General features: G+C 36.4%; 4 protein-coding genes across 53 annotated transcripts; all 4 read right to left on the bottom strand.

Annotated features, from left to right (window-relative positions):
• Positions 1–1566: 1566 nt before the first annotated feature.
• LOC105421841 (pentatricopeptide repeat-containing protein ELI1, chloroplastic-like) lies at positions 1567–4487 on the bottom strand. Its single transcript, XM_088861927.1, has 2 exons — positions 2037–4487; positions 1567–1919 (listed from the first exon to the last, which is right to left on the bottom strand). The coding sequence occupies exons 1-2, from the start codon at positions 3808–3810 to the stop codon at positions 1657–1659; spliced, it is 2037 nt and encodes a 678-aa protein (XP_088718053.1). The 5' UTR covers positions 3811–4487; the 3' UTR covers positions 1567–1656.
• Positions 4488–5329: 842 nt separating this feature from the next.
• On the bottom strand, positions 5330–26108 carry LOC18421514 (uncharacterized). Of its 30 annotated transcripts, none has more exons than XM_088861914.1 (19): positions 25994–26108; positions 25726–25897; positions 25408–25539; positions 16736–16873; positions 15495–15545; positions 15217–15306; positions 14834–14980; positions 14599–14709; positions 13347–13424; positions 12350–13087; positions 11780–11954; positions 11377–11542; positions 11056–11198; positions 10285–10563; positions 10028–10147; positions 9755–9936; positions 9375–9486; positions 9091–9210; positions 5330–5586 (listed from the first exon to the last, which is right to left on the bottom strand). In XM_088861914.1, exons 2-11 carry the CDS (start codon positions 25816–25818, stop codon positions 11937–11939), a joined length of 1596 nt encoding a protein of 531 aa, XP_088718040.1. In that variant the 5' UTR covers positions 25819–25897; positions 25994–26108; the 3' UTR covers positions 5330–5586; positions 9091–9210; positions 9375–9486; positions 9755–9936; positions 10028–10147; positions 10285–10563; positions 11056–11198; positions 11377–11542; positions 11780–11936. The 30 variants fall into 30 exon arrangements, with proteins under 30 accessions (XP_088718040.1, XP_088718043.1, XP_011623742.1 ...); XM_088861917.1 differs by having other exon boundaries at positions 9091–9148; XM_011625440.3 differs by having other exon boundaries at positions 11780–11947.
• Positions 26109–30511: 4403 nt separating this feature from the next.
• LOC18421513 (Cyclin/Brf1-like TBP-binding protein) lies at positions 30512–49740 on the bottom strand. Of its 18 annotated transcripts, none has more exons than XR_002281917.2 (21): positions 49230–49738; positions 48790–48874; positions 48056–48134; positions 47494–47563; positions 46492–46577; positions 46331–46407; positions 44419–44475; positions 44167–44279; positions 38074–38192; positions 37857–37943; positions 36668–36748; positions 35429–35581; positions 35140–35295; positions 33923–34249; positions 33554–33634; positions 33343–33471; positions 32692–32781; positions 32239–32300; positions 32084–32140; positions 30820–31196; positions 30512–30712 (listed from the first exon to the last, which is right to left on the bottom strand). XR_002281917.2 is itself a non-coding variant. In XM_011625390.3 (20 exons), exons 2-19 carry the CDS (start codon positions 48846–48848, stop codon positions 30867–30869), a joined length of 2151 nt encoding a protein of 716 aa, XP_011623692.1. In that variant the 5' UTR covers positions 48849–48874; positions 49230–49740; the 3' UTR covers positions 30512–30712; positions 30820–30866. The 18 variants fall into 18 exon arrangements, 14 of the variants coding, with proteins under 14 accessions (XP_011623692.1, XP_011623664.1, XP_088718022.1 ...); XR_016052030.1 differs by having other exon boundaries at positions 30910–31196; XR_016052032.1 differs by having other exon boundaries at positions 46331–46403; positions 49230–49692.
• A 4823-nt stretch (positions 49741–54563) lies between these two features.
• On the bottom strand, positions 54564–60712 carry LOC18421512 (C2 calcium/lipid-binding plant phosphoribosyltransferase family protein). 4 transcript variants are annotated; one of them, XM_020661840.2, is made up of 4 exons: positions 60435–60712; positions 58297–59986; positions 57136–57565; positions 54564–55936 (listed from the first exon to the last, which is right to left on the bottom strand). In XM_020661840.2, exons 2-4 carry the CDS (start codon positions 59892–59894, stop codon positions 54980–54982), a joined length of 2985 nt encoding a protein of 994 aa, XP_020517499.1. In that variant the 5' UTR covers positions 59895–59986; positions 60435–60712; the 3' UTR covers positions 54564–54979. The 4 variants fall into 4 exon arrangements, with proteins under 4 accessions (XP_020517499.1, XP_020517504.1, XP_020517492.1 ...); XM_020661845.2 differs by having other exon boundaries at positions 58297–59938; XM_020661833.2 differs by having other exon boundaries at positions 58297–59899.
• Between the last annotated feature and the right edge of the window lie 889 nt (positions 60713–61601).

The raw sequence follows: 61601 nt of genomic DNA, 5'->3' as shown, positions 1-61601 counted from the left end.
AAATCCATAATCCCTATAATGGGCTGCAAATCTATTTCTACACCTTATTCTACTATTTCAATATAAGTACATCTAAGGTGGAATACTCCAACTAATGTATCACAAGATAAATGATTTTTAGATATTGAAATCCTTTATTCTTTCAAATTCATAATTGTCGAAGTCAAAATGATCAATTTGAGAGTTTTATTAGCATCACAACTTCATTTTTCAGTGGGATCCGAGATGTGACATTACGTTTGATCCTAAGCCTTAGGAAAACGTTTTTTTCCTTAATGCATTGAATATACAATTGTATGATTTTAAAAGTCCATAAAAATCCCAATGATAAGACAAACATTTCCTACCATTTACTAATTTTAAATAGCTCTTTAAAGTAATAGAGCCGGGTGCACACACACCTTGAAATTTTGCATCAATCCCATGGACATGTTTGTCGGAGTTTCATAGTTTGGTATCATAGATAATATTTTCCCATTTATATCCTATCTACCTTGTTAAAACCAAGTTTCTGAAACCATTGGCCTAGCCGTGTTGGTAGGGTAAATCTGAATAGACTCGCCCGAGTAATGCATATGGCCCTTAAAAATAGAAAAATAAGTAAGTAAAATAAAAAAAGATGGAGAAAGTAAAATAAAATAAAAAAATAGTTTCAAAAAAATTAAAACAAACTTTAGAAGTTAGAAAAAAAAATGGATTCGAAAAAGCTGATTTACAATTTGGGACACTAAAAAAGATTAAAAAAAAAGAAAAGGGGGATTATGGCACAAACAGTCACCAATCTTTGCCAAAACATCGAAAAGTGAAATTTCTATACAATGTTTCTACATTTTTTAAAATTTTTTATATTTTTAAAATTATTTTATATGCCCCAAGTTGTGCATACAACACAACTCAGGGCTGATAGGACCCGGCCTCTGTGTCCTAGAACACTGGTTAAAACCGCTCACTTGCTCTGATGTAGGGTTACATCTCAAGTACTTGTGATAGTTATTTTTTACCATCTCAATTCACTTGTAAACTAAGACAACAAGGAATAAAAAAAGTCCCATTGAAATTGTTGCACTTCAAAAGATCGAGTTTAATTGAGATATCATATTGATTTCTTTTATTAAGAATTTATCAGATAATTACTGTGACTCAAAAATTAATATATCATTAATTAACGAATACATTTCGATCATGACAAACAAATATAGATCTTAAATTATAATTTTATGTAAATTGAAACACAAATATTTTAATTTTTTTGTGAAATGATAAAACTAACTCTAATTTATATGGTAAAACAAATTCAAAATATAAAAACTCATTGTCCATCTTACAAGCTTTTAACTTACATATTCCTGCTCAAGTACTTGTGAATTGCTCGTATTTGCCCCATTAATATCTTAGAGATGTTTTCAGGTAAGTCACATGTTCCCTTTCAAACACAAATTATTAATTGTCCTTTCAGATTGATACATGGTACTACCAGAAGAGCATTTTGTCACGATAATAATGGGAAGCATTAAAATATCGTGACAAATTGATGTTTTGGGCATAATACTGGAGTTATTATCAGCATTAGAAACAATGGCGATAAAATAAAAATAAATTGAATTTATCTTACATGTTTGTCACCAAGCCAATATGTTGGTTCTCAAAGGCTGAGTTTCACCAATAATCGCTACATGAACAAGTGCCATCCTTACAAAACTGATGGAATCGACTACGATCTCTCACTATGATTTCGCGTCCTTCCAATCTTGCAATCAGCTTGAGTGCACAATGGCAATCCTCACAAATTCGAAGGTTTTTCACGATCCGAATCATGGTGCCAGGATCCGTGCTGATAAGCCCAAAGGCAACAGCGATCTTCTCACTATGATGGTGCAGTGCATTCTCCTCCTCTTCCACCATATCTCTCAACGCTGAGCCTATTTTTGGCACATAACCAGCAGCCTTCAAGTTCCTAACTAAATCATCCAATTTAGTTGAAATATTGCTATATTGGGGATGAGAAACATCCCCTGCTAAAAACTCATGAACCTCACCTGCCAGTTCAATCAAACTACACCCAGGTTCCTTACTCAGGCCCTTTGACTTCATCAACTGTCTCACTTTCACAGCTTCTTCCCATTTGGCCTTTTTAGAGTATATATTCGCTAAAAGAACATAATTGGCCGCATCATCTGAACCTATTTGAACTATGTGCTGTAGTGCACATTCGGCTAATTCGATATCTCCATGAATTCTGCAAGCACTCAGTAATGCACCCCAAATAACACTATCCGGATTCATTGGCATGGTCTCAATAAGTTCCAAAGCATCACGTAAGCGACCAGCTCGACCCAAGAGATCAACCAGACATGTGAAATGCTCAACTTTAGGTAAAATACCAAACTCAGAGCCCATGCTTTCGAAATGTTTGAAGGCTTCATCAACCAACCCAGCATGGCTACAGGCACTCAATACCCCAACAAAGGTAATCTCATCAGGCTCTACCCCTTTCATTTTCATCCTTTCGAAAAGCCTCAATGCCTCTTGCCCCCTCCCATTCATGGCGAACCCCTCAATCATAACATCCCAAGCAACAACATCCCTGTAAGGCATCCTCTCAAAAACATAGAAAGCCTTTCCAATATCTCCACACTTGGCATACATGTCAATCAATGTGGCACTAACATACTCATTTGAACTGAACCCATGTTCATCACTATATGCATGAAGCCACATGCCTAAGCTCAATGCACCCAAAAGTGAACAAGCCGAGAGCACACCCACAATAGTAACTGCATTAGGCCTAATGCCCTCGGCTTGCATTTGTCGAAAAAGTGCCAATGCCTCACTAGCATGCTCGCTGCGTGCATATCCTGTGATCATGGCATTCCAAGTAACGATATCCCTCTCAGCCATGTCCCTGAACAAAGCCTCAGCGGAACCCATATCACCCAACCTTATAAAACCAGCAATTAAAGCATTCCAAGAGACCAAATCCTTGTTAGGGATCTCGTCAAATACCTTTCTAGCATAACCCATATCTCCAAATTTCGAGTACATGTCAACCATGCCATTCTTCACAAACCCATCTGATTCAAGTCCAAATTTGACGACATGAGCATGGACTTGATGCCCCTCCAAAACAGCAGGAACCGAAGCACAAGCTCTAAGAACGACGGTGAATGTGAATTTATCAGGACTGATACATCGATGCCTCATTAGTGCATAAAGCAAAATAGCATCTTGGAGTCCTCTACAATCTGGGACAAATACATGAGCATTGAGCTTTGAGTACCCAGCAATCATTGTGTTCCATGAAACCAAACTTTTTACGGGCATTTCATCAAAAACTTGGCGTGCAAAATGTAGTTTATCACAAGAAGAATACATATGCATGAGACTGTTTTGTACATACACATTACCAATGGAAAATCCTTGCTTAATCAGGTGGCTATGAACCTGTTGGCCTTCTCTTAGCCCCACTATAGAGGAGCAAGCCATGAGCACCAATGGGAAGGTGAAATCATCAGGAAAAACAACATCTTTCACCATTTCAATGTACAGGGAGAGAGCATCATCATATAGGTTCTTGTCAATCAGGTCTCTAATCATGGTGTTGTAGAGATATGAAGAATTTTGATACTCTTTGTTTGAGATAGGTTTTGTAAGAGGGAGTTTCAGTGGAGAATTGGAGAGCAAATTTAAATTAATCTTATTGTTATTTGGGGATTTCATGGGGCAAATTTGAGGTTGAGTCATGGTGCAGGGGACGAAAGATTCATGGGGCAAAATGGATCGGGGTATAGCGTTTGAAACAAGTGCAACCATTTTCTGTTGAATTCTCTTCAATCAAGAAGAATAAAATATCCAGTTCCACATACAAAACTGATCAAATCCTTACAAGAGAGAAAAATCCAATATCTAGTTTCATATGCAACCATTTTCTGTTGATTTCTCTTCAATGACGAAGAAGAAATTATCTAGTTTCATATACAAAACTGATCAAATCCTTGCAAGAGAGAAAAACCCAATAAATTATTGTCCTTGCAAAGGATAAAACACTTGTCTCTTCTCAATTTTGGCCATGGATTCTTCAATGGTCTCCTGTGCAATTCTTCTCTTCTGCAATATGCAGCGTTAAAGCCCCTGCACCAATGCAAAATGGTTCGGTCCTTGTCTCTCCAGCTCTCGGGGCTGTGATTTCTCACCTATGATGTCTCCTTCGTATTTTTCCCGACGGCTGTCACGGAATCTTTCCATAGTTGCCCCATTTCGTTCCTTTCCGGAGGGCTTCATGTGCTTTTTTGGTGAACACTTGCACCTAGCTACACGTGCCTTTGTTTTGATTACTCACTCCGAGCGAGAGCATACTGTCTATCTGCTCCTTCCGTTTGCTAGGATGGAGGAAAATGAAAAGCACGTACTACTCTCGGTAGACGTGCGAAATAATGTAGCAAAGACGGTTTGCTTCTGAGTTGTCAAACAACAAATTGGATCCAAAATCAAATTTGTTATTGAGAGAGCTTATGGCAGCCCTAGAAAGAAGGGAAAGCAATGCATATTGATAGGAAGCTGGATGCCCCTTCCAAGAGCTGAAAATAAAGTGATAACAAAAAAGGGCAAAGAACCTCCCATTTTATTTTCAATAATTCTACAACCAACCACTCCAAAGTTGGTAAGAGAGGAACCATAATAACACAAGAAATTGTTTATAAAAAATTGTTTATAAGAAGACTATCTTTTGTATATGATTACAATCATTCCCACTCATGCCAAATTGGATGTATTGAGGTGGGTCACAAAATCCGAAAAATTTGTTTTTCGAACTTTGTATCTTATTCACTAATACTCTTACAACCACTCATTTTAAATGGTATATTTTTAGACAACCCTATAGAAGAATTAGAGTGCACAATGTGCCATCAAATTTTAATATTATCTATATATGCTACTGTGATAGATGGAAACTCCATCCTGTCGCTTTCGCCAAATCCGCAGCTAAAGAGGCAATAGCAACTGTTCTCTTTTGGATCTCGTTCCTTCAAAGGTGTACAGTAGCCCGACTATCGAGACTGTGGAGAACAAAGAGATCAAGATCCTCTATTCTTAGGACTTAAAATCCTCTATTTTCTTTCTTTTTATACAGCTTGAAGTTGAAATGATCAATTGGAAGCTTTTCAAACTTCAAAACACTCTGCTCCGCTGAATTTTTAAAATGCATATTAAATGTATAATATAGGGTTCCAACCTTATATAAACTCTTTCCTTTTTGAGTTTTGACGCAATCTGTTGTCTTAAGACTCCACCAGTTGGGTTATACCTTGGGGTATGCCCTTTTCGGTCAAAATTTTCACTGAAGTCCGGAGTGTTTAATACTTCAAAAAGATAGGGAAAGACAGAGAGAGTCACTATTCATTAGAGACTAGAAAAAGAATAACATGGGATCAAGAGAAGGTTTCAAACACTTTACACGAAAAAATCCATCCATACAACACCAATTTCTAGGGCTCAATCCAAGATTTTGTCACTTCCATTGTGCTCCCCTTGCACAGATAGAGGACCACGATGCATCGAAACCCTGGGCTCCGATGCCACAGCCGAAACCTGCAGCACAGGGGACAACAAGGGGTTAGGCATAAGGATGCCTCCATGCATTTACTTGATATTATAAACATTAGCATTCGGGGAATGTTTATAAAACTAATATGTAGAAGATAATTAAAAGAATTGAAAGTTAATGGAGCATCTTGGTTAAAATTTTACCCGAATTATTTTTCTTATATTTTGTTTTGAGAAAGGATCCAATAGGACCCTCTCCCACCTAAGTGTGTAGGACTCCAACAGATCACCATTAAATTTGACACGGATATTTAAAAATATCAAGTCCCACATCCATGTGATAACTTTTCTAAAGATCCGTGCCAAATTTAATAGTGATCCTTTGGGCACATGGGTAGGGGAGGGTTCTATAGGATCATTACTCTTTTTTCTTCAAGTACTTGAGAGGCGTGTAATCCCCAAAATTCATATAAAACAAGTTTGTAGAGAAAAGAACTACAATTCAAACTACATGCGGCCATTCATTTTTCCTCTTCTAATTTGAAGGGATGCATAATTCAAACTTTGTGTGTTTTTGCGATGTAGTATTTCACTGGTAGCTCATCACCATTCAAAGTTCGTCATATGGCTATGATGATCCAAAAATTGAATTCGATATTTTTACTACAAATCAAATTTATTTGAAATTTAAGGCATGTATACATCTAACCCCTGAAATATTCCCTGAAATATTCATAGGAGTAATTTTATTTATTTTTAAAGGGTACGGTTTGCGTAGAGCCTAGGCTCTAAACAATCAAATTAGAGCCTACTTTCAAATAGCATCGAGAAATGTGGTTTCAATACTGAAAATCTTTGTGATAGCCTTAAAATATATTTTCATCTTTATTTATAAAGTTTAAAGCTTCAAAAATAGTGTAGCTTGACATATCTATGAAAACTTGAAAATTGATGGTAAAAAAATGTGTTACAGCATACACTACATTCAAAACTTGAAATCCATTTTTTTCTCATGTTCATGTATCTTGATGTCAAGATGATCAATTTGAGAATATTTGGGCATCAAAACAACCTCTTCTAGTGAAATTTTTTAGGTAGGCTCAAATTTGATTGTTTAGAGCCTCGACTCTATATAAACTTTTCCCATGTTTAAATATTCATAGGAGTATATTTTATTTCATCAGTGATCAACATTGAGCCCATACTTTTTGTCTTAGTTATGGATGACTTAACTACCCACCTACAAGATGAGGTAACGTGGTGTATGTTGTTCGCGGACGATATAGTTTTGATCGATGAAACCCAAAACGACGTCAACACAAAGTTTGAACTTTGAAGGGATGTTCTAGAATCTAATTGTTTTAAAATTAGCCAGACCAAGGCAAAATATGGAATATGAGTTTAGTAATAATAGAAATAGAAACGATAGTATATTAAAATTGATAGCCAATAAATACCAAAAAAAGCACACTTCTTATATCTTGGGTCGATAATCCAAAAAAATGGTGAGATTGAAGAAAATGTCGCCCAGAATTAGAGCTGGGTGAGCGAAGTAAAGGTATACAATCAGAGTTTTATATGATCGTCGCATACCCATTAAGCTGAAGTAAAAGTTTTGTCAGACAATTTTGCTTCATGGGACAAAATGCTAGGCAGTCAACAAACATACCTATAGGATAAATGTAGTTGAGATGAAGATATTGAGATGGATGACAAAACAAGAAGGGATAGAATTCGAAATGAATACATTCCGAAAAACTTAGGTGCGACACAAATAGGTAATAAGATGAGAGAAAGTAGACTTAAGTGGACTACCCATGTGTAGGACAGATCCAGTACAACTTCTATTAGGAGGTACGAATTAGTTCAAGTGGAAGGCTAAAATAGGGTAAAAATAGACCCAAAAGGACATGATTAGAAGTAGTGAGAAAAGATCTAAGACTTATGGCCTCACTGAAGGTATGACCCTGAATTAAGTAGAATGGCAGACCAAGATTCGCGTAACAAACCCCAAATAGTTGAAAAAAAGCTATAATGATGATGACGATTTAGATGTACCTCACTGATGTACACACCATCAAAATTTGAGGTTAATCCAATTTATAAAAAACTAATTAAGAGTTAAACACTATTAGATAATCGAGCTACCCAATAGACTCTAGATGGTGATGAGCAATGAATGAAATACTGTAGAAATTAATCGTGAGTGTTTTTAAATGTCTCTCTATCTATCTCTCTTTCTCTTATATATATATATATATATATATATATATATATATATATATAGGGATTTGTCTACAAAGAGACTGTTTATCTTTTGTACATGGATGTCACAATCATTCTTGTCCCTTAAATTTCAAAATGGGTGGTTGTAAGAGTGTTATTGAATAGACAAAGTTCCAAAAAATAAAATTTACGGACTTTGTGACCCCAAGCCATCCAATTTGATATTTAATAAATGGGAATGATTGTAACCTAATGCTCGCTTTGTAGACAATCCCATATAATGACATAATGCAACAGTTGTATCATAGTATAATACAACCACACTTCTAGAAAACCATGTTTGTGGTATTTGTATGACCCAAAATTTTGTACACACTCTCTTCATCTCAATAATCAATCCCAAAAAAAAAAAGTTTGATTTGAACTCTAGATGTGGTCGAAATGAGACCCCTCCAACAACGAATCTAGATCATTCATTTGGTGAATTTCAAAATCTTAGCCTTTACAAACTCAGAATCATTTCTTTCGTTTTTAACATTGTTCATCTAATGATAATAAAGTCATCTAAAAAAATTGGAAACGAAGAAATCTTTCTAAGGCCTCGATCTAAGAATCTTATCAAAATGGACGGCCTATGTTAATTGGGCTAAAAAAATACTTTCAAAGTTGTGTTTTCAATTTTTTTTTTCTTTTGTGATTGTTCATTAGAATGAAAAGAGTGTATATTACTATGTAACCGTTTTATGAAATCACTGCCTATATATGGGTGTGGTTTCTATTAGGTTGCAACCTTAAACAATCCAATTAAGGTGCACCTCCAAATTTTATCATAATAAGTAATGTTGGTGTAAAAAAGAATTAGGATTATCTTAAAATCTATTTTCATATATTTTCACATCTAATTATAAAATTTCAAACTCCAAAATTGGTTAAAATCAAATAAATCTATAAACCTATGAAAATCTTGAAAATGGACGGTTCAGATAATGTGTTGCAAAATGTACTATTTTTGGTACTCAAAATCTTTTTTTTTTTTCATATTCATACATCTTGATATCAAAATGATCAATTAGAGGGTTTTTAACATTAAAACAACATTTTCCAATGGATTTTTCAGGCGCATATGTAATTCTATATTTTAAGGTTGCAACCTTGTATAAACTTTTTCATATATATATATATATATATATATATATATATATATATATATATATATGGTGAGAGAGAGAGATAGAGAGTGAGAGAGGCTCCACTCACATAACCCCTCCTTCCCTGGCATTTGCAGAAAAGAAATAACAGAGGGATTCAGGGATTATAAAGTACCCGAAGGAGAAATGTACATAGAAACCAAAGAACCAGTCGCTCCAAGTGACTTCGCACCCTGTTCAAATCAGCTAAAACCTTTAACTTCTTTCAATGCAGAAAGACTGAGAGCCAGTTTCTCTGAAAGTTGAGAGAGAGAGAGAGAGAGAGAGAGAATTAGTCTCTGTGAGGGAGAGAGTGAATTCGTGTATGCTCATAGGCATATGTGTGTGTGAGAGAGAGAGAGTGAATTCGTGTTCTCTCACATGCATATAAGAGAGTGAGAGAGAGAGCGGAAGTCTCACTTGTTTCTACACGGACACTGGTGATGATGTATGGAGGCTGCATGGCTATGCGACAAGCTCATCTTCAAGGTAGGTGTACTCAAATGTGAACTCAGTTTTGATTCTTTGGCACCTACAATAAAAATGCACAAAAGAATTAAAGGAAACTCTCTAACGAATCTTAATTGCCATTACAGATGCCACAGTGCCACTAAATACAACATTAATGTCAAACAGTTAGAAAGGTGGGAGTCTTAAGGTGTGAGAGCATGTTTAGTTGTTTCTTTGTTCCCCACAACAAGTACGAGGCGAAGCTAATAAGATAAAGTTAGAAATGTGACACTAAACCAGTAAAAACGTAAAGCTTTGCTAATCAAAATTCCAGTGTTATGGCCAATTACCACCCTTGCGGGAACTCATCATTTGTTATGTGGAAATCAAAGTAGACATATGTTCCCTGTTCAAAATCATGTGTTGTTATTTTTGGCTCCTCATGCCGCTGAAACCAAGTATTGTATTTCTTGTGGTATCTCCATGACTGCCTTTTCAACTCTCTTGCAGCCAAGTACTGCTGATAAGTGTTCTGCTTAGAAAGGACATACTCTGCCATCAGTCGCATAGAAAACCAGATATTCCTTGTTTCTAAGAAGCAAAATAAAAGAATAAAAATCAACCTGTTGGTTATAAAATGCAAAGAACAATGTATCAGAGTCCACTCTCCCCCAAAAGGCAGGGTTCTCAATGATGGGAGCCTGAGTTTGAGGGTAGCTTGAAGGGGTTGCAGCAGGATGCTTCTGAAATTAGATCAAACCAAATGCCAAAATCAAGAAATGCTCAACAACATTTCAAGGGAATTACCACTATAAAGAAGGTCATATGTCTCCGACTTCAACATTTCAAAACAATAACTACTAGAAATAAAGTCTCATACAGGGACATATTTGTTTGTGCGCTCTGAGTCACTTGGTTGTGGGAGCTTGTTGTAACAAGCTGCTTCAAGCATTTGTAGATTATATAGATGATCATGCACTGCTCCCAAAGCTGCACTTGATCCACTAAGATTATCACCGATGGCACCAAGATCTGAAATGCTTCTTCGACCAATAACACCAAGGCCAACTGACGATTGGGATGATGGTAAAGGTTGCCCTGGAGATAAATCTGTATCTCTGGGCATTTGACTTTCAGCCAGTGAGCTAGGACCTGAAACCTGTAGAAGAACGAAATTCATTCCAACTAGTTTGGTTTGGTCATTTCCCAAATATAAAATCACCAAACTATCCCTGAAAAATGATGGGGATAATTTGGTCATTTTTAATTTTTTAAAATCTTTTTTTATAATTCTATATGGTGTGTGATGGTGTCAAGTACATACACCTAAAATTTTAGCTTAAACTGATTAGCAGAAAAAAGATTAAAATTCAAGTAGTGGATATGAATTTTTGACCATCAAATCAAGATCTAACGGCTGGGAGCACAACCTATACTACTACTCATTTTAGGTACAACCTATTGGTAGCTTTATCCCATATATATGTATTGACAATCAGGACCATGTGTATTCAGACAGGAACCCCAACAAGCAAGCAAAATGCTTCGCCAAAGGAGGGTTAATAAGTATTTTATTGAACTTTAAATTTAAAAAAAAAAGTACAAAATAAATTTAAAAACAAGTACAAGTATTCCTCAAGTCAAAACTTACAGGGGTATCTAATGTGTATGAACTCTTTAATTCCTCCTCATTGTTCAGGTTCCTGGTGAATGCTAAGCTTGTAGTAGGATCCACATTTGAATCATCTGATGGCTTCTGCTGGGATTGTTGATCTTCTAATTTCCCAGAGACATCTTTTTTTCAATGAAATTAAGTATAAAAAAAATGCTTTTCAAATTAGATGGCTTTTTTTTTTGAAGAACAATTTAAAGAATAAAAAAAATAACTGAAGGACTAAAGCACAAGTAGAAAACCCACAAGTGCAAAAACAGAAGAAATAAATTAATAAATCACAATTTTAAGTTTAAATACCAGAATCTTTCAATATTCCACTTGAAACCATGGCATTTTGAGCAGATCCCTGTTGCACAGTACTCAGCTGCAGTTGTAAACCAGAAGTCACAGTAGAGAAGCCCTGGGATTGAACACCAATACCTAGTCCGGCTTGTCCTGATACAGATGAGCTTTGAGAATTCAACTGCAGCAAATCAAATATTGCACAGTTATGAGCGAAGTAAGGGATAAGATTAAGTTCTGAATGACATTGCAAGTGCTGTGTATTTATAAACGGTGGCAATGTTGTTGTCAAGAAAAAACACCAAAGTTGTAGTAAAAAAACATAGCCCTATTAGGAAAGAAATGGTATTGAACTTTGTCCAGCTGACAGCATGGCAGTAAATAATCAAAATCTTGATATTAGATCATGGGAAATGACCTGCTGCAAAAGGGGGCTTTGTTGTTGGGTAATGAACTGTTTATGATTTCCACCAGGAAGATGAGGTCCTCCAAGAAGGGTACCGTGACCTTGCTGTTGTACTTGCTGGAGGCGGTAAAGATATTTCTCCCTCTGATCAGGTGCGAATTCAGGTCTTCTAACCTGTCCCTGACACCTCCACAAACAAACTTTCCTCTCAGATCAAAAGCAGAGTAAGATATTCGGATGTGATTTGTTCATAAACGTATTTTAATCTGAAGAAGGCACCAAAATATTTGACATAAATGATAAAGTAAAAGAAAAAGTCAACATTTAACATAAATGATAAAGTGAAAAGAACAATAATCATCAACCATAGGCAATTTCAAATACATAAAAAAGTTTGCATACATGCATGTTAAAGTGTGGATGTGTATATTCAATACATGAAGGTAGAACTTGTTAACAGATGCCAAATCAAAGGGTCAAAGATCATAGGTCTATCAGGAAGATGCTTCCCCAGATGAATATATAAGAAAGGGCCTTTGGCATGAAAATCATCGCAACAGTAATCAATAGAAGAAAGCATACCGCCTCGGTCTGATTTTGTAATGAACTCGCACTGTGAGGTCTCCACTGCACTCCTGAAACAACTGAAGGATTGAAAACTCTCCCACTTAAGGTAGCACCCTCCACAACACTGCTGGTGTCAGTTGAACCAGAGCTGTCATTGGACTTAGGGATCGGTTGTTGCAATAGAACTCTATTGGTCAGAGGAGAAACTAGCTGCTGAACTCCACTTCCAATTCTTTCATCTGTTCCTGCATTACTTCTCTTTGCCAATTCAGAGATTGCAGGAACTGTGCCAAGGGCTCCACCACCTGAACTCAAGCTCAAGGGAACACTAGCTGATGGTTGACTTGAGGGAATACCCCTTCCAGTACCTCTTGCTAACCCAACATCACTAAGAGCTGGAGATGGTCTTCTTCCTGGAAGGTTCGGACTATCATCCTCTTTAGTAGAATTGGCCTGAGTTATAGGTGACAATGGAGCTGAAGCACCAGATTCCAAGATACTGCGTGCAGGTCCTGGACTTGGAAGCACTGATGAAGTGAGGGTTACCCCACCTAAGCCATGGGCAAGAACACCAGCACTGGAAGTAGTTGTATTAACCCCCGTTGCCAAACCAGAACTGATTCCTGAAGGAGCCGAGGGATTTGAAGAACTCAGGATGCCACTTTTGGAAGAAGGAGGCGTCCTAGGTAGGGTATCAGAATTACTATCTTGGGAAGCTGTTTCTTCAGTGTGGTCCCTAACGGTGCTTCCTTGCTGAACATGAGAAACAAATAAAGCTCAAAAAGGAGAAATCCAAATACATAAGCTATTTGTTTTAATCAATAAGGCACAACAGCAAAATACTTCGTAGGGTTACAGGGTTACAAAATAACAGGGAATGCCAGATGACATAACTATAGGGATTTCAAATCTGCAGCACTTCAAACTTCAAGCCTCAGGAAACAGGTTAGTGGTTTTCTTTTCAAGATATCAAAAATTAAAATGTACTTTCTCCATTCAGAATACGACTTACAGATAGCTGAGTAGGTGAAGCTGTAACAGAACTCTTCATGCTTAAAATCCCACTGCCTGCTGTGGAAGAACCAACACCCTACCACAATATATAACATGAAGAACATCATGAACTGTCCTTTTTTTGCAGGAAAATAATAAAGTACAATCAGCAAAAGGAAACATGTAATCAACAATTTTTCACCTCATAGGACCCTGTCAAGTGGGATCATAGTTTAATTCAAAGAGAACATATATATATATATAAACCTTACAATAGCTGGGCAGCTATAATGAATAGTAATATAGGAGGAATGGGAGCCGTCAGATCTTCATCATGTAGTTCAGAATACATATCACTAAATGAATTTTACTATTTTTTCTAGAAATCAGATCATAATGAAATTTTAGACATGTAAAAATAGGGTGCACAATTAAAAAATATATAAAAAATATTTCCCAAAATATAAAATGACCGAAATACCCCTTGAAAAATGATGGGGGTAATTTGATCATTTTAAATTATAGAAAATAATTTTTTTATATTTTTATATAGTGTGCAATAGTGTTAGGTATATACACCTATATTACTATTCATCTTAATCAGATTTATATAAAAAAATTAAAACTAACATAGTGATATGTATTTTGAACACGTGATGAAGATCTTACGGCTGGGATTCCACCTATATTACTATTCATTATAGCTGCCAAGCTATTGTTAGCTTTTTCCTATGTATATATATATATATATATATAGAGAGAGAGAGAGAGAGAGAGGAAAACAACGAAACACAAGTTATCCCACAATAAAACACCAAAAAATGAAAAAGAAACGAAAAAACAAAACAACGTTCGGGCTGTGTGCCATATCAATCAAGAAATGAATAAAATAGGCAAATATGAGCCAATATGACCCATAGAAAGCAGTCCACAATATGTTAAAAACCTCCTTCATGTGAAGCAAGAGCGGAAGACCAAGTGGAGTAACAATATCTGTGCTGAAGTCTTCCAACACGTCAACAATTAATAGAGTAAATGTTTTTCAAGTAGTTACAAAAAGTGGGAGAGTGGAGCTCATCAAGCATTCGAAATTAAAAAAAGAAGAAGAAAGAAATGTTGAAAAGCAATAAAAGAGTTCTTTTAAGCAGAAAGGCTATTTTCCAGAGGCTCTTCACCCTCATACTAAAAAACAGAGAAAATTCAAACAAAGACATGACCCTTGACAATAAGTCAACATAGAGTACATGCACAATTTCCTGCACAAATGTTACCTTAACGAGGCTAGGGGGACCAATGGCAACTAGATCTTCAAGTGCTTCCACTTTGTCCAATGGTAATGAGTTGTACAGCTCATCGACATCACTAAATTCATCAAAGTCCTCCTTTCAAGAGATAAATCATGAAAAAGAGGACAAACATAATATTGGCATCCATTCAAATGTTGGTATCAATCTGCAATAGAACCAAAATGAAAACAATGAAGAAACAAAAACATTGAAACTAAACCTGATTGCGCTCAACGTAATCCTCCACGAAATCCCTAACATCATTTACTTGTTCAGGACTCAATTCATCATTATCCAAAAGTCTCAAAATCAATTCTAGCTTCATGATATGAGCCTTATGCCGGGTAATAGATTCCTCCAAATGCGTCTGCAAAAAATCAACGTCATAAAAAGCGAGATATACACCAAAGATGGAGAGTTTCATAAAGGCATGTGCATCAGTCTCGAATGCAGAGACAATAGTGATCAGTTAATGCAAGGATGTGGATATAAAATGAATCATGATAGAATCATCACCAAAAATAATAGAAAGAATCATGATAACATCCTCACGAAAACGGTATTTTGTAAACCATATGTTTATAATAGTATCTGAAAACATACCAGCCGAGGAGGTCTTGTTTTTCCTTTCTTTACAGATAGGCCCTCAACTTCAGCTTCATAGCAGTCGATCTGACCCTCCAAATCTCCCACCTATCACAGATAAGGACAAATTTAAACAGTTACATTTTCTCTGATTCACATGCATTTAACTAAAGTAAAAAATGAAAAACCAACTTGAAATGCCATTAGTAACAAAGCATACCGTCCAAATCTGAAGCTAAGCTGATATTAACATTAAGCAAGTAATATAGAGAGCAAGAAAAAAATCTTCCTCTTACCGCAGTGTTTAACCATTCCCTTGTCTCTGCTTTGGCCTTTTCTTTCGGGTCCTATCCCGGAACAACAAAAGATGTAACAAGTTGGCAATAAATAACAAAGAAAAAATAAATTCCAATTGCAATATATGTAGTACCAACTATTTGGTAAAAAAAAAAACAATCAAGTTGCCTCTCCAAAACACATATTTTTCATGCACAACTCAAAAAATGCATGTTTTTACTCAAAATAGAAGACTGCAGCTTTTTCTTGCAGTTAGTAAAAGCACACAAACATTTGACTAGTTTCCAATGCGTTCTAATTTTTTCCTGTTTAATTCCTGGCTGGTGCATGTTTGAAGTTTTCTCTCAAATTTTTTTTTTTTCTTGTTCAATCTTTTATGCAATGAAAGAACTTCAATTTCCAAAGAACTTTTAAGTTTTTTTTAAAACAAAAAAATGATATGTCCCTCTCTTTCTCCAATTAACCAATATATTTCAGTCCTAATACTCATTTAGATGAAAAGCCAATCTTTATAATAAGATAAATCCCTAAGACATCACAAAACAAGGCCCACAAATCAACCATGAACAGAATAAAACTCACTCAGCTCCAGGAGATAGAGCGCTCTCGTGCGTGCGCATGCACACACATAGATACACGCATGTATTCATACATACATACATATGAACATGCATGGGAAAATATTTGGTAACCCTATTTCAAAACTGTAGAAAAGAATGCCAGAGCAAACAAAATCTGGAATGGGTATTTTTTGACCTAAATTTTGGGAATCTTCTATCATTCACATTTTCAAGGAGAAGAAAAACAGTTTTGTGTTTTAAAATGCCTAGATTTGATAGCCATTAATGAATGGCCAACAACAGTTATTAGTGTAATTTAGGTGGATCACTTTTCTTGACCTCCAAAACCAATTTGTTTAGACTGATCACTAAGATGAACAAATAAGATACCCAAAATTCAAGTAAAAGAAATCCCCCTTGCCAGTTTTTGCCTGTGGTGTTTTTCGACAGCCATGAGCCATGGGCATACCATATGCTTTCCATATGCGTGTCACATTGGGTAAATAAACTTCAAGTAACAAAACGTAATCGCCAAAGGATTACAGAAACACAGAGAATAGGATGCTCAATTATTCAAATCTTGGATACTACACAGAGAGAACAGGATGCCCAATTATTCAACACTCCAGCACTACAAATAAGTAAGATTAAAATCATAAGGGAGAAGCATAAGGACTTACAGTTTTCGGTTGTTGGCCTAGCCCTTCTTTTGAGAAGGCCTTTGTCTTAGTTTCCTTTTCGCAAACTTTAAATCGCTCCATTTCACGCTCTATGAGCTTGCGGGCATCCATTAGAGCCTGCTCATAAGACGCACTAACCTATGTCAACATATATAAAAAACTGATCAAAACCATATACAAAGCAAATCCCAAAAATCTATGACAAAATAATATTTAAAAAGAAATAAAGAGATAAACACAGTGATATCATTCATTACAACAATAAACAAGATCACTTCCTGGGAAACCACAAAGCATGCAACAAGAGAGTATATCTTTGAAATTTCAAAGATGTGCACCAATCTAAAATTATACCACTCTATAATTATAAATGAAGCAGCATTTAATAGCAAAGATATCCAAAAGTAGCTTTATATAAATGGAACAAGCTAGCCTCGTTGGGAAGAACGCAAGGACTGCAGAAACATTTCAAATGACCTATGTCCTTCAGCACACAGAAACACAACAGCCTATCCACCACCAAGTTGTCCTCCTAGTTACACTAGTGATTCCATAGCAGGAATGGAAGATAACATGTCCAACAATTCGGCAAGCATCTACAGAAAGCACCAAGAAAAGATGGCATTCTTTAAATCATTCAATAACGTGGAGAGAGCCACCCAAAATCACAAATTCACAATAAGATCTGAATGCTGCATTCACAAATGAGAACGCCAATCAACAAAGCATGGATCACAACTAAAATCAAATCAAAGTTGCCAACCATGATCAAACAGAATCTGTTATCATTGCTCTTGTCCCCAATAAGAATCTTTCTAATACAAATGGTTACCCAAGTACAAAACCCCCAATAGAGAGTAACTACAAAGCCCACACCTGAAAACATTGTTCAATAAAGCAGATCACCCAGAGCCTAGGCGGTCCAAAAGGCCTAGGCGCATCTCCCAAGCCTAGGTGGCAGTCCCTGAGCGGCCGCCTAGGTGTTACGGCACCCGCTTAGCTTAGGGGAGGAAATGACTTCTTTTTTTTTATTATTCTATTGAGTTTTTTTGAAATATTACAGCTTTTAAGGATGGGTTTTAGGTTCATTTGAAACCTAAATCCACAAGAACCCATTTTACAGATAAGGAAACCTAAAGAAAACTAGATTTTGAAGTCACAGAAAATGGATTCAAGCATCACCTAAGTAGATTAAATTTAGTTTTGGAGTTTTTTAATCCTATTAGAAGGTGTTTTTTAATAATTTACCACCATAAAACATATATGAGGTGGGAGTTTGGAGTTCAAGCAATCAAAGTAAGTGCAAAACTTATATTTTTTAGATTGCTTGTTTTATTTTGAGATGTCTTCTTCAGGATCTAGTTGAAGTGGAGATCCGGGTTGGAAATATAGATATAACCCGAATCCAAATGACAAAAATTGCATTAGATGCAATTATTGTGAAAAAGATACAAAAGGGGACATAAACCGGTTGAAGAAACATCTTGCCGGTATAAAAGGAGATATTGCCCCTTGTAAAAATGTTCCTGAAGCTATCAGAGAGGAGATTAAGCAATATATGAGTTCTGCAAAACAAAAACAGGAACAAAATCCTTTATCATTTGAATAGATCTATCTTTGGTTCTTCTAGAATAAGTCATCCGGGTTGGAAGTATAGTAATAACCCGAAACTAAACGATAAAAATTGTATAAGGTGTAGTTTTTGTGAAAAAGATACCAATGGGGGTATTAACCGATTCAAGAAACATCTTGCCGGTATCAAAGGAAATGTTGCTTCTTGTAAAAGGTTTCTGTAGCTATTCGGGATGAGATTAAGACAATTTCTAAATTTAGAAGAACCAGAAAAGGATGAAGATGAGTCTTGTTGTATGGAAATATTTTCTCCAGGTTCTTCTAGAAGTGGTGATCAGGATTGGAAGTATGGTTATAACCCGAATCCGAATGACAAAAAACGTATTAAATGTAATTATTGTGGAAATGATACTAATAGGGGTATTTACTGGTTCAAAAAACACCTTGTCGGTATTAAGGGGGATGTTGCCCCATGTAAAAATGTTCCTGAAGCTATCAGGGAGAAGATTATACAATATTTGAGTTCAGGGAAGCACAAAAAGATAGAAAATGGTTGAGCAGCCAAGACTCCTAGGGCCTCATCTGCACATAGTAAGGAAGAGGTAGAAGAAGAGGAGGAAGATGCAGATTCAGAAAAAACAGAGAAGGACGAGCGTTATATTGAAGAGGGAGAGAACTCTGATGATGATGGCCTCGAATCTGATGCATATGATGAGGCTTACCTTATTCTTTCTGATGATGATGATGACTGAAGAATGAAGAGTTGAAGACGCTTGAGTGCTTGACTCTTGGTGTTGAGTGTTGACTATTGTGTCCTAGACTGTATATTTTCTTTTTCTTATTTTTAGTTTCTACTTTCTAGTTTCTACCATCTAACTTTTGTGTCTATCAGACTATCAGTGTATGCTTGTATGGTTTTATTGTTTTAGCATTGTATGAAAATATAGATTATAGTCATCTCTTCTTGACTTCTATCTTCTTTTTTTCAACTGGGCCGCCCAACTTCTAGGCGCCCTCTTAGGTGGCCTAGGCGCTGGGCGGCCTGAACCCCCATGGCCGCCTGGGGCGCTTTTTGAAACACTGTCTGAAAATATCTCTAATAAAAACCAGCCAAGATCTACATTAGATTATTCTCACCATCCCAATCCCTATTATCAAATCCCCACAAAGTTGTCCTGTGCAGTATTCTCAAGCCCAGTTACCTCATCCAAAGAGGATGCTAACCAAGAGGAAGCACATGTTCTTTTCCTTTCAAATTAATAGCTAACGAAGAGGATGCTTATCTAACAGAACAAGCAGCCCTTCTGGTCCACCTCATGAACAACCCGCGCCACACAATACCAGCAAGCAATTGAACAACTATCCCTCACAGATTATTTCATTATTCTCGCTGCCCATGCAACATAAAAGCCAATTGAAAAAATTAATACCAGAAGTGTTTTTCAGTGAGAAATTCATATTTTTACACAATATAGAAATGCTCCATTCTCTCAATATTGTCAATTCATTATTTCCATCAACCTCTTTTCTTTATTGACAATTCCACTCTATTTCACATGCCCACACAGTTCTATTTCACATGCCCCCCAAGTGTTTCTAGTGAGGTTTCGAGAGAGAAAAACCTTCTGAAAGACATAAATCTGAAGATTTTCAACATCCTCGAATGCTCACAAAATTAAAGGATATTCCTCCGAAATCTTTTTGAGGCTTATAGTGGTTGTCAAAGAGGAGATTTGGAAACCAAAACTTTCCGGTTTGGGCTGTATATTTCAATATTTTTTATTAGGTTTTTTTTTTGTACAATTTATTATGACGTTATTCTTTGCTTTTTGTATTTTCTTTTTGATAATTTATGACATGTATTTGATATGCTATCAACTATTTAAATTATAATTCACCCAAAGAAAAAAAATTAAATTATTCTCCCAATTTGATATTTAGTTTGGAAAAGCAATTCAATGGAAAAAAGTTCACTGCCCTCAAACTGAATGAGTTTTTTTTTTTTTTTTTTTAATGCATGAGTTTACATATATGATTCATAAACCATAACTTTTATCCCCATAATATATTTTTTGCATGAGTTACTTTAACAGTTGCCTTATTAAATAATTGCATGAGTAATATGTTTTTTCGATTTTATGTGCTAAATCATTGTAATTTTGATGTGTAGGTTTTACCTAGATTTTTTTTTGCCGTGTCTTGCTTTACTTCGTCCTTGGATTGTTAAGAACTCAATATATTAAAGGGTCAATGTAATAATTCCGTCTACTCCATTTCCTATTTGTAATTTTTTTGACAATCATTTTTTTAATATTCTTTGGATGACTAATTTGAAATTTCAAATATTTAGACTATGTAGTTGTAAATTAATCTTGCTTTTGTGTATGTATCTAAATATATTCAAGTTTGACTTTGTTATTTTTGTGCAAGTTTTAGGATTAGGTAATAAGTTGATACTTGATAGCTAAGGGCTGTAGGTGAAAATGTCTTCCTCGAGTTCAAGTAAGCAAACTGATCCGGGTTGGAAATATGGATATTGTGGCAACCCTAATGATAAGAATAAAGTAGCTTGCAAATTTTGCAAAAAGGAGTACAATACTGGCATTAATAGATTGAAAAATCATTTGGCTGGCATAAGAGGGACATAAGAGGGGATGTAGCGCCATGTATTCAAGTCCCTAGAGAGGTTAGGAAAGAGATGTCGAATCATTTAGAAGAGATCCAAAAGAAGAAAAAACCAATAAGGAAACAATATGAAAACATTAGGGCCTCTACAAATATCTCTGGAATAAATGATGAAGATGAAGAGGGAGGGGCCTCGATATCTAGACCAATTATCATTGGGAATAAGAGACCTCGGAGAAATGGGCCTATTGATACATTCTCACCCCCCCCCCCCCCCCCCGATCCCGAGGTGGTGGTTTGAGAAAAGGAGCAGACTAGTCTAGAGAGTCATTTGAAGAAGTAGGATAGAGAAAGGGTCAATCAATATGTGGCTCAATAGTACTTTCAAGAAGGTCTACCATTTAATATTAGCCAATTTGGGGTTCCATGCTATGTTAGAGGCAGTGGGGCAGTTTGGTCCAAGATATAGGGGCCCTACACCTTATGAGCTCAAGGGACCTTTGTTGAAGAAAGAGGTGGAATTAACAAATGCCTACCTAAAGACCCACAAGGATGCTTGGGGTAGATGGTGGGTAATTGTTATGACAGATTTGTGGACTGATAGGAGGTGTATGAGTATTATGAATTTATTAGTTTATTGTCCCATGAGAGCCATTTTTTTAAAGTCAATTAACACATCCAATAAAATTCATGATACGGCTTTCATATTTAGTGTTGTAGATTAGTGCATTGCGGAGGTGAGAGAGGCACATGTTGTGCAAGTTGTCACAAATATGGCAGCTGGTAGATTGTTGGAGATTTCAAGGCTGCACATTTTCTGGACGCCTTGTGGTTCATTATATCGATCTCATGCTTGAAAAAATTACCACAAAGAGAGAAAAATCTAAAGCTATAACAATTTTTATGTATAGCTACACCAATGTTTTAGCCATGAGGAAGAAGTTTACTAATCAAACTGAGTTGGTAAGGTTGGGGGTCACAAGGTTTGCCACTTCATTCTTGTCTTTGGATTCTTTGAATATGCAAAGAGACAAGCTTCGAACCGCGTTTGTGTCTGAAGAATAGAAGGAGAGCAAGTGGTCTAAGGAGGCAAAGAGCAAAAAGGTATGACATTGTTATAACACCTAGGTTTTGGAGTGGGGTTCAATTTTGCATCCATATTTTTGAGCCCCTTGTGAAAGTGCTTCGCCTTTTTGCTAAAAGGAACCGGCAATGGGGCATATTTTCAAGGAAATGGAGGTTGCAAGAGAAGAAATCAAGCGGAACTTGAAGCAAGATGAAAAAAATATATCACTCCATTTTGAAAATTGTAGATGACAAGTGGGATATGCAGTTCGAGAGACCCCTACAGCTAGAAGGGTATTTTCTCAACCTTGCTTATTTCTATTCTGATCTTGAGATAGAGAGAAGGGATTCTACCATGGAATCATTTAACAAGTGCAATGTGAGGCTCCAAACCGACTCAGATGTTCAAGACAAGTGTCTATGGAACTTGACTTATATCGTTACTTTACGGGGACAATTAGGACGAAGGCAAAGGACAAAAATATATTCACGTAAGTTGAAGATGTATTTGTCATTTAAATTATTACTCCATAATTAACTTGACTCTACTTTTTAAAATTTTAAATTTATTAAGATATATGTATTCTACTTGTTTTTATTTTTAAATGTATTATAGCCTCTTGGTGGGGCAACCATGGACAAATTGCCCCCAACTTGCAAAGGATGGCGCAATGGATTTTGAACTTGACTTGTACATCATTCGGCTACAAGCGCAACTTCAGCACATTTGAGATGGTACGTCCTATCAATTTACTACACTAACTTTCTCGATACTTTTTTTTTAGTAAAAACTTGTAATAGGGAAATGACATATTATAAGAAAAGTACATACAAAGAAGAGAAGTAGACTCGATCAAAAGAGACTGAACAACCTTGTTCCATTCAATATAATCAAAGCCTAAAGGAGCACCATCTAAAGTGGTTTCAAATTGAAGACCCCATACTTGTGAAAGATTTAGATCCAACAAGTGTATGGTTGGTCAAGCAGAATGCTGGGGACGAACTTGTATTTGAGGGAGAGAGATTGACATGGACCCAAGTGCAACAGGGAGTTGGTTTGGCATTGAGCCCTATAAGAGCTACTAGATCCAAAACCCAGAGAAAGGGGAAGGAAGTGGCCCAGGAAAGGAAAGGGGGAAGGGGAAGGAGAAGGTGCAGCCAAAGAGGAGGAGAACGATCTTGGAGGAGGAGGATGCAAACTCAGAGGAGACAAGGGAAGAAGGTTTTTATGAAGAGGAGGAGGATGACTCTTATATTAATGGCTTGGCATCATCATCAGATTCAGGTGCACTTGATGCTAGACGTCGACCTCATGTTGCTAGTGATGATCAAACTCAACCTCATAATTGATTTCATCGTATTTGTGTGTGAAGAAGACTGCTTTTCGTAGTTTATGGCCTTCGATTGTTAAATATGACTCTTTTTTTTATGAGTAATCTGTTGTGACTTGTGAGTGGCAAGATTTAATGAACATCTTGAGTTGCCTTTATCTTTTAATGTTGCTTTTAAGTATTAACTATTTTATTTATAGTTTAAAGTCGTGTATGTTTGTTTAATATGTACTTCTAACTTCTGAACAATATATTACATACAAATCTTACTTTCTTAAATAAAAAATTGGAATTCTATATACAATAAGGGAGGGGGGGGGTCCAACAATCCGCAAGGATCTACCACCCCCCCCCCCAAATGCAGGCACCTTTGTGTCCAACATAGCACATGCTATAATTTTGTGTCTGTTCCTTTCCTTCACATAGCCAATTTGAAGTAACCTTTGGATCCCCAGAGTTTCTTTTTCTCTCTTTTCTAATCAAACAAATGAATTTATAATGAAGGCCTTAAACCCTCCCTAAAAGAGATTATATTCAATATCTTGGGTGATGGGTCGATAATCCAAGAGAATTGAGGGATTGAGGAGCATTAAATTAGAGCTGGGTGGGCAGAAGTGGAGATGTGCATCCAGACTCTAGAGTTTTATCTAATCGCCGCATACCAATGAAACTGAAGGGGACGTTTTATAGGACAACTCTAATACCAACCATGCTTTATAAGACGGAATGTTGGGCGGTCAAGATTCAACATATCCATAGGATGAGGATGTTGAGGTGGACGAGTGGCAAGGCAAGAAAAGATAGGATTTGAATGAATACATCCGAGGAGACATTTGGGGTGGCTCTAATAGACGATAAGAGGAAAAGAAGACTTGAGCGGGCTAGCCATGTGCAGCATAGACCTAATACAATATTAGTTAGAAGGGGTGATTTGGTTCTAGTGAAAGGCTCTAAAAAGGCAAGTGGAAGGCCCAAAAGGATATGGATGGAAGTAGTGAAAAGAGATATGGTGACTTATGGTCTGAGTGAGGGTATGATCTTTAATCGAGTAAAATGGTAGAACAAGATTCGTATAGCCGACCCCAAATAGTTGGGATAAGGCTCAGCTGATTATGATGATGATGATCCCTCACTGTAAAACAATTCCCCATTGTAATACATCTATTCCAACATAATCACCCCAATAAAATCATATCAAAGGCCTCTTCCCCACCCCCTTGCCTTGTCCAAACCTATACCCCATTCCCATACCCTGGAAAAATGCACCTTTAGTGGTAATAATCAAAATGGGATTCCTCATTTGACATTGAGAAGCATCATTAAATGCGGTCATCAAATCAAAATAACAATTGATAATATAGCAAAAATAAATAAATATTAGTGAAGCTGAGTAATGTAAATCAAATTCCACAAAGAATGGCATGTAAGCCAGGTTGATTCTCAACCATATTGGTGGCATATCCACATGTATTCGAATACTGATGTTAATCAAAGCAAATTCTAGCAAATCCAATGCAGAATTTTGCATAGAAATTTGTGGAGTGTGTTGCATGGCGAAACATAGATAAATCAAATTCCCAAATGGCAAGTAAGCCAGGTAAATTCTCAATCATATCCACCTACATTCAAATACTCTTGTTAATCAAAGCAAATTCTAGCAAATCCAATGCAGAATTTTGCATAGAAATTTGTGGAAAGTGTTGCATGGCGAAAAAGATATTAGAAAGAGTTTCAACTCCACCACCCTCAAATCCAAAATACATATTGAGATGCACAAAAACAAAGTTCAAATAACTCAATTAAATCAAGTCCTAAACCCTATTGTTCAGAGAAAAAAGGGCAGAATTTCTGCAGCCAGATTTCACAATCCACTATACGGAATATTTAACAACATCAAAAATCAACAATGAACATACATTTATACGTAATCCACACCAGACAATTCTATCATATTCATAGAAAATAACCCACATAAAAATACCAGCATTGCAATCAAGAACAGAAGCCTGGAAAGGAAGTTGAGAAAAATGGAGTAAAGAAATATAACAACCAAGTGAATAGACGGAATTCAATACTGACTTTCTTGTCCTTGATTTCGCTGGACTGAATCCATGTCTTGATCTGGTCCCTGTACCTTTGGAGTTTCTTAATCTCCTTCTTCAAATCTGCTTCAAATTTCTCCTTCTGATTTGCATTCTCAGTGTCATATACCTGAAAAGCCATAGCCAAAATAAAGGACTCAGTAACAGTCAAGGGAAATAAAACATCTCAATCGACCACCAATGAAGTCCAAGTTATCCTGATACAGAAAGGCTAGCATCATAGCTGCTACTAATATCAACAGAAACAGGAAGAACATGGGTATATAAACTTGGTTTTCAAAAGAAGGAGCGTGACCTTGTTCCAAATGCTATCGAAGACATCAACGCCTTCCTGAACCTTCTTCAACACCCTATCGATCTCCCCCTGGAGTTTGCGGCTTGCTCCCATGGTGATATTGCAGAGAATTGACCAGAAATGGGGATTCAGTCATCAAAGCTTGCAAACTGTGCCTAAGTGACGATTGTTCCTGTTAGAGATAAATAGTAAAAAAGCGGAGTCGAATCGAGAATCAAAAACAATGAAACTGTGCCTCAATGGAAATTAGGGTTGAAAAAGCACTAACTATAGCACAGATGAGGGCAAAAGAATGTCAATTTACTATTGTTTGCGATTGCAGAGAACCAGTAGACTGAAAACAAAGGCTGTCTTCCTTCCACGAAGAGAGAGAGAGAGAGAGTGCCAGGATTGGGAGCCGAAAAGATAGATTAATAGACGTGATGAAGAGAGAGAAAGTGCCTAGAGAGAGAGAGAGAGAGAGAGAGAGCGAGATGAGGGTTTTGGTCCTTTTTGTACTCCTTCAAGGGCCAAAAAAAAATGTAGGGTTGCAACTTTAAAATGTACAGGTTGTTTTCATGCTCGAAAACCTTCTAAATAAACATCTCCGCATCACGGAATATGAAAAAATAAAATAAAAATTCAAGTTAAAAAAAAAGGTGCAGTTTGTATAGAGCCTAGGCTCTAAACAATCAAATTTGGGCCCACCTTCAAATAGTTTCGAAAAATGTGGTTTCGATACTGAAAATCTTCGTGATAGCTTTAAAATACATTTTTATCTTTATTTATAAAGTTTAAAGCTTAAAAAATAGTATAGAACGACATATCTATGAAAATCTTGAAAATTAACGGTCAAAAAATGCATTACAAAATACACTATTTTCAAAATCTGCAATCCATTTTTTTCTCATGTCCATGCATCTTGATGTTGAGATAATCAATTTGATGATATTTGGACATCGAAACAACCAATTCTAGTAAATTTTTTGAGATAGGTTCAAATTTGATTGTTTAGAGCGTTGGCTCTATATAAACTTTTCCTTTCAAAAAATGATGCATCTTACAACATATTGTCTAGACCATCCATTTTCAATATTTTTATGTGTTTATAGATCCAATTGATTTTAACCATTTTTAAAGCTTAAAATTTTATATTAAATATGAAAATAGATTCTTAAGCCATTCTAAGGTTTTTTTATTCTGAAATTGCATCTTATAATAAAATTGGGAGGTCCAGCTTATTTTGATTGTTTAAAGTTGCAACCTTATTCAAACCACACCCGAGAGATAACTTGGAAACTAGAAAATAGTATCCATATACAATGTTTGTCCTACCAAATGATGGGAATAAAAAGATGGGGAATCGAATTCGTAAGTATTTATTTCCACTTCAATGCTATTTTTCAAACTCTAGTTTGGAACACCAACCACTGCAATTATGGCCACATGGGCATCACTGCCCTAGTAGGGTTGTGAAGGGAATTTAAAAATGTTCATGCAGTCTATAATTTCATGAGTTCTTGGTCCAAACTATACCAAGTATCTGATTGAAATCCGATTATTTTAAGAAATAATGTTTTTTAAATTCGTTAAAAATTGTGGGTTTTCAACATATCTTCAATTAATCTTTTTTTTTTTTGGGAACAATTATAAATCTATAAAAAATTGTTGAAACTTCACTCCTCTTCATTGTTTTGATGTCTTAGAATATTTTCTCATGATATGCACATTAAAAGTGCGATTAAATTAAAAATCTTGATTTAATAAAAAATTCTATAAATTTTTTCACAAACATATGCTCATTAAAAGTTTGAATAATATAAAATAAAAAGCACTGTCAACATATTTCTAGAAAAAATACTGCTAGAACAATTACATATCTCAAAATAATAGGTAGAGTTAGAAGAAGAGTAACCCAATGAAAAATGTTATTTTCTTTAAATCAAAGATATTGCTATAAAGAGGAAGAGATAAAACAAATAAAAATTTGAGTTTAATTGCACATGTTGTTTAGTACAAGTAAGCTTTATGTGACTTTCTCCATGGATACAAAAGTTTGGTTAATTTTGTATTTTTTGAAAAAAATTATTATTTCATTGGTGTATAAGTATAGTAATTTGGATGGTCAGCATTTCACAATTTTAGGCTTTTGCTTTTTGTCAATTGGAAACCAATATTGAGGGTCTTATTTTTTTTATTTTTTATATCTATCAGTAATGATATACCTTGGTCATAATTCATGTTATTTATTAATGTCATTGTTTTGTGTTGGATGTTGTTTCATGGTATGCACTCCATAAAATTATTGTACGATTTGAGGATAATGTACATTTAGAAAAAGAATTGTCAAGTAGGACCCTCAATGATATTAGGTGAAGCCATAAAATTATTCTTAACAGTCTTCATAATAGTTGCAAATTATAAATTTTATCTTATGCCATCTTTATATGTCCCTTTTTTTCATTAGATTTTGAGTCAAATCCAAAATATGTACAATCCTTTAACTTAACTAATTTTAGGTTCCCAAATACGCCTTTGTAGTTTGAATATCTATCTTTCTAGTTTGAAAGTCTACCTGTTTGTGTTGTTTAAATGTTATTTTTTTATGTCTTTGTAGTTTGAATCTCTATCTCTTTGTAAAGTATGATAGAGACAAGGGTGTGGTTTTCATAAGGTTGCAACCTTAAACAATCCAATTAATGCGCACCTTAAAATTTGATCATAACATATAATTTTGGGGTAAAATATTATTAGGATTATTTCAAAATCTATTTTCATACCTAATTATAAAATATTAAATTCTAAAAATGGTTAAATCAAGTAGATCTATATAAAAAAATTTAAAATGGATGGTCTAAATAATGTGTTGTAAGACACATTATTTCTGGGACTCAAAATCATTTTTTCTTTCATAATCATATATCTCGATGTCGAGATGATGGTTTTTAAATATTAAAATAATATTTTCCGATGGATTTTTAGGTGCATCCGTAGTTCTACATTAAGGTTACAACCTTATATAAACTTTTTCCTAAAGATAAAGCTACTGCAATTTGAATGAGTTTGTTGTATAGGATAATCAATTCCTATTTTGAAAGCTATAACACGTATATATGTGCTAAAATATTTGTATAAATATATAGGTTTTGTCCAAGTAAACGCAAGAAAAATACTTCTCTTTATTTTTTGACGGTTCATATTCTAAACCTAATTGCTTGCTTCTAATTTTTTGGACCAAAAACCGATTTATGAACAATATTTTAGGTATATTACGATTCCCCTATTTTAACAATATTCGAGACATTGCCTAGTCAGCTCCGGCCTCGCTCGAATCAAACCAGATCACTCGGTTGGTGATTCCAAGCAATTCACTAGAGCCTCTAATTTGCAGTATTTCTAAAGGATACAATTTATTCAATCATTAGGCCTTATGGTAAAAAAATAAAACATCACTTCAAATATTTACTTAGAAATAAAATTCCAACATGTGAACCGTCTCGAAAATCAATTTCCATACATCGCAAAGAAATTTAAAGTTAAAAAACATTCAAACCTTGCAAATCTTTGGTGTAATGTGTTATAAGATACGCCTTTTCTAAGATTTGAAATCCCCCCTCTTTTCTTATTAACATCGATGATAATATAAGTCAAGAAGATTAATTTTAAAATTTTCCATATGCAAATTTCAATGAGTTTTAAATGAAGTTTTGTTTTATTCATAGCCTAAGCCTAAGCCTAGTTTTGAGTTTTCTATTTTTTAAAGGGTGTGGTTTGCATAAGGTTGCAACTTTAACCAATCAAATCAAGGCATGCCGCCAAATTTTATCCTAAATATAATCTTAGGGTAAAAAATTCTTAGAATGGCGTGAGAATCTATTTTTATTTATAATTATAAACTTTATAACCATAAAAATGATTCAAATCAAATAGATCTACAAGTACATAAAAATCTTGAGAATGGACGGTTGAATAATATGTTACATGATACACTATTTTTTTGGATGAAATTTCAAGCTTCACCTTAAATCCTCGTTCATAAAGAAATTTCAGTAAAGAAAATATCTATAATAACCTCTAAAATCAATTTCCAACACCAACAATAAAATTTAAAACTAAAAAAACAGTACAGATGTTGTGGATCTGTAAACATTTATTTTTAGAGCAAAATAGATGGCCTAAATTATTCGGTTACAATAGTCACTATCATTTTTAGCCTAAATAATTCGGCTACAATTGGCTTAAATAATTCGGTTACTATTATTTTTAGAACTTGAAATCTTAATATTTTTCACAACTACTATAATGTTTGATATAATTTTTTTTTCACAACTACTTTCGATTTACTAGTAATTTTAGACGAGTTATATAGAGTTAGTTATATAAAAGGTGAGAACTTTACTTGATCGGGCTGCACAGCCCTATCAAACTTTTTTAGCAGACTTTTTCATACGCGACCAATGACCAATGACTTTTTAGCAGACTTTTTCATACGCGACCAATGACCAACTTTTTATTCATACACGACCTACCCTATAAACTTCAAAAAATGGCCCTTGCGGGATTAGAACCCGAAACCCAACCGCACGAGAACTAAAGTTCTGCCGCTAAGCACTGAAGTCAACCAGTAACTTGGTTTTCCAATTATATTATTAGTAGTTACTCATATTCCATAACTTCACAAAAAAAAAAATATGGCGTGAGTGTAAATTAGAACACGAAATAAAGCAAGATCAAATAAATGATCAACTTTGCATCAAACAAATAGAGGGGAAAATCAGAATAACTAACCACTAAAGTATCAATCAAATTTCACAACTGAATTGTGTCGTCCTTTCCCATTTAAAAGGGTACCATATTATTGTCATCACAAATAAAAAATCCATAAAAAAAAAAAACCCTCAATATTTCAAGTACCTACAAGCCGCAATACAATGAATTGGGTCCAGCACACTTGCATGCTGCTGGCCATGGAGTATATTTACATATGAATTGCCTTCTCACCGTGACACTGAAAAAAAAAAAAAAAAAAGGAAAAGGAAAAAAATCAATACCCATGAAAGAGAAAAGAGGCAAAATATTTGAAAATTGGATTCAGGGTTCAGATAACCAGCTTACCAACTGAGAGAGTGAGAAGAAAGACAGAGAGGGAGAGAGTCAAAATTTTAATATCCATAATCAGAACCGTAATCTTCTTCATAAACATACTTTTCCTCGGCGGTCCCATAACCATAACCTTCTTCTGCATTCCCATAACCATAACCTTCTTCTGCATTCCCATAACCTTGTGCATTTTCGTAACCATAATCTTCCCCTGCATGCTGTTCCTCATATCCATTGTCATCATTCAAGGCTTCAGTATCGAATCCTCTATCATTCTCATCCTTGGTCTTCTGAGCACGTGAATCACCGTGAGATGACTTTGTCCGTTGTCTCTTACTACTCGGGACTTCTTCTGCATCACCATCTTGGGTTTTACCCTCATCCTTTGCCGGCTGTAAAAAGCACACAACATACAAACACAATCATTTTGGTCATTTAAGACTAAGAAAGAATAACAAGAAGAAAAATATAAACAATTCAAACAGAGCCTGAGTAGGGGAACCTGTAGTATGACCTATATGATCATGACAACAATACACTCATTGGCATCCAAACATTTGGTTGAATGGTGGAGGGAAAGCAGGGTGTATGGTTGAACTAATGACATGTCTTTCTAGACCCACTATCCCTCCATCATCATCCAATCCATCGATCGGACAGTACTAAGCTCTGACTATACCAGAACCTTCTAGGACTTCATGTTGACGTTATAGAGCTGTGTCTATACCAGAACCTTCTATGAGATGTTGACATTCTATATATAATATAGGAAAAAATAAAAAGTTTATATAGAGCCTAGGCTCTAAACAATCAAATTAGAGCCTACCTCAGAAATTTCACTAGAAGAGGTTGTTTTGATGTCTAAATGTCTTCAAATTGATCATCTCGACATCAAGATGCATGGACATGAGAAAAAAATGGTGCATATTGTAATGCATTTTTGGACCGTCAATTTTCAAGATTTTCAAATTTTCTTACATCTGCTCGATCTACACTATATTTTTGAAACTTTAAATTTTATAATTAAAGATGAAAATATATTTTAAAGCTATCACAAATATTTTCCATATGGCAACCACATTTCTCAACACTATTTGAAGGTGGGCTCTAAATTGATTGTTTAGAGCCTCGGCTCTCTACAAACCACACCCATACTAAAAAAAGAAAGGAAAAAAGTATATATATATATATATATATATATATATATATAGAGCAAAAGAGAGAGAGAGAGATTCTGCAACAAGGAAACACAAGAATGCAGAGTGAGACATTAACATACTGTCTCTTCATCAAAGAGTTTATTGAGCACTTCATAGTTGATTTTCGAACTGATTTTCTGCAATACAACATGCAATATAAGTATTCAACCCGGACTAAGACTAAGTATTCAGGAAAAAATGGAAGTTTTGGTAAAGGAGAAATGCAAGTGAACACCTAGGAATATGGACATAAAATAAATCAACCAAAGTTTCCTCATCTCGAAGATACATTTGCTCCTGCATTGAGAAAACAGCCGCAAATATGTAGTCTCTGATACATGTTTTCAATTGTATCTCTGAGGAAAATATCCATCTAAGGTAGAATTGCAAAGCAGAAGTAGCAGGACTATTATAATTCTATCTCATGCACCATACAAAATCAATGAAAGGAATCATAGGTATGAATTTATGAATTTCTTAATTACATATATGTACAGCAAAAATAAAACTTGGGATTTGTCCAAACCCAAACAACAGGAATACATGGGGAAAAACTACTGCTTTGTCTCAATTTCTAGGGTGCCCAATGTTCGGTACATCCAACTTGGTCATTTCCAGTAGTAGACAATAGAACCAAGAAATTTTTACTCCTCAAGCCTCACATAATGACTTAAAATCTCAGGATTACCTTCTTAGTCAGCATTTGGCGGGTTGCTTCAGCTGCAGTTTGAGCAGGAGTTGCATTCCTGGCTTCTTCAGCCCTTTTCTGTTGCTTATCCTGCATCATGCCAGATTAGGAATGGCACAAACTACTTGAAGCCAAAAGAGAGTCAAAACATTTCTCAAAGGGAACAATACACTCTTAGCCAAGGGACTAAGTAAAATCGGAGACTTTTGGAGTCATCGCTGTCATTAAATTGATGGATGGTGATGGAGAGAGTAGGAGCAACCCTCGGGGTCATGTTTTGTTACGGTGGATCTCCCTCTCTCCAGCACTGTCCATCATTTCATTGCAACTATGACGAGCCAACAGATATGTTTTCTAGTTCTAAAGAGCCTATTGGATTATGACAGAATTTTCCAAAACATAGTGCCCTGGACAACCCTGTATGCAAGTACAAAACCACGGTGCTAACCTTTGCACCAGTTCTAAAGAAATACAAAGAACTTTCACCACTCTCAAAACACACAACAAAGTATCATCACCTTTCTGACTCCTAGTTATAACATTCTGTCTCACCAACAGAGATCCAGATAATTAAGTGAAAGCTACCATTCCTATGAGCAATATGAAAGTCTCAAGAGAAATTAAGAGTCAAAACATTTGAGTTTGGTTTACCTTCTTCATCTTTGCAATAGCAGCAGCAGTTGCTTTAGCAAGTTCAAGAGCATCTCCATGACAGTTTGCAATATCAGCCTCATATGCTGCCCGAGCAGCTGCAGCAGCAGCCTCTTTAGCTGCTTGTTCCTATAGAAATATCACGTCAGAACTCATTATTCTATAACATGCATAAAAGAAAATTCTAGTCATCGTAATCATTGCTGCCCACCTCAAGATATTCCTTGTTCATTTCTGTCCAAATTATGGTTTTTAGGCGCGTCTCTTCCTCATTGTGGATATAGCCATTTACCTGTAGGATAACCCATTCAGCAACTGAGGCAAACTTCAGCCATGACATATCTTAGGTAGAGAACTAAGAGAAACATGTGGGTTACTCTTTAATAAAATTTGGAGATTTCTTTGTACCGTGTGAGGGCATTTTTCAAAATTATGTAAGAAACAGTACTTTTCCTAAACAGACGTTATCCAGGAATTTATGCCCAATGAAAAAAGCCAATCCCCAATCTAGAGAGAGGAACAGTTATAAAATCATAAAGTGGTGGGATCATAAAGATCAAGTAACGGCAATTGCAAACACCTCAAGATCATCGATATCTGAAAGGGTTTCTGATTCATCATCAGATGCTAAAACATCTGTTTCTGGGTCTTCCTGAAATTCATTAGGTGCCGTCTCATCAACCACTTGATGTTCACTTAAATCCTTAGGAAGAGAGCCTTCGGGTTTTTCATGGTGGTTGTCAATGTTCGGATTGCTCATGGATGCATAACCACTTTCATGAGTTTTTCCTTCCTGACATTCAGTACTACATGATTCATTAACACTTTCGGAGTCTCTAGAGGCTGCTGCTTCATTTTCTGTGCCCTTAGCATTAATTGCAGAATCAGATTCCATGGCTCCATCATCCTGGCAAACAAGTGCGTGGAGAAAACAAATTTAAGTATACAATGCCATACAGGGAAAAAAATCATGGAATGAAAAGAAGCAGAGACCACATGCAAGCAAGAGTTCAGATGTAAATAGTGAAAGTTATACCAAGATAGCTACAGTACACTCGACAAACAAATCCCGTACATAAAAAGGTTCTAGTCATTAGATCAAAGGAACCCTCTCCAAACATTTCCAATTAAAACTCAGAACCAACTCCATTGGCCCCCAGGTGAAGCCTGAAAGCATCCCATAATTGAAATCACCCACTGAATAACCTATTGACCACAGTAGAAAAAAACCCTATAAAAAAGAAAACCTAAGAAACTAGGAGGATGGATTCCAACCTACTATCTCATACCTACACCTGAAGAAAATCTTGCCTGAAAGAGTTCTACGTGAATCTACATGTTCTCATTGACACGAGCCCCCCAAAACCCTGGCCCAAAAACACTTCATTAGAAGCCCAACACCTGAAAACACATCTCATTCCTGATGCTATTCTGCCTCAAAACCTTAAACATGAGATGAACAATTTAGCATTTCGCTTTTACTAGAAAAGAATCACAAGAAGAAGAAAATCTAGCAAGACCCCAACATTTGGCACCCAGACATTCGAGTATTCTATCCTCATACATAATATGGTTATTTAATTATGTAATCGCCCTTGGTATTTGGAAACTATTTATCAGGAAAGTGCATAAATCTACAAATTGATCATCTCATTTTCAGTGCCAAGCTTCCAATCCTTATGTTAACTTTGTCAGGATAATTTGATTGCTAATATGCAAAGCTGTATATGTTAGCACACCCCAGTAAGAAATGTATGCGACATTGCCCTGGGATGCAAAATTGCCAGTTACACATACAAGGAGATGCATGATATCTCTTTCAGAATCCATGATATGGACATCTGACTCCTTATCCCTAGCATCAGCACTTCCATTAGCCATTCGTTGTTGTTCAGCACGCTGGAAAGCAGGAGGTTCAGACCCTCCCTGAATACCTCCAGAGATATTCCAAAACTGCATAAAAAATAAGGATAAGACATATATGTAACCAAGTAGAAAATTTTCAGAGAATTCAGCAATTTACTCACCAAAAAAGATTAAATGAAGTGATGAATAAAATGGAATGTCACAAAAAGCATGATTTTACCTCATGATAGCATTCTTCACAAAGTCCATGAGCAAAATGTGGCAATCCACTACCTTTGTGTTCACAAAGCACATCTGACATTTCATTTTTCTTGGGAATTGGTGGTGGACATGAAAACCTAAGCTCCTCAGCCATGGTATTGAACTCCTCAAGCTATGGACAATAGGAAAATAAATGACATGATGCACAAAGAGACAAGCTAGGTTCAAATATTTTAATTTTTACAAGGTTATACCCAGAAGTAAAACCAATAATTTAGGAATCCGGGCATAAGAACTACCTTACAGAGCAATTTTTTTGGAAGCGAATAAACTTATAAAAGAAACAGCTAAGTTGAAGGCAATTATGTCTTATTTCGAATTTTGGATAGACTTCTGTAACGGAGCCACGATTTTGGATGTCTTAACACTAAACTTATCAGTAATCGTGTTTACTTCATAATAAATTTTAGTTGACTTCTTCCATCTAGAGCATCGAGATGATTTGCAGTCTGTACGGCAGTAAGTTCAGCAGTTTTGTTGTAGGCAAGGATAATTGTATCGGCTTATGACACTAATATACCACACTAGTAACTTGACACTTTGAAGCTCAACTCAGAAAAGCATTAGAAATAAAAAGTCCCTCCTAACACATGAGATGGAATCCAATAATGGTTGGCACCGAATTCAGGGGTGAAAAACAACAACAACTTCAGAAAAAAGACCCTTGAGGTGTTATACTACATATATGGAAATTAGGGCTTCAAACATTTTGACTGGGAAGAATACATCACAAGTGGAGATTGAATCTTCAGGTGTCTCGTAACAATGATAAAAGAGAGTCTGCTGTGATTCCACATGGAGATAAGCATTTCAGCCTACCTACAATGAAGAGAGCTCCAGAATAGAAGTCAGATTGGCAATAGTTTTCTTTAGAAGGTGGACTTTGACGATTTTCCACAGATTGTTGCAAACTGTTGTTGTTGATAAAATGCAGAAAGATGAAAATTCAAAAAATATGTGTTTCTTGGAACTTGGACCAGGCCATATTGTGCCCACCAATATTCTAGAGAACCGAAAGACTCCTAATTTTCAGTGCATGATGTTCACTTATCTTCATGGAAACGGCACTTTAGTATCTCAACACTTTGTTCCAAAAGTAATGCCCAAGAAATTACGCATAAAAACAAAATCAAGAAAAAAAAAAGGAAAACATTGAATTTCAGATAAGGTCATTGGTAATTCCGCACAAGAAGTATACCGTTAAGCTTCCTGACTCTGTATTCTCAAACTCGATAAGTCGTTTTGTCAATGTTGCCTCGCAAATATGTACAACTCTTATCTGATGAAATTTTGCAGCACACATGCATATTAGCCATGAGTATTGAATAAAAGGAAACAATCATGAGAGTAAACTAAAACAAAGAGACAATGACTATGTGTTGTTTACTGATTTAACTGCTTGCAAACCAAACCACCACCACCATCCCCACCAACCAAAAAAAAAAAACAAACAAAACACACACACACACACGACAACAACAACAACAAAACAATGAGACCTATGTTTATGCTAAGTTATACACAAAAACAAGAAACATCTAAGGGTGCAAACACTAGGCTCAGTAGCTTACATAGAGAAGTAGAAAATTAACCACTCACTTTGATGTAAATTTTGGTTTCTCAAGGATTGCTCTGATAAATAGTTCGTGGCATGGAACGGAGTAGGAAGGAAAGCAGATTAGCAGGAAATGAGAAGCAACTATATCTTAATAGTATGGGGTCCGGCACTCAAATACATTCATTCATGCATACATACATGTGTTTCTACATTCATACATGCATACATACATGTGTTTCTACATTCATACATGCATACATATGCGTGTTGCCAGTTACAAGCATATACATACACAATCTTCTGAAAAAGCATGCAAGTAATGAAGTAATGCACCTACATTTTACCCATTTTAAATTATTCCACCTAATGATCATGTGTGAAGGGCTTTTTGAAATTAAATTAAAAGAAATGGGTAAAATGTTATATTGTTCATCACTTAGGTGCATTTTGATAAATTTTCTTATATACATAGAATGTCTAATAAATCAAATGAGGCATAAAAACCATGCCAATCCAATCAGAACCAAAAGAGTCAGCATAAGTGCACATTATTAAAAAATTATAGAGAAAAATTGTGGAAAAGTCATTAGCAGATAGCATGGAAAAATCTGGGAGAGAAACATGGGAATTTTTATTTCCTTCTTCCACAGGAATATTCTCCATATAGCCTGTACTTTCACCTCTTTGAAATGAATAAAACTATCACTTACCAAGAAAAATGGATGCCTTGAAGTTTAGAATGCACAGCAAAATAATGACAATAACATCCACATGACAGCAAACCATCTAGATTAGAACCGCACTAGAAATCAAATAAAGATGAACTTACAACATCTGATTTTGAACATTTGATGCCATAAGAGTTTGCAGCGATATACAATGCAGCACCACATAATCCACTTGGTTTTCTCCCTGTCTGCAAGTAGTAAGATAGGAAGTATCTTCAAAAACAAAGAGATCTTAAGCCTCAACATTGAAACTTTAAGAACTTGAGAATGAAATGTAAAAATAAACTCTAGCTTCATAAGATGCAAAAAACGAGTCACCTGCAACCAATCTCGTTTCATACTAGCTACGATGTTCAATGCAGTATTAGAAATTTTGTTGTTCTTCTTAAATTGGTATGCAGCCCCAGAAGTGTTTCTTGTACTGTACTCCACTAGACCTGAAAAACATATAAAGAAAGACATGTTTAGGCATCATTTAGTATCAGCATGATTATTGGGCATAATGGGCTATGATGGGTCTTACAGCCGCAAAACTTCAAAGTTTCCACATTTATGTTGTAAATAGAATGAAACATGAGCAATGCACAAGCACACAGACGAGTGTGTGTGTGTATGAGAGAGAGAGAGAGAGAGAAAGAGAGAGATGGCTTAACCATTTGGAAATAAGATACCTAGGATAAAAGCTACACTTTAAAAAAGAAATTTTAATGATAATATTGTTTATACTCGAAAATTTCGGTCAGGACTGGGTCCCGGCCTGGTTTCGGGCCTAAACTCGTTGCAGAGTGGGAATGGTAAAGAATGGGTCCCACTGAATTGCAATCGGGGCGAGGGTCAAGCCAGAGGACCCTCGCTCGCTCTAAGCATAAAACTTGTACAAAGATTTTAAGAAATCGGGAGTAGAAGGGGGAGAGATTTGGAAAAAGTTCGAAATACAGCCGAAAATGGAAAAAATAAACGGAAAGAGTAAAATAGAAAAATGACACACTCATCTATTTCAAACCCCTAAACAGTTTTTACCCACGTGTAAGTCATTTATGCAACTTATTTGCCCTAAACAAATCTTGTAAGGACACACTCATCTATTTCTCTCTACCCCAAACCTACCCTCAGTCTCTCTCTCGCCTCTCTCCCTTATCTGAGCTCTAGAGAGAGAAGGTTCTAGATTCAAAATGTTGGGGTTTGGAATTTTTATGCTTAGTAAATCTAGAGAGAGAAAGTGAGGCAGCATCTTAGTAAAATATGTTGTGACCAGCTCATCACTTTCAGTGATTCAGCTGAGTTCATGTCAAAATTTGAAGGGCCCAATACGGCACAACACGTGCGTCCATGCTTCTTTCTCACACTGCATTCAGAGAGGGAGAGACTTCCATCATCTTTGAATAAAAAATACTTTTAGAGGGGAGAGAGAGTCTCATCATCCTTGAATAATGAATACATTGATGAAGCATAGCCCAAATCGTTGAATTTGATGTCAAAAAATATGTATCAAAAGGCTTGAATGTGGTTTTGAGCAAAACACTAAATAATGGAAGTAATTCCATGAACGCAGTGTGAGAAAGGAGCATGGACCTAGCTGAGAGGCTTGAGTGGGATTTGCGCCAAACAATAAATAATGGTATATATATATATATATATATATATATATATATATATATAGAGAGAGAGAGAGAGAGCGAAGGTTGTCATTGCTCTTAACTACAAGAAATGGCCACCACATTTGTGTATCTCGAGAACGAGAGTTCAAAAGAGCCATGTCCATCCATTTAAGAAACACAGACAAGAAATATCGATTGAGAGAGATATTGGGTAGAGAGGGGTATGGCACAGAGGTCAATCTGGGGGAGAGAGAGGGAGAGAGGGTTTTGGGGTAGAGAGAGAAAGAGATTGGGAACGAGAGAGAGAGAGGGGATGGGATTGGCGTTGTTTGGGCATGAGAGAGAGAGATGGACGTGTACGTCCTTATAAGATATCTTTAGGGCAAATAAGTTGCTCTAAATGACTTTTGTGTAGGTAATAACGGTTATTAGAGTTGGAAGACAAGAAACTAACAAAGTTAATGCCGCTAGAAATATTTCAAATTTCAAGGTCCGGCGCTCGGAGACAGCATTCAAGATCAATCCAAGCGTGGCCTTTCCTGAGCTTTCAGAGATTCGCTGATTAAAGTCAATGTAAGCGATTTAATTTGGGGTTTGGAAATAGGATTGGGAATCACAGTTTAGGGCGAGATTAGGTTCGGGTCGAATTTGGGTTTGGGTTCGAATAGGCAGGGTCTGGTGAGTTTGAAAATGGTATAGCCTTGGTGCCAAAATTCTTTCTTCATAAGGGGGGGGGAGCGTGCCTCAATTTATAGTCAGGTGGCATTCCCAAACGCCATCAAAATATGAGATCACACCTGGGCCGTTGATGGCCATCGTTGTTGTCTATTTCATCAACAAAGTTGTGACACTTGTTGGCCTGCAATGTTTACAGGTTTGCATGACACGCTACCTTGATGTTACGACCCGCGTGATTACCGGTGGTGCCATGTTGAAGACACAACAGGAGTGGCAAGCTCATTGTCGATACAAGGCTCTTTGTTGAGAGGTATTTTGGGGACAAAACAAGGCTCTCAAGGTTGTCAACAAGGGTGGTGCTTTCAGTAACACCATCATGACGCCAACTGTCCGTCTGGGAATTTGTCTTTGACAGTGGTTCTGGCCAATCAGAAGTAGCCAGGTGGGTCAACGACGTTGTCATCATCGTTTCGGTTAATGATGCTGCAATCATTTGGTTTCAGTTCCCGCATTTCAATGTCAAGCAGATAGTGGTTGCCCTGGCCAATCAGGAGGTGTCAAGTAGGTCACAGCCGTCAACACCATTTGATCCATTGTTTTCTATAATGATTAGTTGATTACAATTTCCCTCACTCCGGTGTCAGGCGGTTAAGCCAGCTGTCCAACCAATCAGAAGCCACTGTTGACACCAACTTTGTTGATGTCGATAGCTCCTATGTTTTCATAATGATGACAATTTCCTTCATTCCGATGTCAGGCGGTTAAGCCGGCCTTCTGACCAAAGAGAAGCCAACGTCTTTGCCTTTTCTGCTAACGGCTTTCCAACCTACGTTGTAGGGATCACCGCCTTACAAACGCCTTTGGAACCTACGTTGACGACTGTTCCATTTAAGTTGGCCTCTTTCTCCTTTAAGCATTTGTTTCTTGTCATGGTCCTTCATTTTTGGCCCTCTTTTTCTCTTGGGGGTCGTCTGAGGCTGCCTTGTTGAGCTCTGAGTTCTATCCTTGGTCTGAGTAGTGAGGTATAGTTCTTTTAGGTGTTGGGAACAGTTCAGGTCTCTGGGTAGTTGTCTCAAGGGACTTTTGGTTTTCGTATGGTTCCCTCACTCGGGATACAGGTGTCTACAAGTATATTTAAAAAAAAAAAAAAAAAATTTATCGAAGTATTAATGTGGTCATAAAAAAGAAAATTAGTCGTAATAAATTATATTTTTATTAAATAATTAGAATTCAAAGTACATTCACACATGTCTAATTTGTAATTAATGTGCTTATAAGATGCAATCTACAAAGGGAAACCTTTCCATGTGGAGCTTCCCACATATAGCCATATGTGACTCCTATTCTCAGTTGTCTAATCTCGATCGATGGCTGGGATAGCTTCAACCACAATGCTACGCCTAACAGGGTTTATTTTGAATTTTTTCTAAAAAAATATATATGTTTAGATGAAATTTCCCCTCTTCTCACAGGGGCGCACCTAGTAAAAATAAGAAAAAAATATTTCCATTAATACAATGGTATTTTGGTTTATTATAAGATATATTTTTCTTATTTTATTGGGTTCACCCAATTGGGAAGGGATCAACCCACATTTCATCTCAAAGTGATTTGTAAAACGAAAGATTACAAATCAAACACCCTGAATCATCCAATGAAAAATCAAACAATCAAAGGTTAACTTCACAGTATGACTAAAACTAAGGTTTCCTCTCTAAGAAAATCTGAGCATTTTTCATAAATATAAAGAGGCAGAAATCCAAACCCCAATAATCTCGACTGTGGAGCATCCATTTGAGCTCAAATTTCAACTGAATTCCATGATTTATCAATTGTACAAAAAATTTGAGGGGAAAAAATCATATGTTATGGATTTGAAGATCAAAGTTTGACCTAGGTTTTGGCAGAATTCAAAAAGTTGAGATTTCTTCATAACAGTTGGTCGACCTTAAATGAAACTTGTTTCCCAAGCCTATTTTTGGGTTCTTCAACAAATCATAGGCTTGTATCTCAATAAAAAAGCACTAAAAATCTCACATTGAGACTTTCATTTCAGATTTACTATTCACCAAAATTTTCTAGAGTCAGATCAACTAGATCCAAACTCAAAACCCAATCTCGTTCAGGGATTTTGATTTGGGATGCTTTAACAAAGAATAGAGGCATCGATTTGCACCAAGTGCAAAAATTAGTAGATCAACCCCAAAATTTTCGATAACTTTCAAATCTTTCGATTTTAAATTCATATCATTGTTTTACTTTCAATTGACATCACTCAATCATAGTAATATTTCATTTATTATCGCATTCCATAAAAAAAGAGTATAATCTTCGTCTTTTTTTTCTCCAAATTTCATGTATACAAAGAAGTGTTTTACATGTATATAGAGATAATATTTTATGCATTTATAACGTTGAATTTTTTTTTAATTTGATTATACTGATTAGTTCTTTCATTTTTTAGTTTTATTATTATTTTTTAAGGCATCTTGTGTGCTACAATTCTTTTGTAAGTAGCTTTTTCCCCAAAAAAATTAATAAATCAATTCATTTTTTATGAATAATAAAATATTTTTATAAGAGAGATGATAGTTTAAGAAAATGAACTTGCTGAGATTTTAGTTTTTATTTTTGCTCTCCCCATCCACATAGGGGCTTTCTTAGAGCGGCAAGGGACTCATTTGCCCCTGTTTTAAAACCAAAATATCAGGGAGTCCATCTCCCCATTTTACTTTCTTCTCTCTCTCTCTCTCTCTCTCTCTCTCTCTCTCTCTCTCAACCTAGGTTCTTCCCTGAGTTCCCTGATTCCCTCTCACATTTTTTCTCTCAAAACCAAGTCCAACATATAACTTGTGGTTTAAAGAGCCCTGCAACCAGCTTAAAAGCAAGAATACTGAAGCATGGCTAAAGGAGATGAGCAACATTTTGGGAGGGAAATGGAAGGACATGAGCATAGAGGAACAGAAACCATATGAAGAAAAGCACCAAGCCGAAAAGGAACTCTGTAAAGTAGTTGGGCAGAAAGAAACAAGAGGACGAAGCTGTTGAAGATTTACCAGGAAGAATAGAACAATAAGGCTGCTCTTGAATTGCTTCAACAATATTTTCAGTTCAAGCAGGATAAGAAGGATAAAAAAGGGTGCGAAGAAGAAAGAGAAGGTTGCCATGAAACCCATGCGGCCACTTTCTCAGTGTTCTTCATTTTCTTGAATGAAAGGATGGCAGCGTTACTCTCTAAAAATAAAAACATTTGGACGTCTCAAAAATTACAGGAGAGGAATGGAAGAAGATGATGGAAGAGATGTGTGCCCCTTGTTTCTCAGAATCGCAGTTCAGTGACGAGGAGTCGAAGATCTCAGCCAGGTTACAACGCAGTTGGAAGTGAACTTTGAAGACATCTTCATCTGTCGAAGTTCATCATTTATACTGACATTTGAAGTGAACTTTGAAGAAACCAGTGCTCTCTCAATCAAATCCTACCTACCTCACCAATTCAACAACCCAAAGGTTAGTGGACAACTTAGAGCTCAAATCACCATTATTGGGATTTGTGTCAATATAATGACAATAAAGCCATCTAAAAAATTTGGAAATAAAAAAAATCCTTACCAAAGTCTAGATCTAAGCATCTCACTAAAATGAATGGCCTATATTAATTGGGCTAAAAAAACATTTTCAAGGGTTTGTTTTTAAATTTTACTTTTTTGTAGTCATTCACTGAAATGAAAAAGAGTGTTTTAAAAATTAGGGTAGAAAAAATAGCCCTAACATGGTTTATGAATATTGTTTCATTATACAATAACATTGCATGAAATTTTTCTTTTTGAGAAATGGTTACCTTCATTGCATGAAATTACCCCCTATATGTGCGTGAGTGTGTGTGTGTGTGTGTGTGTGTGTACATATATATAATGTTAAGAATTTAATTTATAGTCAAAATGCTTTATTGCTACACCAAAACAATAAAAGAAAAATCTTAAAAACTGTTAAAAGACTGGAAACGTACTTCCAAGTATAAACAAGTCACAGTAGAAAGATCTCACCAGTTTAAAAATCCATTAAAATGATACAGACCAACATAAACTTAATAACAGAGTTAATATGCAACAAATAACAAGAATAAATAGACACATACGTGCTGTGAAACGTTGAATGAAGAAGCTTGGATCAACAGGCTTTTGGACAATAGGATGTTCTTGAAGACTCAGCAGCTTAGCAAGCTGCAAAAATACCGCACCTAGCACATAACTGGAACAGACTTCAGAACTCCATGCATGAAAATACTTGTTATAGCAAAAACTGTATTAAAGGAAATTAAAAACAAGCAGGACACTCAGAAACTGGATTTCAATTCTATAAAGCTCAGTCGGAAAAAAAGGAAGCATACACATTTATCTGCAAGAAGTCAGAAAAGTCAATGAGAAGAAATGGCTTCTTTTCATGCCTGCAATACAAATAAGAACTTACTATAAGATCATAGATTCTCACAAAGAAGAAAAATCTAACAAGTCTAATACTAAAGAAATGGTCTTAACATTCCATCAAATGCATGAATCACCTCATGTATTTACCATGACTGACCTAAAACATAGATGCCAGTCGGGGCCTGCATGTCTGGAGTAAACTATAATGAAGGTTGCAAAGAAAATACAAGAAAAGAAGAAGAGGCGGACAGAAAGAAAAGAAGAAGAGGTGGACAGTTGGTCAAGGAAATGTAACATCAAATTGGAGAAAATAAGAGGCTTCCTTATATAATATTCTTCAAAATCACAATCTTGGGCACGGCAAGATCAACAATATATCAGCGCAAGATTGTTATCATAGAGAAAATTAAATCATACCCACACTCTAGATAATTAGAGCATTCATTTAGACATCAACATACTCATCTATGCAGTAGTTAGAAAATATGATCATTAAATGTGGGTATGAATAGATGCAGTATCAGCAAATTGTTGTATAAAGATCTCTATCATGGTAAAATGTCCATTTTGGGGATTTGAATCCATCTCATCACATAAGGCATGCCACAGTGCCACCACATTGAGAACATCGTTCCTTTGCCAAATCAAACATCGAAACTTTTATATAATAAAGTACTTGGATACATCCTGAGCTTTTCCGTATAAAACTCCAATACACTGGCTAGTTGAGTTGACACGAGTGATTTTTCTAACTCGAAATGATTTTTTATTCCCTGATTATATAATTTCGTTTGTTGTGATAATTGCGGACATCAGTGCATATATAAAAATCACTGCCGCCATCTAGATTCCTTTTTTCTTTTAATCGACAATGAAAATCAGAATAGAAATCCATAAAAACAAAATCAACATTTAAGGTGAAATACAATTTAAAAAAAAAACATTTAAGGTGAAATACATGTCAAGAAAATGATCCCCAGCTGCCAAATAGTAACAAATGAACACCGAAATAATGAAAACTACCTGCCACCTCATTGGTATCAGTATGCGTGATGGTGAACTACAAACAACCGAGATACAGCAATCTATATCAATGATGTGTAAAGAAATAAAAGAGGTTACAAACTATATGAACCCAAATTCCTTACTCGATTCCGTGAGTGCAAATTTCCTAACAAAAATACCAAAATTTCCTCCAAAACTTGGCCACCCAATCATGGCCATATAAAATACCAAAATTTTAACTCTGCGCATTGGAAGTTTAGTTTTTGTTTCTCGTTCTTTCTGATTTCCATTTTTCTCTTTCATATGAACCCTCAATAAAGGGGGGCATTTTAAACCTCAGTGTTAAAATACATTACAAATTTGAATTGACATTCCATATATAAACATCGTCACCTTCAACCATAAAAGCACATTGCGATATCTCTATCTAATACTTGTATTGACTAAATGACCCTAAACTGTAGCAAACATGCCGACAATAGCAATGAAGTCATCAACTTTCTCGATAAAGATATGCACTAGTTAAAGATCTATATAAGACTCACTATGATCTAAACAGTACAAAGCGACAAGCTAACTTTTAAGTGACAAGTGAACCTCGTAAACAAATACCAAATATGAGTCACAAGAACAGACCCTTGAGAAAGGATCAGAACTACCCAGATCATTTCATCCAAAGTAATTCATACCACCTTACAAAGACAAAATGCCCTTCGAGTTCAAAATAGTATATCAAATGAACTTCTTAGGAGGCCCTTTTGGATTAGGAATTTTTATCTTTATAAAAGTGTTCGAAAATCTATATTCGACCAAAAATACGAGTAATTTCGACATTTCTACAAACATAAAAGGGAGGCAATGCTCACCCACCGGCAAACAATGTAAAGACAGGCAGCTGCAACGTGCTTTGTTCTGCGACCTCGCGTGAAATTCTTATCAACAGCTAGCTTTACAACAAGAAAGATTCAGGTCATATTAGTTGTCATAGAAAGCAATAAACACTTCAAACAATGCATGACTTTTGAGCACACCGTATAGAGACGATGCCCTTGATTTATTGTATTCTCTCCACCATCTATAGATAAAGCAGTGATGATTTCTTCTATCTCGTATCTTCCTACAAGATTGGAGGACAATGTCATCAACATATGAAGTCAAAAGATACATACAGTAAGTGCAACATAAAAGGGCAGGCCAAATGCTACTCATAACTCGTAAGAATGTGCGCAATACGACCATAACTAAATCATTAAGAACAGAAACACATGATCCATGGAAACCAGTGGCATTTAGTAGATATTCAAACACCTTGCATGGAAGCAACATAGCACAAGTTACCATGGTGGGGGAAGCGAATAAGAACTCGAGCATCATCATAAAATCATAAGATTATCACATGAATAAATGGCATTGGTCTCTTAGGAGACATCTAACTAAATAAATGGCATCATTGCACAAATAACCAACAACCAACAACGTCTTAACCCTTGGGAACTGTGTAGGCATCAAAGATGCCTGATTAGGAATCTAGAATATCATCTTAGGAAACAGAGCATCTAGTCATCAAAGCAGAGATCCTATCAGTGATCAATACCAAAAGTTCAACTTAGTCCCCAAGACATCTAAACACTAAACAAAGTAACTGTGTTATATGCCCACTTTAGAACATGAACCTGCATCCCCCCTTTTCCTAGGCAAAATCAAGGCCCTGACCAAAAGAAAGAAGGGTAACACCCCATTATACAAACCCCAAAAGAGATCCTCTGTTTTCGTTCGTGGCTACCATTTAGAGTTGTAGTAATTCACATGGAATAAAATTACTTTGGCCACTCCAAATAAAATGAAGTACTTTAGTTTAGAAATGAATTGGAATTTCAACATTTTGGAGGGATAATTTTGAAACCAGCAGGAAAACAACATAATCTATAAACGAGGACAGTGAGATGAATGAAAGTAAAAATCAAATAGGGTCTAATTTATTTAACTAATTAGACAACCAACCCAAATAGAGAAAATCTTAAAGCACATCCTACCTTTTCTTAAAGTCATTTCACGGGAACCTGCCCTTTCATAAGTATTTATGAAGCTACCAGCTAGTCGGCTCTAGAAACATCAAATTAACTGTCAGTAAACAATCAATCACCAAAACAAGCAAAAAAACAACACCATCAAATAACTATCAGAAAACAATCAACCTCAAAAGTAAGCAAAAGTAATAAATAGACCCAGAACATATCGGGTTACCGATGCTGAATATGTATTTCCAATAACAATAATAACATTTTTTGTAGAACTGTGTGCACTGCAAATATATCTTTTTTTGAGAAATGTGTGCACAGCAAATACATCCTGATAAATTCAGGATAAAAAAAGAAAGGATCTCTCTCTTCCAAAATATCCCACAAAAACAGTACAAGTAATCCAGAAAAATGATAGCTGTTACTAATATATAAAATTTTAGACCCAAATATTATGATGAATCAATCATAAGTGATATACGATTCCTTTTGCTCATTCATTATTCAAAAATATATTACTATATATTAAACAAGACTGTTTTTTAATTGACTATGCTGAAGAATAACAGTAACAAACCTGCCCCCCCGCTGTTTTCACAAACTCTGCCTCTGTGGAGTAATTTGAGTCAATAACCCTTCCACATTTATTACAGCATCTAGAACATACATTAATAGAGATTCAGTAAGCACATGGCGTCCACATATATATTTAAAAAGGCAATCAACTGACTATGGCTGCTGATGTTAAGCAATCCCATACAAATGAAAAAGAATACAATGTAGTTTATATAAGGCGTCAACCTCAAACAAAAAAAGTAAGGCTCACCTGCCATAATAAGTACTTCAGGTAATGGAAACCCCTATGATGGCCCGAAAATCTATTTCTATCCCTAATTATGAAATTTAAAGTTCCAAAAATGGCGAGCAAATCTATACACGCTTGAAAATCTTGAAAATGGACAGTTTAGAGATCGCCTTACAAGATGCACTATTTTTGCACTATTTTTAAGACACGGAATTCTTCCTTTTTGATATCCATGCATCTCGAGATCAAGATGATCAATTGGAAGGTTTTTAGCACCCAAACAAATATTTTCTAGTGGGTTTTGGGCTGCGCATTACCTTTAGAGTATAAGGGTGACGCTCTATATAGACTCTTTTCACATATTAAAAACAAAAATGCATCAATAAAACAATGCAGTCAACAAAAAAATACACATAGAGTGATCACGCAAAGGAGGAAATATACAAAAAACATATCAAACATGAAATTTGAGGGGGAAAAAGAATATCAAACACGAGAAAACTCACATGTAACCGTTATCATCAACTGTAGGCTGATCTTTCCCGCATTTATTGCACCAAACCATGGTTGAGTAATAATACCAAACAAAACCTGAAATATATGATCTTCTGAGCTCGTATAACTGAAGAAAATCTTACGCAGCAACAACACCAACAATGAAGACAAATTACTGAAAATCGACAAAAAAATCGTATGCCATAAAGCATTACAAAACAACAGTGGAGCTCTAAAGTTTAGTGTCTAAAAATCTCAGCAGCAATAAAGAGCTGACGAATAAGACTTTTGCTGAACCATGAACTCCATGCTAATTTGGAAATTGAACACCAAAATCCTAATTTGTGAAATTGAACACCAAAATCCTAATGATTCTGAGACTAAAACTCTTTGTGACAGGCAAGTCAATGACCAATAAAAATTTAATAAGAAAATGAAAATCATAGATTACCTTAGGGCATGAGATCAGCCCTAAAAGGCAAGCCTCACATCGAGAAAAGCCCCAACCCTGAACTTATTACGAATCGATCATGAGCAGTAGGGGGATTCAGTGGTTTCATCTTTCAGCTTTCCAACTCCATGCACGATTATAGAACACTGAAGTCTATAAAACCCTAAATTCCAAGTTCAGGGATATAATGGTGAGAGTCCCAGAATTACTATTTTAACCCGCAACGAAACAGAGGTGGTTAATGAGTTAGAGAGAGAGAAACTGAAGAAATACACATGGAGAGAGGGGGGACAAGAGAGAGAAAGAGATGTAAACTGCAGACAGATGCTCAGAGAGGGAAAGTGGGAGGAAAGATGGAGAATGTGGAGAGAACCCCCTTTGTAGAGTGAATTCGCGCTGGGAGAGAAAAAAATGGGGTATAATCGTCAATATACAAATTTTGGGTTGTTTCGGTAATTTGGGTAAAAGCTAAAGGTCCGTTTCCCAACACAATATCCAAAACTTCTAAAACACAATAATGTTTTTGGTATTTATACGACCCAAAAATTTTACCCACACACCCTTTTTATCTCGATAATCAATTTAGAAAACAAATAGTTGGATTTTAATCTTAGATATAATCAAAATGAACTCCTTCCAACAACAACTTTAGACCATACATTTAGTCTTTCAAATTTAAAATTTTTTTTTTTTTTTTAACATTATTTATTTAATGATAATAAAACTATTTATATAATTGGAAAAGAAAAAAAAATCATTCTAATGCTAGATCTAATCATTTTATCAAAATGAACGGCCTATGTTAATTGGGCTAAAAATAATAATTTCTATACTTTATTAAAAAAAAAAAAAATTGTGATTTTTCATTAAAATAAAAATAATGTATATTTCAAATTTTGGATCAAACAAATGGCTCTAATATAGTTTTTGAAGATTGTTACATTATATTATTATGCAACCGTTGCACGAACCCCACTAAACTTCATATGTGTTTTTCTGTACATGTCCGACTATCTTGAACTACTGAGAACTTTGGAAAGAATAATGATTAGTCTCTCACAAAAGAAGCTCTGTTTTGAGAGAATAATCCAACCCTCCTTCAATAAATTAGTAGTAGCTCCTCCGGTTCTATTGATGGTACTAGTAACAATTTCTTTTTGGGACATAAAAAGAAGTTCTTGTGATTTGCCCATAATTTCAAGCAGAAGTTCTTGTGATTTGCCCATAATTTCAAGCAGTTCTTGTGATACTTCTTGTTGCAAGTTTTGCAGGATAGCATCCTGGCTTTCTTACTACTCCCTTCACTTTCAATAGAGAAGCACATCCGATGCAGAACCGCTTTTGATGGTGCAAACATCAAATGACAAAATCGAAAGTTGTGTTTTAGTGGCTGTGCCTATAATGGCGTGTCATGTTCCTTCAACTATCAATGATCATGGATGCCTCAGTAGACTCTAATACGGACCCCTTGACATCTCAACCTTAATTACATGCTAAATTTTCCTCTTCGACCAAAAACAACTCGACTTCAATGGGATGAAGATGATTATAAATATAAAGAAAATGCAACGACACTTCTAGAAAACCCTGTTTGTGGTATTTGTATGACCCCAAAGTTTATACACACACTCTTCATCTCAATAATCAATCTCAAAAAAATAAAAAAGTTCAATTTGAACCTTAGATATGGTCAAAATGAGTCCCCTCAAAAAATGAATATAGACTCTTCATTTTGTAAATTTCAAGATCTTAGTATTTATAAACTCAAAATCTTTTTTTTTTTTTTAACATTATTCATCTAGTGATAATGAAGTCATTCAAATAAACTGGAAAAGAAAAAAATTATTCTAAAGCCTAGATCTAAGCATCTCACCAAAATAAATAGCCTATGTTTATTGGGTTAAAAAATACATTATAGGTTGTGTTTTAAAATTTTTCTTTTCTGTAATTGTTCATTATAATAAAAAGAATGTATATTATAAAATTTGAATCAAACAAATAGCCATAAGGTGGCTTTTTAAAGTTGTCGCATCATATTACTATACAACGATTGCATGAAATTATTGCTATATCTTCAATGCATTTAGTGATCATCTGTTTGACTTGTACCTTATGACTGCCCTAACCTATAGAAGCCTTATAAAATAAATACGCATTAGAGGATGCTGATAGAGATAATATTTTTTAGTAAATCAATACATTGACTTCAAAATCTACATTGACAAACTAATTCTTACATAATTGCTTGTTTCAAACCCCCGACTGTGAAAAGAAAGTGTATATTTTGTATCGAGTTAATATAAAAAGTATATACTGCAATCAGTATTATGGAAACAGCTGATAGAATGTATGTACTTTATTAATAGTTTAGGTATCTATGATTTAGTTTTTGTTATTGTCATTTGTATTTTGTCTATAAAAGACAAATCTGTACATTCATACGATCAATGTACACTGAGTCTTTTCAGAGAAACCCAAAACTCTTCACACTAGCAAAGTCTTCAGCGGCGCAACAATGGCCTTCTTTTAGTTTCCCCGAATAGTTAAAATTTTTGGGGATTCAGATGTACGGGTTTATTTGGATATACGAGTCTACCAAACATGTGTACGAACTTTTAAAATTTAGTAACTTGGAATATAAAAATATTCAATTGTTATCAAACAGACCCTAAGGATGGAGACCAACTTTTTGTCTTTGTTGAGGATTTTGAGGGCATGCATCTGCCCCAATTTTTCGAGCCAGGTTCATTGCCAAATTCTAAGAAAGGTGTAGTTTCTAAAAGGTTGCAACCTTAAACAATTAAATAACGGCACACCTCAAAAATTTATCATAACATGTAATTTTGGCGTAAAACATTATTAGGATTATCTGAAAATCTGTTTTAATATCAAATTATAAAATTTTGAACTCCATAAATGGTTAAAATCAAGTACATTTATAAACATATGAAAATCTTGAAAATGATCTACATAATGTTTTGCAAGATGCATTATTTATGGAATTCAAAATATTTTTCTTTTTCTATATTCATAATATCGATGTCGAGATAATCAATTAAAGAGTTTTTCAAAATTAAAACAACATTTTCCAATAGATTTTTTAAGTGCATATTTGATTCTACATTTTAAGGTTGCAATCTTATATAAGCTTTTATTCTAAGGAATAAACAGATTATGCGGCAGTAATTGGTGGTGCATTTAGGGTTACTGGCTTTTGGGCTGGGGGTAAGGCCTAGAAAATTTCCGGTCTGGTCCATGACAACACTTACCCGCTCCAAGCCCAAACTGAATTCTATTTTAAGGATATATATTAGTTCTAGAGCTCAGGGGTTGGGTTGGGGCAGCCCTAGCCCGAGTTTGGCCGGGTTATTAGGCCGAAGCGGACCTAGCCCTGTTCGATCTTGACTAGGCTAAGCCTAATAAAAAATGAAAAAGAGTAAACAAAACAAATATAGAAATAGAATCGGGCCAACCCATGGTCTAAGAAGGGTGATGACCTTAAACTTTTTCTTAACCCCATCCCATGCTCGGGTAAAAGGGCATGGTTGTGTTAAGTAGGTAGCCGAGGTAAATTTTTTACCAAAACTCAACCGACCTCAGTTAATTGGAAAAATGTTAAAATGATGATGATGATGAATCGGGCTGGCCCAACCCTATACATGTGGTGGCCCAGCCCTTTGGCTACATTTTGTGACACATACCCTATTATTTTAGCGCCGAGCTGGCTGGGCTGCTGCGATGAGCCTATTGTCAAACATATATGTTAAATACCTTTGTCATATTTATAATGGCCTAGCTGGGTCACCATGGGTTGTTTAGGCAAAACTGGGTTCGGGCCTCATTGGCATGAATTTGGCCGGGTCAGGGCATTCCCTTCCCTTCACTGTTTGGAGCCTAAATACATTTAGGGCCATCTGCCAGTCATACGGTTCAAAGGGAAAAGAACCAACTTGTATGGCAAATCTTGGAGAACCACGTTTTCTCTTTCATCAATACCCGGCGCCTGGGTGCATTGAGCGATGGTATATCATTAAGAAGTCAAGATATGCTTGCAACGATAAGATTTGACTAATTGGTTTAAGGGTGCAGTTTGTATAGAGCCTAGGCTTTAATCAATCAAATTAGAGTCTACCTTCAAATAGTGTCAAGAAATGTGGTTTCAATACTGAAAGTATTTATGATAGCTTTAAAATATATTTTCAACTTTGTTTATAAAGTTTAAAGCTTCAAAAATAGTGTAGATCGACATATTTATGAAAACTTGATAATCTTGAAAATTGATGGACAAAAAATGCGTTACAAAATACACTATTTCCCAAACTTGAAATTCATTTTTTTCTAATGTTCATACATCTTGATGTTGAGATGATCAATTTGAGGATATTTGGGCATCAAAACAACCTCTTTTAGTAAAATTTTTGAGGTTCGTTCAAATTTGATCTTTTAAAGCCTCAACTCTATATAAACTTTTCCCTTGATTAAATGCCTAGGAAGGGGTGTGGAGCTACAAATAAGCATCCAACGTTTCAACGGCCAATAACTCTTTTCCATAGTTATCCAAGTTTTATTTATATGCCCAATTTTAAATCCATTGTGCAATTATTTTCCCCTCATTTTGTTTCCGCCTTAACGGACTAATATCCAATGATAAATTTGCCTTGCTAAGTTGAAAAATCCATATATGTTGACATTGCCTTAATGATCTCCATGTTAGAAATTATATATAACTAAAAAATCAAGATTGAAATCATTTTCAGGAATAGTTCATAAATGGGATGCGGTTTGCATAGAGCTTAGGCTCTAAACAAATAAATTAGAGCCTACCTTCAAATAGTGCCGAGAAATGTAGTTTTAATATTGGAAATCCTTGTGATAGCCTTAAAATACATTTTCATCTTTATTTATAAAGTTTAAAGCTTAAAAAATAGTGCAGATCGATAGATCTATACAAATTTGAAATCCATTTTTTTGTAAAAATTACAAAATATACTATTTCTAAATCTTGAAATCCATTTTTTTGTCATGTCCATGCATCTTGATGTTGAGATGATCAATTTGAGGATAATTGGGCATGAAAACAACCTCTTATAATGAAGTTTTTGAGGTAAGCTCTAATATGACTGTTTAGAGCCTCAACTCTATATAAACTTTTTCCTTTTGAACTGGCAAGTGGGTTTTTAAGGTATCACAGGGAACAGTGGGAACGGAAGCCGAAATGTGCCAGTAATGAGGTTGGGACTCAAAAACACTTTGACCCACATGCGAAGCCCAAAACGAAGCATGCATTTTTCAAATTTTATGAAAGTAACTTTCCCAACGGTCATAATTCTCACCTTGATTTTGAAACTTATTATATAAAAGGAAACGAATAATTGAATTACAAGAATATCCTAATTTTCCCCATTAGCCACTAAACAACAAAAGATGAAAGACTAACGACTTCAACGCCCATCTAGCCAAACCGGTGCACTTTGACAGAGCCCAAAACCGGCCCCGCAACATCATTGGCCACAGATTTTAATCGCCTAATCCGACAATTAAGAGTCGACATTGGCCACATGATTCACCAGAGAGAGAAGGGCAATGTCATTTGATTTTGTGATTGAACCGCCGTTGAAGCAATTGCAACTTCAAAATCTTGTCAAAAAACACATGTAACCCCAAGTAGTCCAACGCATTCCCCCAAAAGCTGCTCTTTGCTGAATTGCATTATAAAGCTGTTGAAATAGTCACGAAGCTATTGGATAGGATCAAAGAATTCGGTCGGCAAGTGATGGAAATCGTTGGAAAAAGTTCAAAACAGCCGGTGGTGAGTCTCCTCTGAACCGAGGGTGCCTGAAGAAATAGAGCCCCAGTCCAATTGCTACTACCTTAGATGGTATAGCATAAAGCACACCTGAGACCCCCAAACATGCAACCACAAACATCAATGTGGCACGCGGGTCCCGCCAATCGAGCAATGCTTCGAGCCGCTCACCAAACCCTGCTGCCTCACCCAACAAGGTCTGGGCTCGCCCAGCGACTGCCCTCAGTCTATCATATCTCACCCTCACCACCTCAGCCGCCCTATTTGCAGGAAACCCCTCAAACTCCTCGTCAAGCTCATCTAAACTGACCAAATCAACACACGATAGCCGAATATCTATATTTTCAGGCAGGTTTCTCCTGTATCTGTACCTCCACACCCCAATAAAGAACAAATACAGGAAGAATGTTGGTAAGAACAGGTTAGGGAACAAGATGAGAATTACAAAGAGGACATGCACCAAAATGGTTGTATACGGTTGGCTCCAATATCTCACAGAGTCGAGCCAATGTGCTAAGGCTGCAAGCTTCGACAAGCTCGAAGCCAGTCTAAACCAGTGAGCCTTGGTCCTACGCATGCTCCAAGAGTTGGCGTCAGAGTCCAGTAAATAGTGGACAACTTCCGGACGGAGTGGGGGCTCTGAGCGAGAGAGGCGGACAGCGAGGGTGCGGGCAGCAGCATGGCGCAGGGCATCCGCAAGAGGGAGAGGGCGGGCATAATGCATACGGGGAAGAGGGGGAGTGAAGTAAGAAGCCATTAGGGCTGGATAAGAGGTGCAAGAGAAGCGCACTGCAAGCTCGAGCTCACCCATTTTCTTGGTTCCACCAGGTTGAAGCACTGTGAGTGTATAAGAATTCGTATATACCCTGTTTGTGTCTAGCGTAGAAAGCCGGATACGTACCTGAGAGAGCAAAATATTCAGGGATAGCAACCAAATAAAACCAGAAACCGAAGAGAAGCTAGTAAAATGAAAGTGAGGGGCTTGAGCTAGGTAACTCAATCAAATCTCTTTTTTTTTTTCATTATTTGCACAGAACTGTAGTTGCATAAATGTTGTTGTGCATAAAACTTTAAAACTTCAAATTTACAGTGCAGAATTCTTCCAAGGATTTAGTCTCTGTTTTTCTAAAACTAATGGCCCCTTTGGATGCTGGTTGTTTTTAGTAGGTTTTATTAATAAAACATAAGCTTCCTCAAACACAGCCCAAAAGCAAGTTTTCCCAAAACTTGTGCTTTAAAAGCCTGGTCTTTCCTTTTAGGCAAATAACCCTTAAAGAGAGAAATTGCAAACTTCTTAAAAAACAAATTACATGAAAACCACAAGGAACACGGTCGATGCGTCTCGGGTTCGCCTAAAGCCAAATGACCCCTTAAGGGGAAAACTTATTTCATGTTTCCAATACGCTCTGGAAAAAAAAGATAAATAATGTGAAAACCAAAAGGAAATCGTTTGATGTGTCCAGACTGCACCGGTTGTTGTTGCGGGACCTGCTGCACCATCCATTTATATTATAGATGGTGCAGATTTTAATTTCAAATTTGATTTTTAGGCACAGTTTTCACTGACCATGGTGCATATTTTAATCTCAAATTTGATTTTCAAGCGCAGTTTTCACTGTCCAATACAAACTAAAGGAGCAGGTGTTAGGGCCTCCAACAATAGGTGCAGTCCGGTTCCAATCCACCAAAATATGGTCTAAAAGCAATGATTTAAAAACAGATCGGTGACATAGGATTAAACATTCAAAAAATTGATCTGGACTGGTGAATCGGAGGTGCATGTCGCCATTTTTTTGGGTGAAAAAAAAAAGTGAACCAAAAAACAAACACGTGAAAAAATAGTGAACCAGACAAAAACCGATATAGATCGGTGAATCGACGATCATAATTGTGTTTTACTAGAGAGAATCGTCGTTTCACCGTTTAATTTTATTTTAAACTCAACTGTTTTTCTATACATATATAAAACAAAAATGGAGAGACCGATCCCAAGTCGGACCGGATGACCCAACTTACGGAACCCAAATGAAAAGACTGATTCCCGAATCGGACCGGATGACCCAACTTTTAAATCACTTGTCTAAAGCAAATTGTACTAACCTTGCCTATACGTGTGTCCTTAGAAGCTCCCTTTCCTTCATCTTTCCCATACTGTGCATTATCAAACACGCCGAGAGTAAGAACCGTAGACGGATCGTACACCTCCCACGTATACTGTTCATTCCACCTTGGGCTAAAATTGTCCAAAACGGTCCTTGTCCGTACCCACTTGGTTCCGTACTTAGCCACGCAATACGCATCGGTGGTGCCACGTGTCCCGTCCATGGTCTTTATCGGCATGAGATTGGTCGCCCCCAAAATGCCCAGCTCCAATGAGCCGATCGGCGGCTTCCAAAGCTGCTTAGCCGAGGCCCGCGAGTCGCTAACCAAATGAGGCGGCTCATCTAACACGTGGTAACCACCCTCTAAGCAAGCTCGCACGTGTATACGGCCTGCATATGCCTTATTCTCATCTGAGCCAAGGTTATACCTAATATTCAGAAAACCAATGTTAGTTTCCAAGGTTCAAACTGCAAAAACCAATGGAGAGTCCACATGGAGACCTGCCAATACCGTAATATAATGTTTCTGGGTGTTTTAACACCAACATTGATGTGAATAATCAGGGAAAACAGAAAAAAGGCACAATATAGGTACACAATGGGTAATTTTTGAAAAAACGAATAAAATAAACAATTAAAGAACCTATTTCACATACAAGGTTTCCCAACATTGACCGTTATTTTCATTTTTACTGCCTTTTTTTTCCGAAGACACACGGTGCCCCGCATGAGCATAAGAGCCATTCTCAGTTAGAAGTGGACAATTTTATGACTCCCACTCTCTCAAAGTCACAAAAACATGAAAAAAAAAGAAAAAAGTAAAAACGAAGGAAATACCAGTAACTTAATTTACATATTACGGATGATCATTAAAAATAACAAAGACAACAGGGCTTCAAACAACGGAATCATGAATAAAAAGAGAAAAAAAAAACAAAAAAACAAAAAAAAATTGTTTTAAACAACAGTATAACGGATGTGCTTTGAAAACAACGAGGATGACAGGGCTTAAAAAAAAAACCACAATTAGAATAACATGAATCAAAAGCAAAAATACGAAACAACAAAAATTGTTGTAAATAACAGCATAACGGATGTGCTTTGAAAGTAACAAAAGCAACGGGGTTTAAAACAAAAATAACGGATTCAAGTTGCTCACCATTTCGACTTGGGCTCTTCCCGCTCGTCGATCCTCCTATCAAGGCTCGCCACGTGGATCTTGGCCTTCCCAACCTGCTGCCCGCTAGGTTGGTCCTCCACGCCGACTACCAAAAACGGCTCAAACGGCTCGGCTGCAATAAAAATCAAGTCTTCATTCCAGCTTGGGTTCGGCGCGTTAGCCGACAAGCCGACACTCTTAACCGTCTTCAGAACTTGGGGACCTAGCTGGGCCCGAACGTAAAGCTCAGGGGCCCGGGCCTTTGGTTCGGGCGTGCTGGGGAACTGAAGGTCCTGGGTTTGGATGACCGTTAGGCGGAGGTACCACAGCTTCGGAGCGAGGTAGACCTTGGCTCGGGTATGCACCAGGAGGCCGCCGGAATCCGATTGCCAAGCAGCCGGGAATGCCTCGTCCGCCTGAGTCCCATACCAAACAGCGAGCATGACATCATTTCCTGGCAAGGCGACGTCACCTTCCGGAAGCCCTCCTTCGAGCGTGTACCACTGAGGGGCCAAAGGGCTATCAGGAGGAACCCTCTTCGGAATCTCTTGCAGATCGAACGACACCGTACCCAGGCAGGTGTCGGTGGCTGGAGGAGTGTCCTTGGGTGTGTCAGCCGCTGCGTCGGGCTTCTTCTCTTCGTGTACCGAGACCTCGAGGCTCGCCGAGTTGAGCTTCTCTTTCTGGAAGGCGAATACCTGATCCCACTCCGTGTTTTGCACGGTTCGAGTGCTTACACTTTGAGTACCTATGCCCAGCTTAGCATACAGACACGGTGTCGAGCCATTGTCTGCAGTCCTCTTCGCCTTTACGACACGCACGTATAGATACGGCATGCGCTCTACAAGATCGTATGCACCCCTCACACCGTCTCCTATAATTCGAGTCTGTAAGGTGTTCACGCCGGATACCGTTTTCGTGGTGGCCAAAACTTTCTGACTTGCATTTTCTGGCGACTTTTCTGGTGGCTTTTCATGCGGTTTTTCTTCCTCCTTCTTTGAATCTTCGGCCTCTGGCGCCGGCTTCTCGCTGGGATCTTTGTTTTCCGGTGGCTTTTCCTCTTCTTTGGCTGGGGGTGCCTCCTCTGTCTTTGCTTTTTCCTGTGGTTTCTCCTCTTCTTTGGCCGGTTCTGGAGCATTTTCTGGCGGTTTCTCTTCTGGATTGGACGGAGCTGGAGCCTTTTCTGGCGGCTCCTCATCTATGTAGTAGACCTTTAACCCTAACTCACCTTTGATCTGAGAGAAAACGCTGCGTTTCTCTAAGGGAAAGTAGGTGAAACTTTCAGATCCAATTTTAGGGAAAGAATTACCTGAAAGCTTGACCTTCCCTAGAAATGTGCTTCGTTTTCCGGTCTTCTTGTCGTTGTAGATGTTGAGTTCTAGGGTTTCAGAGGCCATAGATTCGGGATCGTTTACGAGGAACTCGAGCTTCTCATCCCATTGAGGGTTGAGCTCTCTGAACTTCGTTTTAGTGCGTCTTCTCTGGCCATCGAAGTCCACCTGAACATAAGGGCTCGAGGTTCCTTGACCGTCTTTCGGCATCAGGTTTCTAGCTTGACTTATTTCCACCACAAGTTTCCGGTGACTGCCTTCCGCCATCTTGTCTGGCCAAATTTGCAGGTTTCTGATTAAAATAGTGATTTCTGGCGAAGAACAGTAGGTTTCCGGCCAAAAATATCAGGTTTTCTGGTCTGAAGGATTGTTTCAGATCAAATCGGAAGTTTTGGATAGAAATATTAGCACATTAACTTTCCAGATAACATTGAATTGACGATTTACTAATTAAACTTCAAATTTTCTCGTCAATAGAGCGATTTCCAGCAGAACTCCGGAAAAAAAAACAAAAAAAACAAAAACCCCAGTTTTAAGTCAGAAATCGCTGATTTTCTATCTTCAAATGATCAATTCAATCCAAAATACAAACTTTTTTTTGTGTTGCATTCAAAACACAACTTTCAGGCCAAGAAAGTGAGAGTTTCCAACCAAAATCAGAACTTTTGGGCGAAAAATGAAAATTTCCTGCTAAAACCTCAAACTTACAAACTCGGGCAAATTTTGAAATTTTCCGGCTTAAAAGCATGGGCTCTGAAATTTTCCGGCCAAAAGAAAAGCAGTTTTAACGGCTAGGGTGGCCCCTACCTCGAGTTGCTTTCCGGCTAAAGCTTCAAACTTTTGACTTAGACTCCGGCAAAGACCGAAAGTTTCCGGCCAATAACCACCGGCTAAGAATTTTCCCGGCCAAAAGTGAAGCAGCTTTAACGGCTCGGCGGCCACGAACTCAAATGGCTTTGAACTTGCATATTTTCCGGCATCAATAAATTATTTCCGGCCGGAGAAAAAGGAGAACTTTGAATACCGTTATCGGCGCAAAGGAGAGTTCAATTTTTCGACGTTAATGATCTGAAAACTCAACCAGTGTTTTTCAAGACTTAAGGGGCCACGCCTTATAAGGTGGAATGGGGAGGTGCCACATGGCGTGCCATGTCATAGCACCACGTAGGAATGTGGTGGGGACCATTGTTTTGCGGGCCCGGCAGCGTTGTTTGTCTGAGCGAGACAGGCGCTGGTGCAAATTTGGTGTGATTTGGAGGCTGGGAAGGTGTGAATGCAGATGACCGTTTGAGGGGTAAGTACTCTCTCTCTCTCTCCTCTACTCTTTTTCTCACCTCATTTTTTCATCTCTCCCTTACGGTGTAATAATAAGGAAAAACAGATGCACCTCAAAAATCAGATCAAAACGGTTGTTTTAATGTTGAGAATTCTTTAGTTTTTTTTTTTGGTTAAATCAGTGGGGACAAACCTCTACCCTATTTTTTTTTTAATTACTGAATCATAAAAATATTACATGTACAAACTTCAACCTGCCCTTTGAAGGGGGACGTCATGCGACACTAGGGGCCTATAAAATCTGTGGGGATTGGGGTAAAGGGGCTCTCTACTAACCATTTTAACTTGAGGTTGGTGGTGACGTTGTTTTTAGATGAATGGAAAATCCAATCCGACCTTTTTGAAAATTTTTTCAATTGATCGTCTCGACATCGAGATGTATGTATATGAAAAAAATAAATAAATGAGTCCCAAAAATAGTACTTCTTGTAACACATTATCTAGATCGTCAATTTTCAAGATTTTTATATGTTTATAGATCTACTTGATTTTAACCATTTTTTGGAGTTTAAAATTTTATAATTAGATATAAAAATAGATTTTCAGATAATCTTAAGATTTTTTAAAATCAAAATTACATATTATGATAAAATTTGGAGGTGTGCCTCGATTTGGATTGTTTAGGGTTGCAATCTTATA

The sequence above is a fragment of the Amborella trichopoda genome, chromosome 3 (genome assembly GCF_054954075.1).
Source record: "Amborella trichopoda isolate Santa Cruz 75 chromosome 3, AtrichopodaSantaCruz75HAP2 v2.0, whole genome shotgun sequence".
Taxonomy (NCBI): domain Eukaryota; kingdom Viridiplantae; phylum Streptophyta; class Magnoliopsida; order Amborellales; family Amborellaceae; genus Amborella; species Amborella trichopoda.
The sequence above is the reverse complement of the archived record's forward strand: the minus strand, read 5'-3'. Positions and strand labels throughout refer to the sequence as shown.

Bases quoted from the DNA above. Each gene is read 5' to 3' on its own strand.
- LOC18421512 (XM_020661840.2), bottom strand. From the start codon at position 59,894: ATGGCGGAAGGCAGTCACCGGAAACTTGTGGTGGAAATAAGTCAAGCT. The intron at 57,566-58,296 runs GTGAGCAACTTG...TCTGAATATTAG, and splicing joins GAAGAGCCCAAGTCGAAATG to GTATAACCTTGGCTCAGATG. The intron at 55,937-57,135 runs GTTAGTACAATT...TTGCTCTCTCAG, and splicing joins AGGACACACGTATAGGCAAG to GTACGTATCCGGCTTTCTAC.
- LOC105421841 (XM_088861927.1), bottom strand. From the start codon at position 3,810: ATGGTTGCACTTGTTTCAAACGCTATACCCCGATCCATTTTGCCCCAT. The intron at 1,920-2,036 runs GTGAGGTTCATG...TGCCAAAAATAG, and splicing joins TAGTTTGATTGAACTGGCAG to GCTCAGCGTTGAGAGATATG.
- LOC18421514 (XM_011625440.3), bottom strand. From the start codon at position 25,818: ATGGGAGCAAGCCGCAAACTCCAGGGGGAGATCGATAGGGTGTTGAAG. The intron at 16,874-25,407 runs GTCAGTATTGAA...ATGTTGACATAG, and splicing joins GCGAAATCAAGGACAAGAAA to GTTAGTGCGTCTTATGAGCA. The intron at 11,543-11,779 runs GTCATTTCCCAT...GATTTGCTGCAG, and splicing joins AAAGCCCCCTTTTGCAGCAG to TTGAATTCTCAAAGCTCATC.
- LOC18421513 (XM_011625362.3), bottom strand. From the start codon at position 48,848: ATGGTTTGGTGCAATAAATGCGGGAAAGATCAGCCTACAGTTGATGAT. The intron at 48,135-48,789 runs GTGAGTTTTCTC...TGTATGTTCTAG, and splicing joins GTTGATGATAACGGTTACAT to ATGCTGTAATAAATGTGGAA. The intron at 46,408-46,491 runs GTGTGCTCAAAA...CTTGTTGTAAAG, and splicing joins AAGGGCATCGTCTCTATACG to CTAGCTGTTGATAAGAATTT.